At 41.4% G+C, this 72,089-nt stretch overlaps 1 protein-coding gene across 1 annotated transcript; it reads right to left on the bottom strand.

Annotated features, from left to right (window-relative positions):
* Window positions 1–39,964: 39,964 nt before the first annotated feature.
* Window positions 39,965–62,646, bottom strand: LOC150019792 (POU domain class 2-associating factor 1). The gene is made up of 5 exons (XM_090266684.1): window positions 62,427–62,646; window positions 43,795–43,925; window positions 43,232–43,274; window positions 42,882–43,147; window positions 39,965–40,329 (listed from the first exon to the last, which is right to left on the bottom strand). The coding sequence occupies exons 1-5, from the start codon at window positions 62,440–62,442 to the stop codon at window positions 40,015–40,017; spliced, it is 771 nt and encodes a 256-aa protein (XP_090122810.1). The 5' UTR covers window positions 62,443–62,646; the 3' UTR covers window positions 39,965–40,014.
* Window positions 62,647–72,089: the final 9,443 nt, after the last annotated feature.

The following is a 72,089-nucleotide window of genomic DNA, read 5'->3' as shown; positions in this document are numbered from 1 at the left end:
CAACTTAGGTTGTCTGATGCCATGATCTGAACTTCCAATAGCCTCAATAAACTTTCCAAACATTAATTACACTGGGAGGAATTTGAACTTTTGCCTTAATTCTAATTAAATGTTTTCTATATGCAAGATTGATTATATGCTTTCAAAATGTAGTCAGTCAAAGGTTTAAAGGGAATGTAAATTTTATTTGTTTTTTTTTCTGTTTTATTGAATTTATTGTGGTGACATTGGTTAATAAAATCATATAGGTTTCAGGTGAGGGGGTGTGTAATTTTTTAATTTATTTTTTTTCTTTTTTAATTGAATTTATTGGAGTAAAACTGGTAAACAAGATTATACAGGTTAGGACAGTTACGGACTGATTTTCAAATTCTTAGGAAATTTAAATTAGGGGTCAACCCTTCAAGCCTAAGATAGATAAGATAAGACAAAGTTGAAGGGAGTAAACATTTGGAAACTATTATATCAAGCAGTGGCCCAGAGGGTGACATTCTGGCAGCAGGCCTAAGCCTGCAGGTGGACATCAGAAAGCGAGGTATAGATAAGCATAGCTGAAATGATTGAGCCCAGCAGGAGGGAGGGTGAGGAGGAGGTGACAATGGGGTGCTACCTTTTGATAAAAGAATACTTTTTAAAATAATAGTCAAGAGAGATGAAAGCTAAAAAGAGTTAGAAGCAAAGCTAATAAAATTGTGAATAATACAACTTAAGCACGACTTACCATCATTTTTAAATCTTCAAACCCTCTGTAACCCCCAGTACAAGCCCTGGCAGGCTGCCCAGGAAAAGAATGAACCCTCACACTGCCTCCCTTCCTCTTACAGATGAGGGGATGAGGATGTCCTGTCTAGAAACCAGATTTTGTCTGGGGGGCTAGATGTGAGTGTGGCAGACTAGGGCCATTTGGGGATAGGGGACTCTGTGCTTTCATAGGCAGGGTAATTTGCCCCATTGCATATGCTCCAATAGGCCTCTGGGCAAAATATAGGGGCTGGAGGATGGACAAATCTGAGAAGACTCAGCTCTAAAGCACCAAATTCATTGAGGGCAGGAATATGTGTCCTCTTAGAAAACAGTTTGTCTTCCTTAATATGGATAGAGAACATGTGGTTGCTCCTTGGCAAATGTGGAAGTGTGCACGTGTGTGTGTGTGTGTGTGTGTGTGTGTGTGTAATCCATCCTTTGCCACCTGGATAATCTGAGGGAAAGAGGAGATATCTGCCCTTTAATTTGTCAGAATTGGACCTGAGTGGCAAAGCTCCAAAGTCATCACCTTTCAGCTCCATTGTGAAATTCTTCATTGAATAAGCCAGATTTTGAGAAAACTCTGCTGTGGGTTGCCTTAATGGGAGGAAGTATAGGGGTATAAGTAAAGGGGAAGACTAATTTGGGGGTAGATGACAACTTCCCTAAAGGGGGATAGGATAAGAATCACCATTGTGCAAAGAAGAAGGCATTCTCCGAAAGGAGGTCTCATACGGAGACAGAGGATCTAGACCAGCGGTTCTCAACCTGTGGGTCACGACCCCTTTGGGAGTCGAACGACCCTTTCACAGGGGTCACCTAAAACCATTGGAAAGCACATATATAATTACATATTGTTTTTGTGATTAATCACTATGCTTTACTTATGGTTGGGGGTTGTTGGGGGTCACCACGACATGAGGAACTGTATTAAAGGGTCGTGGCATTAGAAAGGTTGAGAACCACTGATCTAGACTAGTAATTGGGGTACATCCTCAAGTGGGCTCCCTGTGAGAGGTTCAGTTTTGGAGTGCTTTTCTTTCGAACTGTGATCACAGCGCCATTCAGCACTATGTTTGAATTTCTGCCCTCTCACACTATAATTTCTATTGGTTAATTGCAACTGTTCAGGAAGTTTGGCTCCAGTTAGAGCTTTGGGTATCAGTACAGAAAATAAAGTGAAGGGACTCGACAGGGATATGCGTCCTGCCCAATTCAAGCCTCAGTGCTGAGACCTGTGTGAAGCTGGTAGCCATTTGCTGTAGGGACCTGTGGTCCAGGGCAAACAGGACGTGGTCTGCAGCCAGTGAGTGGTGGCCCAGTGGAGAAAGACTCATGGAGAAGAACATGGATTGAGAAGCAGCAGCTCCAAGATATCAGTAAAGAATCACAATGCTTGAAAATGAAAAAGTCTGGAACTCCTGTCACTCCAATACTTTAGGACAAATAAAAAAATGTTTTTACACAGAGGGTAATAAAATTTTTTTAAAAAACAGATTCCTCCTACAAAGTTAACATTTAAATAGTTTTATAGAAGTTGAGATTAATATGACTGATAATATTTTAGAGACTCACAGACCATCTAGTACACTGGTTCTCAACCCTGGCTGCATGTTACAATCACCTGAGGAGATTTTTTAAAATACTGACGTTCAAGCCCCAGACCAATGAATCACAATTTCTGGGGTGGGATTTGGGCATTAGAATTTTTGTTAACTATTTTGAAAATACAGGAAGTTTCAGAATTAACACATAGAGTCATATGCACCCTTCATTCAGCTTCCCTTTATGGTGACTGACATCTTAAATAACTATAGTACAACATCAGAATCAGAAGTTGACATTGGCACAATGCTGTTAACTAGACTACAGATTTTATTCAGGTTTCACCATTTTACATGTTTGCATTTATGTGTTATTGGTGTGTGTGGGTTTCTATGAAATAAGCATTAGTATTTTTTTTAATCCCCTGAAGATCCGGATGTTCTCATCTCAGAGATTAGAACTATGGATTCTAGTCAACCAACCTGCATTCCACAGATGAGGAACTTGAGTTTGGAGTGGCAAAGTGACTCGTCCAAGGATACCACCATGCTTCAGTGGGGAAGGAGGGGGGCTTTCTTAGTCCAGTGTTCTTTACTGATCATGAAGTTGTGACAGGCCAACAATTGGCTATTGAAAAAGACTGAGTTCTGGAACAAGAGGCAGAGGGGCATAGGCCTAATTTTCAAGGTTGTCTTAGGGGACAAACACAAAACATAAAAAATGTTTTAAAAAGTCCAAAAAGCATGGGCTTTGGCCAGTAATACATCTCCCCTGAGTTCAGTATTATTATCAGAGACTTCAGGGATCACAGGTCTGGCATGACATGGACATCCTTACATTCTTGGACTTTCTCTCTGTGTAGCTCCTTTTGCTTGCTGCCCTTCATTGGCTGGGAACACACAGTCAGACTTGGTAATATGACCTCCTGCCATGAAGTGTCCCAGGAACACCCCTCCCATCTCCACTTGAGGCATTGAGCCAGGCTGGTGGGAGAGCTCACATCCTCTCTATGGGGTTCAATGTGTTCATTTTACGTGATTTTACCCTGAGTAAGCCACATAAATGTTTCTTCCTTCTGCAGTAGCCTGCTTCTTCACCATGAGCCCCAAACCACTTTCTCTGTCAAACATGGCACACCCAGGGGAATGTGTGGAAATTGGACTCTGTGTGGGTGATACAGCTCCAGCATAAGCCTTTGTTAGCCTGAGCATCTCACCTGTCTTAGTAAATCTTTTTACACACTACCCTTTACCTGAGACAGAAAAATACAGCCAGGACATCCATCTACACTGTCCCTGGAGTCTGGACCCAAGAAAGCTGCAGTGGACTGAGAGGCTCTGGAGGTGGCTGCTGCGAATGGAACCCTGGAGCTCCTGAGCCTGAGCCCCTTCCTCTGGCCGCAACCCTGGGACCTGCCTCAGCCAGCTTGAATGCGCTTGGAGGAGCCAGACTGTGACTGAGTAGTTTATCTCTCTGCCCCAGGCTTGGTAAGCAGAACTGGACGTAGATGCTGGAGAATCTCCCTGCTCCTTTTTCAAATTTCTCTTTTGGGTTTTAAGCACTCACTCATAGCCACTGAATAAGAAAAGAAAAAGCTGAGGTTTTCAATCAGTCCCCAACATTTTGCAGCAGGTAAAGGAGTGATCAAAGCTACAGTGGCCTCGGTGGCCTTTCCTAAGTCTTAGTCTCCTTTACGGTGAGAATGGCCAGAGGAAGACCCCCTGCTTGGTGACCCTCGCCCTGTGCTGGCGCATTGCCTCTCCCTGGCTTGGGAGCAGGAGCTCGGTCATTAACTGAGTGAGGCCATGTGTGGAGGACATAACTGAGCCTTACGACCTGGTTAGTCATGTGGAACCTGAGCCTTGGTGTTCCCTTCCAGTCCTTTGGGAACAAGATACTTCTTCCTGCAGCAGGAAGAGGAGAATCCAACCTCCCTGATATTGACTCCATCATTTCCACACAAAGTGGTACAGCCCATACTTAAGTGCTCTGCAGCCAGACAGGTCTGGGTTTGATTCCTGGTTCTACCATTTATTTGCTCTATGATATTGAACAAGTGCCTTAACCTCTTTAGACTACAGTTTTGTGACAAAAGTGCACAAATGAATGGACTAAAACCTACTCATTCAAAATGGGTTTTGTCCTCAGAACAACTTGTAGAATGCTATTTTTTTAAATTATTGATCACAAGGAGCTCATACCAGGGGTCACCCCAGGAAGTCAACTTTCCCATCTGGCCACTGTGAATTTCTCCTTCATTTGCTGGAGGAAAATAAAATTTTCTTGTTTGATCCATGGGTCTGCCACCTCTAAGGGGTCATTTCACTTTTCTGAAACTTGGAGAATCCTGAGTCAACCAGAACTGCCCTCCACCACCTCACCCAAATCTGCATTGTGTTCACCTGACTGGGGCTTCAGAGTTGTAGGCCGATCCACCAGGTTTTTGAGAATAAAGTTGATTTCAGACAGAGTTCATCAAAATCAAAACTGCAGGTTAATCTAGACAATTCTTTCATGACTCTCCATAATGCTAGACCCATCCTCCCAAATAATATCTCTATAGAAATACCTTGCAGTCCATTTTAGAGTGTTTTTGACAAAGGCTGTGGAGAGGATTTTTGCAAGCCCCAGAAATAGTCAATGTACTCTATCTGCTCCATGGCAGCAGACCAACTGTGCCTCATAAAACTAGCCAATTTCTCATAAAGCATTAGAGTTTTGCCCTGAGATTGTTCTCAGAGATACACTATGCAAATATCCAGTTGGTATCACCAGAGAACAGGAATTTAGTTTGGAAAAGCATAGTGACTGGGAGGCCAGACTGCAGTCTCAAAACTGGACCACTGGCCCAGAACTCCTTCAAGAAAGCCCCAGAAGGACCTGGCTGAGGTTTTCAACACGGGACATTACATCCTGGTGCGACACCTTGTTCTCACTCTGGGTTTCTTAGGCAAGTGATCTTAGGCAAATCAATTAAGTGATCAAAACTTGATTTGCTCACCGTAATAATAATTGTAATAATGTCAGCCTCTTGGGGCTCTTGTAAATGCCAATGGGGAGAAAGGGTTAAAAGAACATGGCTGTCCTGACATGAGAAAAGGGCAGAGGAAAGTGGAGACACTTGTCGAGGTTCACACAGTGGCAAACTATGGTTTAAACCCAGGCATCTGACACATACTGTGTACTGTGTTCTTTCCACAAAGCCCAGATTCAATAGACGAGAAACATCTCCGTGTATTTGCACATCGTGATTGCTGTAGCTGGGAAATACAGTTGAGTTAAAATCTCCCCAAGTCCAGTTTCAGCCCAGCAGAGACTTCTTAGGGGCAAAGTTCTATCACAATCACACAGCCATTTCTGAGCAAACTGGTGAAACAGGATTTCTACCCACTCAGACTCAGCACAAATTTCCTCTAGCAGTTGAGGATCTGGGGCTCCTTTGAGGCCGAATAAGCAGGATGTCAGGCAGCCTCACAACACATTCTTGACTCATCTCAGCCCACTCCCCTCAGAGTACTATTCTAGAACTCAGAATTCTCAGTATTTCAGAAGTATCTAACACCATTAAAATCATGATTATTAATTTTAAAGAACACCTATCAAGGTAGGTCCAGCTCTTGGTAATAGTTGATATTCAAAATGAAACTGAAGGTAAGCATCTTTTACTATTCCCATTTTGTAATAAAGGACACTGAAGCGTAGTGAGCTGAGCTGACCTGCCCTGGGTCATACAACTAAGAAAGGTGGGCAGGATTGATCCAGGTCCTCTTCCACCAGCACTGTGCTTGTCCCAGGACGTCCTGCCTCTCTCTCGCTGCTGAAGATTCTGTGGCAACAAGGGCAGCACACCCAACACACCTGCCCCCCTGCAGCTAGGCCAGACACTTAAAAATGCAAAACACACAAAACAGGCAGCCATGCAAATGTGCACACAGCCAGAAGTGGATCTACCCTGACAGAAGCAACCTAGGTGACCATTTGGCCATGGAATGTGCTTGGCCGATAAGAAGGCAAATGCCTGCCACTTTGTGCAGCCACCATGTGGTTGAGTTTCACTGTTGGGCTGTTGCCAGGTAGAAACTATATGTGGTCTCCACCTGCCAGGACTGGCTGGTTCTGATGCCTACAGCCCGCCAGACATGACAAGCCCAGCACTGTGCCCCAAGGGGGCCTCCTCTTGCCCCAAGCATCACTCCTAATGTCTTCTGGATGGAGCACAGTTCCACAACCCCATGAGGCAAGAAATCAAGGAACAGAACTTCCCTTTGACCTCTGCTTTTCCCGGCCCTATCCTTCTTTCAAGGTCAATTCAAGCTGCCCTCCATTATACAGACTCCAATGTCAACTCTAGCTATATGACCTTGGACAGGTTATATCATGTCTCTGAGTAACAGTGCCCTTTTGTAAATAAAATGGGTGTAAAATGTCTACCTCCTTGGTGGATTCAAGGGGGATAAGTAAGGGAAGGGTTTAGTCAAAGAATATGTATAAATGACTCATGGACATAGACAACAGGGGGCAAAGGGGGGAAAAATGGGGCAACTGTAATTGAAAAACAATAAAATAAAAAAAAAGAATTAAGGGGTCCAACCCTGTGAAGCCTGGCACATGGTAAGTGCTCAGTAAATGCTAAGCACCTCCTCATAGTGGCCTCTTTATCCTTGCATTTCAATTCTTCTTATCACCTGCCTCATTCAACCTACCATTTTATTAAACACTGGCTGAGATCTGTTTAGCTCATCTTTTTCTAGTCATGTGTAAGCCTTGTCTCTCCCAGAGTCCCTTATAGCCAAGAAATAATGCCCATCTTTCTCTTGTCTCCCCGTGGAGCAGTGGGCAGAGTTTGAGACCACAGTATGGCCCTTCAGGTCCTGGTGGGCTGGAGTGCCCAAGTTTGTTGATAATACATTAAACAGAGAATAAAAGATTCTGTGAGAGATTTTAGGTATCATGTGCTATACTGTGTGATTTACATAATTATGTATTTCACCCTGGCAAAATAAAGCAGGTGCTGTTTTTATTTCCATTTAAGTAACTGTGTCTTAGGGTGGTTAAATGAAGCACATAATCACAAGGACAGAAAGTGGGGAAAGTCAGGATTTATATCCACATCTGTCCAACTTCACAGTTTATGCATTTAACCATTATCTTAATCCCAGTTATTTGGGGGCCATTTTCTTTTGAACCCCAGTACCATGCCACCACCCCCCACCCCGACTTCCACACACACACAAAAGCCCACCAAAACTTAAAGAAAAAAGGAAAAATAGATAAGGAAACACCAAAACAAGACGTGGGGGAGGAGGGGCCCAGAGCGGGCTTAGTGCCTTCGTCTCTGATCCAAGATTGACTCAACTGTCATCATCTAAACAATAACCTGCAACCCACTCCTGCTAAACCCACACACAGAAAACAGTGTGTCATAGCCAAAGCATGGAAAAAATTTTCTTCTGTTTATAATTCTCTCCTTAGGTGTTTTCCTCTTCAACACCATAGCCTAAAAGGACCCCAGGGTGGAAGAGATCCAGACAATTTCTACGGAAAATAATAATCTTGCTTTTTAGCTATTAGCTTTATGTCAAGATCTACCAAGAAGTGCTGGCTTTCCAGTGTTAATTCCACTGTCAGTTATAACTTAAATTAAAACTATTTGCATATTAGCTGAAGGGCTTTGAAATTTAGAAATTCATGTGCTATAACTTGAAAGCCAAAGGAAAATAAAATCAGTCAGGTCCAGCCAGGGCTCGTTCCCAGGAGATATAACTGAAATGTACAAGAATCCACCCCAGTGGTTTGGGGTCCTCTCTTTGCCTGGATACTGTCAGGGCCATCTGGGTCTCAGCCAAGTCTGGTCTCCCAGCTCCAGGCTGCTGCACAGGGAGCCTGCCCTGGCTTTGTCAGTTACTCCAAGCCCTGGCTGCAAGTGTGAGGCCTACTCCAAGTTGCTGCGGACCCTCACTGATGCTTCTATACTCACAGAAGACAGAGCAGATTGTCAGGACCAACACCTTAATCCGATGAGGAGTGATTCCAAGGAGAAACAAGAAGAAAGGAACTCCTGTTTTACACCAAGCCCTTTCAAATATCTGAGCATCTTTAACTGAACTAACCACAGCTCAGAGATCAATAAAATTACCCCCATTTTATAGATGAAGAAACCAAATCTCTGAGAGGCAAAGTTAGTAATGGAGTCAGGATTTGAGCCCAGGCCTGCAAGACCCAGAGCTCACATCTTTGCACTAGGTCACTTTCCCCTTGTGCAGGGGCCAGCACAAGGACCCTGCGGGCAGGAGCCAGAGCATTACCTGCACATACCACAGCCAGGCAGCTCAATTGCTTCATCCTGGGTCTCAGGCCAGATGGCCTGACAACTGGGGCAGAGGTTCAGCTGAGTGGCCTCGGGGATCACCATTTAACTGGTTTTGTGTACTTGCAACAGTGCTTGGCATCTGGCAGCAGAGATGGGGGTTGGGTGCCTGCCAAGGCCACAGTTCGGGACAAAGGGTAGGCTCATAAAACCCCTGAAGCCACGGAGCTTCTGTCTCCTTACTGGCTTCAGGGCCCTGCACTTTACAGGCCAGCCCCTGGCCAGGTCCTGTTATCTCTCTCCAGGCTCCAGACTAGATGAGGGCTTGGCCCCAATCTGACTTAGAAACATGCAGAGGAATGCAGGTGGCCAGCCCAGCACCGCCACTGCCTCCAGCCATGCAGCATCACAGACACACATAGAGCATATGCTCCCCTGGCTAAAAATCCATTTCTCAGGGGTGCTAAAGGACCGGAGTCTAATAGTAATAGTAAATGTGTCTCATTTTCAATAACAGAAGAGAGCTGGGAGAAGGGAATTAGCGAGTGTGGAGTGTCTCTTCTCTGCCAGTCACTGTGCACCTATTATACTCATCAGCTCTTTCCTGGTCTCCAGCCAGCTGCCCTGCACTGCAGACATTGCATTTGCCAGCCTCTTTAATCATGTAAGCCAACTCCTTAAGATAAATTTATCTCAGATAGATGATAGATAGATAGATAGATAGATAGATAGATAGATAGATAGATCTTATTGGTTCTGTTTCTTGGAGAACTCTAATACAGATCATAATAACACCTCATGGGGTTACTGTGAGAAATAACAAATTAAGATGTGTACAGTTCTCAGCACATTGCCTGGCACCTGATAAAATGACAATGTGTGTCATTTTACGCTATCCAGATGAGAATTGGTGAAATAACATACCAAAGGGTTGAAATCCAAGACTGTCTGACTCTCAAAGTGGGTGAGGGGAATGGGATTGCTGACTGCCCTCGGTCTTACCCTAAGCCTTGGAGAATAGAGTTTGGGGTACAAACTGACTTGTCCTGGTTTGCTCTAGACTCTCCCAATGTTAGCTCTCAAATTCTTACATCCCTAGAACTTCCTTTAGAGTTGGGCAGACTGGGCCAGTTGGCCACCCTAGGAAAGTTGTTCCTGGAAAACAGAGATCTGAAGGATGGTGATGGGTCAGCTGCTGCTGAACATGACTGTCAAAAGGTCCTGGGGTATGCAGTTTCCTACAGATAAAAAACCCTTGGTATTCAGACAGACCCTTCCTCCTGTGCTCAATTACCCCCATGTTCTTCCCTCTCAGGAAGCAAAAGTTTCCAAGAAGCACCTGAGAAGGCAGTGTTCCCATCTGACATCCTGGGCTGCCCAGTGTGACTGTTGTCACTTCAGAAGAAGAGAGAACTAACTTTATAGCCCCAGACAACTGCGCACCAAGGCAAGGATGGTCACAGGCATAAAGATTTTCTTCCAAAGTTCCTTCTTTCTTCTTTCTCTCTTTCTCTATCTCTCTCTGTCTCTCTCTTTCTCTCTCGTCTCTCTCTCCATATTAGACCTGCCCTCCAAGGGCAGACATCCAAACCTCTCTACTGTCAAAGCTTACTTCTGTGGTGTCCCATTCCCTTGCTGCCCTGTTCTCACACCCCATATGACAGAAAGCCAGCTCCAGTGATTTCCAAGGTACCAAGATGTTGAAGTGCTGCTCCTCCTGTGGAATTTCCACCTTGGGTTTCAGAAAAGTTTAGAAGCTGGGAAAATAGAGACTAAACCCTGGGCCATCCTTTGGCACAATGGAATTTGGTATAGGGATGGATAGAAGGGGGAGATGATAGCTTAAGAAGCTCATAAAGATTCAGGAGCTCTGGTTTCAGTCCCAACCTGCCATGCCAAGTATCAGATCACCATGAAGCCTTCCAAAAAGCAGGTCTACAATGCATGACCCCTTTGTTTGTCTTGAGCCAAGGATTGCCAACACTGGTCTTACCCACCAGGTTCATGAGAATGCCAGTTCTCAGGAGAGCTGGGCCCAGCCTGGCACTTGGGGTCATTTATCACTTTCATGGTTATATTTACCTAACTTGTCACAAGAGCCTTTGCTCCCTGGCTTCCAAGCCCACTTCAGTCCCACAACCAGAGTGGACCCAGGGGACAGCATCCTACACTGGTGAGCCCTGTACCTATTCCCCTCCTTCCTCCCATCATGTCAGGAAGGGGTTCCCTCACTAAAACCCCATGGGATGTTTCTGGAGTCTTATATATTAATCCTTTACCCTTCCCAGCAAAAATTCCTGAGCCACAGAGACACTAGGCCACTTGCCCGAGATCATACTGCTAGTAGATTTAAACCCACATTTGACCCTTAGAACCACCACCTACTTCTACTTATTGTGAGCACTAAATTAAATAATAACCCAATAATACACATGAAGTGATGAATTAGTACAATGTCTGGTACATTTAAAGTGTCCTATAAGCATTAGCATTTCTTTCAGGTATGACTATCTAGTTTTTACAAAGGATGGGGACTTTTAGGGGTTCCACATTTTTCTCAAGGCTACTCACACCATGTAAGGGTCAGAGCCAAGATAACTATGCCATGCTGATAGGAAAACAAAACCCACAAAATGAAAGCACTACTACTTCCCTGCATTGTCTTGCTGGCCTAGAATCCTACACATTTGCCATGCAGAATGTTAAAGAAGTTAGGGTTTAAAAGTTAAGTTATTTTAAAAGTGAAAACATCAAGAGGATTTTTTGTGAATTTGTAATTTTCATAAAAAGGTGATGAATGCCCAATGCTGTATGGTTGTCTACCTCTCCTAGGCTGGCCTGTCCAGCTCCAAGTCATGATATCTCTGGCTTATCGCTCTGCTTTTAAATTGGCTGGACAACAGTAGTATCCAGTCTTCTGCCTCCGGGACATGGCAGCTGGGTTCAGTCCAGGTGCAGGCTTGCTGTCCCTAAACATTTTCCAGGAAAGACATTCCTGAACCTCCCCAGTCCTCATTGCCTTCCTGTGTAGCCAATGATAACTGTCGGCAAGTGCTGTGTATATAAATACATGGTTATATGCTGCAAGCTTTCATGTAGCATCTTAATTAATCCTCACAATTGCCTGAGTTAGTGAGATTTCTGTCTCCTTTTGCGCATATCAACACTGAGGCTCAAAGAGGTTGTCCTCTGCCCAAGCAGAAGTCTGTGAAGCCTCAGCTCACATCAGTCGCTGCCTGTGGCCTGAGTGTGTGTCTTATTGCTACATAAGCCCATTTTCTCTTGTGCTGTCCTCCCTGCAGAGAGCATACTTTTCCACAACATGTATGTAACAATTGTTGAAAAGTTACATACTTATTGGTGCAGCCACTTTGGAGGGTCATTTGCCAGTATCTATTAAAATTTTTAATTTGCATACTCTACCACACAGCAATTCCACTTCCTCAGCCCTAGAAAAATAGTCGCAAAAGTGCACAGCAGCCATGTTCAAAGATCTTGCTTGAAACATCATGATAATAAAAATTTGGTAACAACTGAAATGTTCAGCAATTGGGGAATGACAAAAAAAAATAGAAAAAAGAAAACTATAGTATATGTGCATAATATGAAATTCTAGACAGTGGTAGAAAGGAATGAATGAACCTGCTTAGGCTTACATGGAAAGGGGTCAAGACATGTTGTGAAGTGAAAGAAACAGCTCAGAATTTTGCTGACACTGTGATTCCATGTATTAATGAACAGCACGTGATGTTGACGTTTTCTGTGTGCATATTTACATGTCTGTAAATATATAAGAAAAGTTCTGAAATTATATTAGCTAAACTCTTACCCTTTGAGTGGGGGAAAATGACAGGAAATAGGGGATGTTCATCAAAGGGAATTCAAGCCTTATCTGAACAGTTTCCATTTTTTTCACAAGAATAATGTATCTATGTGCTACTTGTAAAATTATAATAAATTTAAAATAAAATTGTTTTCATTATTTACATTAGAGAAATGGTAGCATGTAGTAATCAAGGATGTAGTATAAACTCAGATCTTGGCCTTCCTCCTGGCTTGACCACTCACTAGCCATGTGACCTTAAAAAAGTTGCTTAACTTCTGTGTCTTTTTAGCCCCAGCTAGAAAAAGAACTTGATAATAGCAGTTAGCTCAGAGAGTGTAGTGAGTAATTAAACAAGGTAACAGATAAAGCTCTTAATCCCGTGCCTAGTGCATAAATAGTAATCAAGAATTGTCGGCAACTTCTTTGCTCCTGAAAACCTCTGAGGAACTGTGATTTATGGAGCTGGCAGACATACTAAATATCCATCATAACTCCAGGATTTCCATCAGGAAAATACCAAGAGCTGTGCCCTGCCACCCCTACAAACACACACACACACACACACACACACACAGAGAGAGAAGAAGAAATGAAAGGGCCATGAGACCCAAAAGGGAGCTGAGTGGAGAGCAAAGGTTTTAGCACTTGTCTGCTCAGCTCAGAGAATGTTTATGGAAGCAAAGCCGGGATCCAGGACATCAGAGCATCTATCTAATGCCCTCTCCCCATTTAGGCAGAACCCATTTTCGAATCCCTAGAAAGAGTCATTTCAAAATAGAAAGAAACAAATATAAGAACTTAAATAGAACATTCTTCCTTCCAGGAAGGCCACCACTCAGTTGACCCTGCTTAGTGCTGGCTGAGCAGACAAAGTGGACAGAGCAAATGAGGGCAATAAGGGAAGGTCCAGTTAGGACAGGGGGACCTTTTCACAAAGAACAAGAGCTGAAGCCCCAGGCCTTGCCCCTCCCAGCCCAGCCCAGACACAAAACCCAGCTTGGCTATTCAAGCTGTGGGGGTCTCAGGAGCTCTATGGCATGGAATATTCATCTGAATTCCTGTGGCTGAATTTTGAGGAAAATAACTGTAATCTTGACCTTAAAACGTGGGAGGAACAAGTACTTCCCTTGGCCCTTAGCCAGAGCCTGTAAACATAGCTCCTGAGTGCTGCCTCTACAGAGCCAAATCCCAGTATCCTGATTAAATACTGATGAGAGCTCTACCCGCCTTATCTTGATTTGCTGGGAACCCCTTCCCTGAGGAGCCGTACAGGGCAGAATTTACCTCCCACATTGCATGTGCCAGAGTCCCCTCATGAGCCATCACTGCAAAGAAACTGTTCTAAGATACATAAAATCCAATCCATACTTCTTGGCAAAATAAGTTTTCTGAATTCTTAAACCCTGAAATAAGAGTCTCCTTCAACCACCTGCATTTTGGGGGCAAAGAGCAGGAATATCACCTATGGGACTTAATAAATCACTCATTAACTTTCTACCTTGCAGAGGCAGGGAGTGGGGATTGGGAAGGAGTGAAGGGCTGAGAACTAATCTCTGTGCTTGAGGCTGCTCTCCAAATTTAGGTCCTTCCAACCCAGGGATTAGTGAGACCTGGTGGCCTGCAGGAATCTAAGAGTACCAGGCCTAAAGAAAAGATCAGTCTGAAGTGAAATTTCAAAGGGACAAAGGCTATCCTCAGCCCAGCTTGCCCAATTATCATCACACCGGGCCTTCAGACTGTCTATGCCATCCAGGAACCCAGCTGCTTATTGCGTCTTCTCTGGGAACATCCCAGGTCCTTGACCAAGACCCCTGTCCTAGCCCTTACACCCTGCTAAAAGGTGCAGGATTTGCATACAATTATCTCCCTGGAGATGAGTGGGGGTGTTCCCACATTCTAGGTCTCCTTGTGGACAGAGACCATCGGGGTCTTCCTCTCAAAGAGGGCTTCTGATGTCAGGGATCCCTACAGATAAGGAAAGTGGGGATCTTAGGCTCTTGTAACTCCCTCAAGGATGGTGTAGGGGAGGTCTGCTGTGCAGGTGTGACACAGAGATTTCTGTTCCCCTGGCTGAGAAGTAAATCTGGTCAAAACACAAATGCATGTGTGTCTATTTGCAGTGTCCTAGACTTCTCTGGTAGGATCTCTGATTCAATGTCATCCCTTGTTTCCTTCTGCCCCTCAACAGTCAGAAGATTGTCTAAGTAGATGGTGATCCCCATGCAGGTGGGAGCCTTGATCATCCCCTGATGGAGTTCCAGAGTTCAGGGAGAAGTGGCCACAAGTCTGTAGCACACTATCCATTTAGGCGAGAATGTTTAGCTATTGGATCTCATGGGCTCCAGAGAGGAGTCTCTGAGAGAACAGTCTTTCTTCCTCCTTGTCATCCCAGCCATAGTCATTAAAAATGCCAAGCCCTAGGCCAAGTGCTTTATTTACATTATCTCATTGAGTCTTCATGGTAGCTAGCCCTTTGAAGACCTATTTTATATTGAGTAAATGAAGAAACTAGAGCAAAGGGGCACCAAGCCACTTATCCCTAGTCACTTGACTACTGAGTGATAGAATCAGGATTTGAAACTAGATCTGTTTGACCCTCAGGTCATGCTCTCAGGCAGTCACAGACTCCAGAGCCCAACTGCTGAGATTCCTACAGGATGAAATGAGTTAATACTGTGAGGTACTTAGAGCAGTGCCTAGCACATAGTAAGCACTATATGAGTGTTTATTAAATAATAAAAAGCATTGTAGGACCACAGGAAAAGATGACCTTGAACATCTGTGTGGCCACAATGAAGCCTACAAATGAAGGAGTGGAGTGGGGCTAGGCTGAAGAGCCTCTCAGCCCTCCCTGCCCCTTTCAAACTCCTGACCTTACTATTAACCCCATGCAATGAGAAGGCAGTGAGAGCCACCTCCAGCATAATTCTCACCCCAGACATAAGAAGTCCTGCCTGTACTTTTGCTGTCCTTGGCATCAGAGAGAGGAAGGCTGATATTCAGCAAGGACTCCTAGGAATAGGCCAACCAGTCCCCTAAGCCTAAGAGGTAATACAGCTGGTATTTGTTGGCATTGGGGTTGCGGGAGTTAAGTGTGCATTATGCAAGTCACTTATGCCAGGCTTCTCCAAAAATTGCCAAGCCACAGGGGAATTGCCTAAGGGCTTAACCTTTTCTACACGGCTATAGAGCAAAATCAGACACTGCTGATGAATGCAAAGAGTTTTCTGGGACACAACAGCCTGACAGAGGTTGAGACTGTTTGGGGCTGGTGTGAAAGGCACACAACTCATCCAGCCGGCTTGTCCTTATAGTGGGTTTGAAGCCCCAGCCCTACCTACTCATACCTCTTGAAGGGGAATAAATTCCTTCCAGGGGATCCTACAGGCTCACTGGAGGTGAGAGAATTCCTTCAATGGACTTTGGGAGCTCAGACTCATTTATTCTGACTGACCAGGTTGTGAGGGTTTCTCAGAGAAGGCAGTATTTGACTTGGGCATTGGAGTTGAGTCAACAAGGAAAGAAAGGTTAGGTCAAGGACACAGAGGCAGGAAAGTCCACAGCTTATCTGAGGAACAAGTGATTGAAATGAAGTAGACTAGGTGGCAAACAAAGGCAAAGTTCATTTTTTTGTTAGAAAAATCACTCTAACAAAGCTAAGAATATTTAATAAAATCCTAAGTTTATGTCTACAAGTGATAAAATTCACCCCTTGAACAACAAAGAAGAAAACAAACAAACAAACAAGATTCCCTAGACAGATTCCCTTCTGGTGGGCGCTGGAGATTTAAAACCAGAAGGTCTGCACAAATACAAACTTGCAATTGATATTTGCATAATTGAGGTCCTGGGTCCAGCTGTAGCAGCCATGCCCCAGGAGGACCAACAGCTTGGCCACCTGGGGCTTAGGCTACCAGGTGAAAAGCAAGTAAGTAAGGTCAGTTTCTCCAGGGAGTGGCAGCTTGAGACATCAGCTTTTCTTGTGGCCTCCATAAGAAGGAATTATGGAATCTTAGGGCAGGCAGCCAACCAGAGATCATCTCTTCATTCTCTCTGCCTCTAGGCCAAACTACAGTACATACTGCCTAATGAAGATAAATAGCTGATGCTCATCAATGTGTTTTCTGTCACTGAGGTTCATAGGCCAGCCCCTCCTTTGATAGTCAGAGCTCTTAATGATTTCATTCACCCTCTGGTGAATGTCTCACCACCTTTTTTAAAAAAGAAACTTTTTCTTTAAAGTCAGCCTTGAGCCCTGGAGTAGAACTGTGAGCATTCATGTCTTTAGATGATAGAAAATGAACCACTTTCTCCATAGACACTTCCTACATTCACCCTCACTTCCCATGTAACATATCAAACTGGATTTCTCAAATTCTCCTTCCACATAATCTATGAAGAAAATCATATCATAATGGCCAACAGCCAGGCATTGACGTAAGACAGAAACCACTGAGTTCTTGGGAAAGTCATTTCCCGCAAACTCAGTTTTATTTCTGTAAAATGGAGACAACAGCATCATTTTTCTGTAAGATTAATGTGAAGATCAAAGAACACAGACATTAAATCTCTTCATAAATAATGAACTATAAATATAAAATATTATGGTATTATTTTACTTACAAAGGAACACCAATACCATTAAGCATAACAAGGCTAAAATGGCTACATTAATATCAAATAAAGTAGACTTCAAAACAAACAATATGACCAGAGATAAAGAGGCACACTGCATAATGATAAAAGGACCAATTTATAAGGAGGACATAACAGCCATAAATGTGTATTTACCTAATAACAGAGATTAAACATACACATGTCAAAGTCAAGAGAATTAAATGAAGAAATAAACATAATCATAATTAGAGATTTGAACACCCCTTTATTAGTCATTAACAGAACAGGTAGACAAAAAAAAACAATCAATGAATACAACACTATCAACCATCTTAACTGAATTAACGTTTATAGAGTACTTCACGCAATAATTAAAGAATTTGCTTTTTTTAAAAGAGAACAGGTTCACAAAGAAATAATCAAATGAGACTGCTATTTTATACAGTATATTTTCTCACAATGAAATTAAATTGCAAACCTGCGATATTATGACATCTAGAAAATACCAAAATATTTGGAAATCAAACAAAACACATCTAAATAACCCATAAACCAAAGAAGAGATTACAAGGGAAATCAAAAAATATTTCTAATTGAATATTTACTATATATATGAATGTGTGTGTGTATTGTATCCAGAAAGTATCCAGCCATGTATTATAAAAAATAGAGACATTTATTGAAGATGATACAAGGTATAAGAAACATTGTACATAGGGCAATGACTCCTCAGTCCCTTTCATAAGTAGGCACCTTGGGACCTCACACAGTTTTCCTAATCACCATAAGCTACACCATCACATTTTCCTGAATCTCATTGATGGTCTAGAATCTCTTCCCTTTCAAAGGTGATTTTAGTACTGGGAAAAGCCAGAAGTTGCAGGGCACCAAATCTAGGCTCTAGAGGGGCTGAGTCACCTGGGTGATTTGATGTTTGATCAAACATCTCTGCACCAGATGTGATGTATGAGCAGGCACATTGTTGTGATGAAGCTGCTAATCACCAGATGCCCATAGCCTCAGCCTTCTGAATCATCTGAGTAGTTTTCACAGAGGAATGTTCAAACTTAACACAAAATTTGATGCAGATTCGTTACCCTCTACTCACTCAGTCATTTTTAATGTGAAGGCCACACAGTATACATGCTCACTCAACAATGTCTACCATCCCTGCTGACTAGAACAATGAAGTCATCATTGTTCAAGCATGTGCATTCCAGTCCACAGTCCTTGGTTGCCAGGTCACATCAATGTCATACAAACCATTCTCATTGTATCAACAATGGTTGGACTTTTTCTGGACAGAGTATATATATATAGAAAAGGTATTAAAAGAAAAAACAATGACCTTAAGATAGATCTTTAAATATAAATCAAATATAATTCTCAACCAGGAGTGATTTTGCTCCTCAAACGCCATTTGCCAATGTCTAGAGACATTTTTGATGTCACAGTTAGGTGAGGGAGAGCAACTAACATCTGATGGGCAGAAGCCAAGTTTGGTCCTAAGTGTTCTACAGTGCAGAGGACGGCTTCCCACAACAAAGAATCATCCAGTCAAAAATGTCAGTAGTGAAGATTCTGGACCTAAATTAAATGTCATTGAAAACATTTCCACAGGAAAACTATAAGCCCAGATCATTTCAATGGTAAATAATATCAAACATTTTAGGGAAAAATTAACACCTATCTTAAACAAACTATTACAGAAAATGGAGAAAGACCACTTTCTAATAACCTGATAACAAAACCTAATAAAGACATTATATGAAAAGAAAATTACAGCCCAATAGCCCTCATGAATATAAACAAAAATTTGTCCAAAATGTAACATTGTATCCAAGTGAGATTCATCCTAATAATACGTGGTTAATTTAACTTTCAAATAAAACCTGCCAATGTAATTCACCATATTAACAGAATGGAGGAAAAAAACTGCATGATTATCTCAATGGATCAGGAAAGAAATCATATTACAAGTTAAGCAACATTGATTTTTTTGAAGTCAGCAAATTAGAAATAAAAGGGTATTTCCTCAATCTGATAAAGGGAATCCATAAAAAAATCTACAGCTAATATCACACACAATGTTGATATGTTGAATGGTTTCTCGCTAAGATTGAGAATAAAGCAAGTTGCCTCACTCTGCTTCTATTCAACATTTTTGCTGAAGGTTCTGAACCATGCAATTAAACAAGAAAAAGGTAATCTAAACGAACTGGAAAAAAAGAAGTAAAACCTCTGCTCAAACATGAATGATTGCATATGAAGTCCTAAAAAATCTACCAAAAACAATAAATATGTTTAGCAAGATTGCAGAATATGAAGTCAATCCACAAACATTAATTGTATTTGCATATATTAGCAGCAATTAGAAAACAAAATTTAAAAATATAATTTATTTTATAATAACATGAAAATTCTTATAAATAAGTTTTGAAAAATGTGTAGGACTTGTACACTGAAAACTAAAAAACCTCACTGAGAAAAAATTTTAAAGATCCAAATGTATGGAGAGATACCAAACTCATGGATTAGAAGATGCAATGTTTCAAGATATCAAGTATCTAAAAATTGATCTAAAAGTTTAGTGCATTCCCAATCATAATCTCACCAGTGTTTTTTTGGTAGGAATTAACAAGCTGATTCTAAAATTCGCATGGAAATGAAAAGGACCTAAAATATTCAAAGCAATCTTGAAAAATAGAAAACAAAGTTAGCTACATTAATTAAGACAGTATGATACCAGCATAAGAAAAAATATATCTATTAATAAATACAAAAAGAAAGTCCAGAAACAGAATTATACTTATATAGTCATTTTATTTCAACACAAAATTTGGACCTTAGGTTTCAAAATAACAAAAAACAACCAAACTTCTAGAAGAAAAAAGGATAAGATTTCTTAGGTAAGATACAGAAATGAACAGCCATATAAGGAAAAGCAGTATCAAATTTAAAAGATTATCCTCATTTTAAAATGCTATTAGAAAAATGAATAGACAAGCTCCAGCCTGAAGAAAAATATTTACAAAAAATACACCTGACAAAGGAAATGTCATCAGAATATATAAAGAACTTCCATAACTCAATGAAAAAAGACAAATTACCCTATTTTTAAAAAATGAGTCCAGTCAAGATGGAGGCATAAGTAGGCACACTGCACCTCCCTTCACAACTAAGAAGGAATACATATACCTCAAAAACTATAAAAAACAATCAGAAGTTCCAGAAAATAGAACTGAAGGGAAGTCCAACAAAGAAATAAAGAAGAAATAATCCAGAGAGGTAGGAGGGGCAAAGCCAGGATGGAACAACACCATCAGTGGCTCCAGTGGAGGCTTCAGCAGCACCAGGGTGGTGACACCGGCAGTGGCACCGGTGGCAGCAGCATTCTCATGGGCGCTGGAGCTGACTGCAATGGCAGTGCAGTGACTGGAGCTGGCCCATTGAAAGCAGTTATACATTTAAAAAGTTTGGATGGAAACCTGAGGAACTCTCCCAGCTGCAGACTAGACCAGGTAGCTCACGGTTCTGCCACCAGGGGGAAATAAAGCCACAGTGCTTCTGACTGAAAACCAGCAGTGGTTGGGGCAGCAGAGGGAGCTGCCGGTCTCTCAGCAGAGCCCGTTTATATAGTGGAAAAGGGGCGAGTGCTGGGCAGGTGGCATTGTCCCCTCTCAGACCCTTCCCCCACATACAGCTCCACAACGTGGAGAAACAGGTTGCCCCACACTGATGAATACCTAAGGCTCCAGCTCTTACAATGTAACAAGTGCAACATCTCTACCTAAGACACAGAGGCAAACACAGGAGGCTGTCAAGTTGAGGAGACAGAGAAGTATGGCCCAAAAGAGGGAACAGATAAATGTTCCAGTGGGAAAACTGAGCAATGAGGAAATAGCCAACCTAATAGATGAACAATTCAAAATGCTGGTGATAATGATGCTCACAGACTTGACAGACAAGATTAAGTACAACAGGGAAGAAATGAAGGCTATGCTAAATGAAACGAAGGAAAATCCACATGAAACCAGCGGTAAAGGGAAGGAAACCAGGGTTCAAGTCAATGATTTGGAACATAATTGGAAAAAATAAACAGTCAACCAGTACAAAGGAGGAAACAAGAATTGAAAAAAATTAGGAGAGGCTGAGGACCCTCTGGGACAACTTTAGCATGCCAACATCTGAATCATAGGGGTGTCAGGAAAAAAAGAGGAGGAGCAAGAAATTGAAAACTTATGTAAAAAAATAATGAAGATAAACTTCCCTAATTTGGCAAAGGAAGTAGACATACAAGTCCAGGAAGCACAAAGAGTCCCAAACAAGCTAGATCCAAAGAGACCACACCAAGACACATCATAATTAAAATGCCAAAGGTGAAAGATAAAGAGAGAATCTTAAAAGCAGCAAGAGAAAGGCAGAGAATTACCTACAAAGGGGTGCCTATAAGACTATCAGCTGATTTCTCAAAAGAAACTTTGCAGGCAAGAAGGAACTGGCAAGAAGTATTCAGTGTGATGAAAAGCAAGGACCTACAACCAAGATTACTCTATCCAGCAAAGCTATCATTTAGAATGGAGGAACAGATAAAGTACTTCCCAGACAAGGTAAAGCTAAAAGAGTTCATTATCATCAAGCCATTATTATATGAAATGTTAAAGAATCTTATTTAAGAAAAAGAAGATCAAAACTATGAACACTGAAATGACAACAAAGTCACAACTATCAACAACTGAATCTAAAAAATAAAAACAAAAACAAACTAAGCAAACAACCAGAAGAGGAACAAAAACATAGGTATGAGGATAATTTAGAGGTATATCAGCTGAGAGGGTGAAAGGGGAGAAAGGGGGAAAAGGTACAGGGATTAAGAAGCATAATTGGTTGATACAAAATAGACAGGGGGGAGTTAAGAATAATATAGGAAAGGGTGAAGCCAAAGAACTTATATGCATGACCCATGGACATGAACTAAGTGGGGCGGGACTGCTGGAGGGGAGGGGGTTACTTGGAAGAGGGGAGCAAGAGAGAAAAATTAGGACAACTGTAACAACGTAATCAATAAAGTATATTAAAAAAATAAATAAAATGCACAAACCAATATGGTCATTGCCAGAGGGATGAGGAAATGCAGTGAGGTAGAAGATATAGGAGACAATTGTAATAGCATAATCAATAAAATGTACTAAAAAGGGGGGGAAATGAGCAAAAGATTTTAACAGACATGTCACAAAGAACCATAAGCAAGCAATAAATACATTCAGAACAAAGTGTCCAATATTGTTAATCATCAAAAAAAATGCAAATTAAAACCAGAGTGAAATAAATCAAACGTTGGCAAGAATGTGTACTAACAGGAACTTTCATATGTTACTGGTAGGAGTGTAAAATGGCACAACCACTTTGGAAAATGATCTGGCAGTTTTCTTATGCAACTAAACATATACCTACTATATGATCCAGTAATTTCATTCTTAGGTATTTACCTAAGAAAAATAAAAACATATGCACATACACATACATACACGCAAAGCAAACCAACTTGTACAAGAATGGTCTTAGTAACTATATTTATAATAGTCCAAAATTGAAAACAATCAATAAGAAAATGGATAAACAAACTGGTATATGCATGCAAAGGAATACTACTGAGCAATAAAAAAGAACAAGTTACTTACATATGCAACAACATGGATAAATACAAAACATTATGCTGAGTGAAAGAAGAGTTACACAACTGAGTGCAGAGTGTGTGATTCCATTCACGTTAATTCTACAACAGGTAACAATAATCTGTGTTGCAAAAAGAAATTGATGATTGTGTCTAAGGAGATAGAGGTGGAGATTGATTGATAAGGGGCATGAGGCAATTTTGGAGTTGATGGTCATATTTTGTATCTCACTAGAGATATAAATTACACAAGTGTACTCATTGAATTTGTATGTTTCATTACATGTAAATTGGGCCCCACAATACAAAACAAGAACCCTAGGCTAATATCAGTTTAATATATTTAGTAGTAAGTGTACTGATGTCTGCAACTCACTTTGAAATATATCTAAACATAAGAAACATTGACAAACTAATAGAGGGTAGATAGTTGGATTGGACAGATTTGTAATAGACTAGAGATAAATGTTAATTGTAGATTCTAGGTGGTGAGTATATGAGTGTTAATTATACAATTCCTTAATTTTTATGCCTATTCAAAAAATTTTATAATAAATCTGTGGGTACAAAAAAAGTAATACTGATATAAAATATCAAAACTCTCCTTGGTAAGCTGAGGGTATCACCCTGGGGAATTCAGCCTCTGGTAGATGGATTGCTCCTCTCCCTACTGCATATCAGCCCAACAGTTCACCTGCACCATGGACAGGCTTCTGATAAACCCACATCATTGCACTGAATTTTCCCAGAAGAATATGCAGCATTTTTTATAAGTCTGTGTGTACACTCTAATTTTAATACCTGGTTACTGATATGATTAAGTTTATGACAACTACATTATTTCAGTATATAAAAGTTACTCTTATTCAGACTTAAAACTGGTGAAAAATGGCTGCTATAAACAAGAAGGTAAATTATATTCTAGACAGGATATTCTATTTCAATATCAGCTGTAAGAAAACTAATTTGTCTTTAAATCTGGTTTATAAAATGTTTGTAGCATACCTGTGAGCTGTTTTTAAATTTTAAAACCTTAAGATGCAAGAAGAGCTCCTAACTATCTACTTAAGAGGAACTAACATTGTGGAAGACATGATATGTAAAATATTACAGCAGGCACTTTAATTATATTCTCACATATATTATTCCCATTCAAACCTAATTTTGTCTGCACCGAACTGTTCTTCTTTCCACTATGCTCCAGTGCCTTAGATGAGGTACCAAGGATTTTGATATGTGGAAGAGCCTGTTACTCAAGGTAGAGAGCAAGAGCAGAGCAGACTTTCTGAACACTTTTAGGAATCAAATATAGTCGCTGTCAGCCATGACAATTATCTCAAGTGCTATGTCAAGACTGAGGTAATGGGGTGTAATGGGAAAGCCTTTGGGAGGGACCTGAAATGCCTAAAACCAGAAGTCTGACATTGGGATAAGGACTCCATCTGGACCCGATATGAGTGGGACCTCCATCCATTGTGGGCTGTAAGAACTCAGAGCTCCGACATTCCATGCTCGAGCTTCGAGCTTGGCTGTACCATGGGTCATGCTCCGAGTCCTGCACCAGACACGTGCTGTCGATGCAGCTGCCTGCCTGAGACTGATGCCTGCCTCTCTCTCTGTGGATGCCACCAGTGACCCAGCTTCCAGGAGGATGCTCTCTCTACTCACTTCTATGGTGTAAGCCCCCCTGTCTGTGTGTAACCTGCATGTGACTCTATTGGCTAACTGAGGAGGTCTCCCTTAATAAACCTGGCACTGTGGAAAGAAACAAACGTGTGTGAGTGACTCCTTTCAGGAACGCTCCCTTGCTCACAACATACCATTGCAAACATACATCTAATCAAGACTTGGACATGGAACACAGCAGCAAATGCACAGCAATCTGAACTTGTCTCTGGGACTTGGAAGTGAGCTGGCAGGTCTGCTCAAAAGCCCCTTCAGCATCGCTAAGTCCTCCTGTAGGCTTCCTTGTCTTCAAGAACATAGACCAGAGTCCGTATTCCCCAGTGGTGAATAAGCCAAATGGTGCAACTCTGAAAAATCCTGATTTACTTCCCGAGGCAGAAAGAAGGCACACCTCTAGGAACATAGGTTGGCCATAGTATTTAGGCTTTGTCTTTTCTTTTCATATATATATATGAATATATATATATATATATATATATATATATATATATATATATATATATTTTTGCGTTTCTTTCCCCCTCAGACTCTATGGGCTTATGCAGAAGGAATCCTATTTAGTGAAATGGCTTGCAGATCTCTGTTTAAAGGGGGAACAAACATGGACATGGAAGTCTAAGTCATTTGAAAAACAAGAAAGAATCCTCTACAGAATAGAGAGAAATACCTATTTCAAATTATCTCTGTAAATACTTCAGATTGATCACATTGGTCCTTCTTCATAAAGGCATTTCTAAACAAAAATACAGATTTGGAGACTTTAATAGGTAATTTACCAGAACAAAATCTTGGGCTGAAATTGACCAAAATGTTTAATACATTTTATTTTAACTCCTTGAATATTCCGATTTGTGCTAAATATGTCAGGATCCAGAGAAGTAAGGCAATAAATTTTTTATTTGGAAAGTGTCCCAGCACCAGGGCTGGCCTAATAGCTGCTCACTCTGATACTGTGATTAATAATACAAAAAATATATATTTGGTCTTCCTCCAATTACTGGCAAGGAGCTCCTTAAAAGCCTTGGAATTTCCCAAGTGATGAAAGCTCAGAGTGGAAAGGTATCTTTTGTTATGTTAATGAGGTGACATTTGGAAAGCCCCAATATAACTAGAAGGTGGAGGCTGGTTGTCAGGGGAGCAACCTTGTATTTAGAGGGCTGGAGCTCCCAGTCCCACCTTTCATTCACCCTGCCCTCCAACCTCTGGGGAGTGTCAGAGGGGCTGGCAGTTGAATCTATCACCACTGGACATGATTTAGTCAGTCATGTAGCTATAATGAAGTGACTATAAAAAAGCAAAAGGAATGTGTGGGGGTTTCAGAGAGCTTTCTGGTTGGTGAACACGGAGACTTGGGAAGCAAGGGCGCACTAGCTAGGAGAAAGCATGAAAGCTCTAGGGCCTTTCCCCATACCTTGCCCTGTCCTTCTCTTTCATCTGGCTGTGAAGTAAAATGTTCCTCTGAGCTCTTTGAGCTGTGCTAACAAATTAAACCCAAGGAGGAGGTCGTTGGAAACCCCAATCTACAGCCAGTCAGTCAGAAGCACAGGTGACAACCTGAACTTGCAATTGGCATCTGAAGGGGGGGTAGTGGTTATCTCCTGGGGCTGAGCCCTTAATCTATGGCCAAGTAGACAGTGTCAGGATAGTGTTGCAGAATTTAACACACTAAAGCATTTGTCAAGCGGGTGAATAAAATATCAGAAGGAATACAAAAAAGAAACATGATGGAAATAAAGCTACCACCATCATGTCCCTTGATTTTGAAAAGCACCCAGGCATCAGCTTGCATTGAATGCTTTGCAGCAACAATCTACTAATCCTCAAAATGATAGTCCCTTTGACTGATAAAGAAAAATAAGAATCTGAGCCCACAGATGACAAGGCAGGTTCAGAATTTTAGTGGCAACTTTTAGGACCCGAACAGTTGAAGAACAGGCTGAGCACATGTGCTACTGCCTCTGCCAACCCACCCATCAGCTGTAGGTACCTGAGGGCAAAGCTTCACAGATACCACAAAAGTACAAAATGGTGAGAATTCCAGCTACAATCTGTGTAATCCATTTAATATATCTAATTGTGTATATCAACATCCATTCATCTACCTTATCTATATTATGTGTATGCTGTAGGTCCAAAACGTTATTACCTCATCTAGTAGTAAAAACCACAGGGATTGGGACTTCTGGCCAAGATGGAGGCCTAGACTGATATACTCCATTTCCCTCCACAACTAAGAAGGAATACAAATACTGAAAAACCAGAAATAACCAGAAGTTCCAAAAATACATGGAAGTTCAACATATAAAGCTATAAAGAAGTGTGCTCATCCGGACAGGTAGGAGGGGTGAAGTCAAGGAGGAGAGGTCAAGCTGTGCTATCCGAGGCAGCAGAAGCAATGGCGGCAGGACAGCGGTAAGCACAGACACCAGTATTTAAGGGGAGGCGAGAAACGCCTGGGGAACACCCCAGCTGCAGACCAAACCTGTCAACTTGCGATTCCAAAGCCGGGGAAGGCAGACCTCCATTGCCTAGGACTGTGAGGCCCAGAGGGGGTGAAAGGGAGGAGGAGGCTCCCAGTCTCTCAGCGGAGACTGGACGGCAGGAACCCATCTTGGACCCCCACCCCCACAGAAAACGCCACAGGGTGGTGAAATGGGTCACCCAGTTGTGAAGAGTGCACGGGGCTCCGCACCCTATAGTCTAGGAGATGTGACAGTCCTGCCCAAGAAGAAAAGGTAAACACAAAACAGTCAGGATGGCACAGATACTGATAGAGATCCCAGTGACTCAGCTGACCAGACAGCAAATATCTAATCTAATGAAGCAGCAGATAGGAAATCTTTCTGAGGCACAGTTCAGAGTTTGGGTTATAAAAATGCTTACAGACCTAAAAGCAGATCTTATACAAGACAGGGAAGGAATGAAGGCTAGTCCTGCTGAAATGAACAAAAATACATGTGAAACTAGTGGTGAGGGCAAAAACCAGGGATCAAATTAACAAATCAGAACATAGGGAGGGAACAAACAGTCAACCAGTGCAGAAAGAGGAAGTGAAAAGTGAGGAAAATGAGGAGAGGTTCAGAAGCCTATGGAACAGCTATAAGCGGGCCAACATCTGAATCATAGAGTTGCCAGAAGGTGAAGAAGAAGAACTAGAAATGGAAAAATTATGTGAAAAAATAGTGAAGCAGAACTTCTCTAACTTGGGGAAGGAAATAGACTTACAGGTCCAGGGAGCACAGAGAGTTTCAATAAAACTGGACCCAGGGAGAACCACACCAAGACACATTATAATCAAAATGCCAAAAATTAAGAATAAAAAGGAAATCTTAAAAACAGCAAGAGAGAAGAGAATTACATACAAAGGAGTCCCAATAAGACTATCAGCTGATTTCTCAAAAGAAACTCTGCAGGTAAGAAGGGATTGACAAGAAATATTCAAAGTAATGAAAAGCCAAAACCTACAACCACGATTACTCTATCCAGTGAAGCTGTCATTCAGAAGAGAAGGGCAGAGAGAGTGCTTCCAGGACAAAGTAAAACTGAAGGAGTTCATCAGATCCAAACCACTATTATATGAGATGTTAAAGGGACTGGTTTAGAAAAAAGGGGATCAAAACTATGAACACTAAAATGAAAACTGTATCACAACAACCAACAACAGAAGCTAGGGAATCGAAACAAAGGCAAACTAAGTAGGCAACGAGAGTGTGAAAAGAATTATAGGTATGAGGAACATTTTGGGGGGAGGTCAGTGGGGAGGGAGAAGTGGGAAAGGGAGGGAGATGGTACAGGAATTAAGAAGCATAGTAGGAGGGAGTGGAGTAGACAGGAAGATGTTGAGAACTATATGTACAACCAATGGGCATGGACTAAGGGAGGGGGGGACAACTGGAGGGAGGGATGTCACTGGGTGGAGGGGAATAAAGGGAAAAGAAATTAGGACAACTGTAACAGCATAATCAATAAAGCATATTTAAAAAAATTACTCACAATGCAAATAATAAATATTTTTTAAAAGAAAAAGAAAACCACAGGGTTTGGAAATTAGTACATAAATAATCAATGCCATGAGATGAAAATCTGGGATATCATGAGGCTAAGAGAGAATATATTATGATTTTGAGAAGAAACACCAGTAACTACCTGGATTCTAGACCTCATGCTCACTGAGCAACCAGGAGGCAGGCCTAAAATGTTGCCCTTCACTCCGCACATCCACTCTGGATCCAGTGTTGACTGAGTGTCCTGGAGCACATGCATGAACCTTTCACATCCACCTCTCCCTCCATGCTCCCTTGGAACATATTCTGCCATATGCAGACCCCCTGTATTACTGCAATCTGAGGCACTCCAGGTGGGGACATTATCTTCACCCATCATGTCTGGCACAGGGTAGACAATAAATACTTGCTTGATCAGTTGGGGTAAACTGGGGTAAAGACTTTTAAAAATAAAAGTAGCTGTCATCCAGATGTTGCCAATAACATTATTGGTTATGTGACAAAATGATGAAAAGAATGAACTTCCACTTCTGATTAAGAGAGTTGAGTAGGTGAAGCTGGTGCTCTCTTCCTCCTATGACCACATTAAAATCACAACTAAATGGTTGAAAAGTGACCCCCCAAAACTTAAAAAGACTAGCTGAACAGAACCTCTATAGCTAAGGATATAAAGAAGAAGCTATGTAGAGACTGGTAGGAGGGGTTGGAGAAACTGGTCTCAAACCCTCATGTGATGGTTAAGAATTGGGAGTAATATCTTGGCAGCAGACAGCCCCACCAAGGAGCAAGGGTCTCAGCTCCATTGGGCTTCCCAGTCCGAAGCACTAATGCTAGGAAGAGGATTCCCCATAACAGCTGGTGATGAAAATGAGCAGGGCCTCAATCTGGGTGAGACTGCCATAAACTCAAGTGTCCTCTTAAACGGCCCCAGCACAGGCTCACTTACTCATAAACACTGGGCCTAAGCTCCAGAGAAGGGACAGCAACACAAAAAGTGCCAGGTACATAGAGAGAAGAACTGAATTGTCTGCCTCAGGGTGGAGGCTGTAGGGGCAACCCTCTCCAGCACTAAAGCGCTAGTAGGCACCATTGTTCCTACCCAGCCTGCAGGCACCAGTGGGCCTCAAATCTGAGTCTTCATTAATCTAGCTAACTCCGCTCTCTCCCCACCCAGGTGATTCCCTGAAACCTCTTGCTACCCAATTCATGTGCTTAGCTTCTTTCATAGGCTAATCCACACAAGAAGCAAGCTGCAGACTTTCCTAAAATCTCTCAAAGGCCCACAAACCCTAAACAAGCAGTAGCTGGCCTCAGTGTGCCCTATACCTTGCTAAGTGGCCCAATACCTGGCTGCTATCAACATAGTGTGATATATATGAAGGCACACGGTAATCACAAATCAAAAATCTACAAGAGATATACAAGAGATAAAGAGAAAAGAATACAAACACAACACTTCAGGATGTCATCAACATACAAGAAAAGAGAGCAAGAGAATAAGAAAGGAACAAAGAATTACAAAAACAATCATAGAACAATGAATAAAATGGCACCACTACATACCTATCAAAAACTACTCGATTTAATTTTTTTGCAATAACCTGTTTTTGATGTTTATATATTATATATACAGTATGTGAGCACTTAAAATATGAGGTATATATCCTGGTCTTGTACATGCCAACAGCAGGTCACAAATAGTTTTGAGCTACACATATATCATGCACAAATATTGAGAAAAATTTTGTAAATTTTTTTAGTTTTAAGAAATATACATATAAGAACATAAATTATACTAAAAACATCTGAGACAATGTTGATAACTCAGATGCAGTGATGCCTAAATGCCCTGTAATGATAGAAAAGTATAGTTCAGGGACATCTCATTCCTATTCTCTTTTTTAAATAAGTAAATACATCATATGAGATATTAGTTATTCCCCTAAACAACTCCATTAGAGAAATGTATATATTTTAGTCTCTACTTCCTACAACAGAAAACAAACCAGGCATCTCATTGTATGACACAATATTGTCCCTCCCCTAATTACACAGCTGTCACAACACTGAAACATGATAAGGTCACATGATCATTCAAGTCTTCTAGAGAATGAAGTTTTTCCGAACTAACCCTCCATGCACACTGTTAAAGGAAGAAAGTCAGCAAAGATTTCGTGTGTACTTGATCTAAGTTCTTCCTCTTGAACAGGATAAAAAAGAAGATAACTCAATATAAAGGAAGGAACAAGAAGCTATTTTAAAATTAAAATGTAACCCTTTGTACATGTTTAAAACTATAAATATAACTTCAATGTCAGTCATAAATATAAGGGAAAGACATTGAGAATGCCAGCAGAACATCTTCCACCTTCAAGATGAAAGACTGCTCTCAGTGTCTCACACTTCTGCCAGCTCAGAAAGTGAGTCACTCCAGAGACAGAAAGCCTTGTTTATTAAAAGAAAAATCTCAATTATTCTCAGGTGGCCAGAGTGGTGTTCAATAATTAAATGAGAATTGATTCAATGTTCCAATCAAAAGACAAATGGATAAAGAAGATGTGGTACATATGTATAATGAAATATTTTTCAGCCATAAAAAAGAATAAAATCTTAAATATGGGTAAAGGATATTATTATGCTGAGTGAAATAAGTCAGAGAAAGATGAATACCATATAATTTCACTTATATGAGGAATCTAAAGAGCAAAATAAACAAACAAACAAAAACAGTAACAAATTCATAGATAACAGAGAACAAACTGATGGTTGCCAGATAGGAGGGTGAAAAATGTGCAGGGGTTGAGTACATTGGCAGTTACAAAACAGTCATGGGGATGTGAAGTACAGCATAGGACACATAGTCTGTATTGTCGTAATAACTGTGTATGGTGTCAGGTGGGCACTAGACTTACCATAAGTTATATAAATGTCTAACTCTATGCTGTACACCTGAAACCAATATAATATTGAATGTCAACTGTAACTGAAAAAAAAAATTTGAACACAAGCATGGCCATTAACTATTTCTTCCCCTTATAAATGGAAATTAAAATGGTGCATTCCTTATTTGCTTTTGGTGAGGATTAGCTGAGGTAGTGTAACATCTTCATTAACAAATATGAGCTAGGTGAAGCCCCTGTGTTTATATCTACCACTCTACTTAGTTCACTGTATTGTAACCCTCCATGTTCCCTACGAACTCTTAATTTCTTGTGGTCAGGGCTTTGCTGGACTTTTCTTTGAAGTCCCTGACAGTATCCAACAGATAAATGCTATTGCATGTGGTAAATGAAGCAAGGGTCTGCGGTCTTATTTACCAGAAGTTGCTGACAACTTTGCTTACGCTCTTGGGAGCCAAGCCCTTCAGCTCTCAGGCCTTCCAGACATCAAACTCTTTCTCCACTGAAATATGGACAGTAAATAAGGACATCAGTCAAGCTTAGTTAATCCCTATTATTGAAATAAGCAGATTTCTCAGTCCTACACTCTTCATTCCTCACAGTTTAATTTGGTTCAAATGTCACAAAGCTCTCTGCCCAGGGTGGCCCCTGAGTTGACCACAGCAAAGACTTAAACAAAGGATTCTACCATAGCTTCTGTCTCCATTCTCTTTTCAGCTGGCCCATCCTGCTCCATATTTGACTACATCGATTCATTATTAAAGTTTGAAAGTACTCAGGTGAAACAAGAGGAAAAAAGCTCCAACATTCTGCTATTTCCTATGTTTCATTCTCGTATTTGCTTATGAGTCCACACACATTAAAAGAAAATCCTTGTGCTGTCAGATAATGAGCATTTAAATTAACTTTACCTGCTCTCTCTCAACTGAGTGTATCCACTCTATAGGCTGCCTCTACTCACTGCTAAGGTCATTGGGCTTTCATTTTCTAATGATGAGATTATGCAATACTATAACCCTGCCTGGTTTGATAGGAAAACAACTACAATTAAATAAAATAGCATCAAATCTCTGTGCCACACACAAGTTGCATCTGCGTTCAGACCCAACAATAATCCCAATACCACTGGAGGGAAAGGGTGAATGAGCCATGGTTCTCAGCTTTGGTTGTACTTTGAAGTCACCTGGAGAGCTTTAAAGACTCCTGATGCCTGGTTCCCACTCCCAGCAATTCTGTTTTAACTGGTCTAAGGCATAACCTGGACACAGGGATATTTAAAGCTCCCCAAGTGATTGTAATGTGCAGTCAAGGTTCAGAACTGCTGTTACAATTTCTTACCTAATTGAATTGGGCAGGAGAAGACAGCGCCTTGACCTTATGAAAAGAGTTTGAGTACTGTATGCTGTCACTTATGTATGAAATCTTAAAAAAGCCAAACTCATAGAAACAAAGATCAGAACGGTAGTTAGCAGGGTAGACAAATCATACAAACTTGCAGTGATGAGACAAATGAGTTCTGGGGAATCCCATGGTGATTATAGTTAATAATGCTGTATTACCTACTTCACAGTTGCTATAAGAGTAGATCTTAAATGTTTTCAACACACACAAACATGCTAATTATATGATATGATGGAGGCATTAGCTAGCAATGACAGTAATCATTTTGTAATATATAAATATATCAAATCAACACATTGTACCCCTTAAATTTAAACAAGGATGTATGTCAATTATATCTCAGTAAAACAAAAAATATACACAAAAAACTGTATTGGCTTTCTCTTAAGATTTTCCCAGATGAGCTGATATTATCATATTAATATAGGTGTCACTTTAGGACCAGGTTGGAGAAAGAAAACCATGTGTGAGAACTTGATTTTAGTTCTAGGGAGGCAAGTAATGACTGTGTATCCCATGCTACCACCACACCTCATCTCAAATGAGAAATACCAAGATCACACAATTATGGGACCCAGACCTAGTACTGCCTCAGGACACATCTTCATAGTAGGGTCCCTCAGACTAGAGCTGGCTTCCCTCTTGCTTTTAGTAAAGCTCTGGCAAGCGAGAGTCTCTAATACAAGCTTAAAATGGGATGCATGCGTCTTAAAGATCACAGGACACAATCCAATGGGGTGCAGACAGAAGCTACTAATTTATAAGAAAAAAAAATTAAAATCTACTTGTATTTCATATGTGGACTGAGGTGACCAAATGTCCTAGTTGGCCCCTGACTGAAGGATTTCCTAGCCTGAAGGACTTTTAATGCCAAATTCAGCAAAGTCCTAGGCAAACCAGGACTAATTGGTCACACTAATGTGGACTAACTTGGTTATATATGATCCATGGTTCTGAGAGTCTCCCCAGGGACAAGAGAAAAGTTATTCACAGGCGGAGGGTTGTTGATGGTGATACATTCTCTCAACATTCTGAGGTTTACAGGATAATCATTTTATAAGCACAATACCTTTAAATGATACCATCTTTATCATGGTAAGAGAATCACTAACTTTCTCATGGTAAGAGAACTCAAAGTACTAGCAAATTTAAATATAAATTATATATATATATATATATATTAAAAATACAAATATAATTATATTACATTTGCCAATCCTTTTTGGTTGACAAGTTGACTGTCCAAAAATGTTACTTCTAGATATATATATTTTTAAATCCTTCCCAGAGGATATGTTATTTGTTTATTGATTTTAGAGAGAGAGGAAGGGGATGAGATAGAGAGAGGAAGAGAGAGAGAGAAACGTATATCAGCAGCCTCTTGTGCATGCCATGGCTGAGAATTGAACCCACTACCTTCTTGGTGTACGGAATGATGATGCAAACAAGTGAGCCACTTGGCCAGGACTCCAGATATGGTTTTTTTACATTTTATTTATTTATTTTTAGAGCGAAGGGAAGGGAAAAGGAAAGAGAGGGAGAGAAACATTGATATGAGAGAGAAATATCAATTGGTTGCCTCTTGTACCTGCCCTGTCCCCTGTCCTGGACCTAAGCCATAATCCAGGCATGTGCCCTGACTGGGAATTGGACTGGTGACCTTTTGGTTTGCAGGCTGGTGCTCAATCCACTGAGCCACACCAGTCAGGGCCAGGGACACAATTTGTAAGTAAATAAATATGCATATATAAGAATGAACACATACTAAAAAAAGATCACCGAGATAGAAAAACTATTTTAAGGCAGAAATCTGTATTAATTCATGATGCATGTCTAGCCCAGAGTTGGTGCTCAGTAATATATGTTCAATGAATAAATGAACTTCTTTTCAAGGTTCATAGGTGTTATCCCATATTGAAGAATTTCCCTTTTTAAGGCCGAATAGTATGTCATTGTATATATATAGCACATTTCTCTGTAAGCATCGAGGACATTATTCTGTGAAATAAGCTATTCACAGAAGGACAAAAACAACATGGTTCTACTTATATGAGGTATCTGAAGTAGTCAAACTCATAGAAGCAAAGAATAGAATGTGGCTACCAGAGGCTGGGGGTAAGGGGTGATAGGCAACAGGTATAAACTTTCAGTTATGCAAGATGAGTAAGTTCCATAAATCTGATGTGTAACATTGTGCCTATAGATAACAATACTATATCATACACTTAAGAATGTGTTAAGAAGATAAATCTCTTGTGTTCTTAACATTTAAAATTTTTTAATTTTTTAATTTAAAAAATTATGATTAAAAAATATTTAAAGTTTTTCCATAGCAGCCATAGCTGTAATTGAAAGAACTGACAAGTAGATGAAGAACATCCATTTATGAAAGTTTTCTACCCAAACATTCAGAAAAAAATATGAGCAGCATCATGCATCTATAAGTCTAGTAAAGGAGACATAACTATAATCAATTGCAATCATCCATATCAGTATTTCCTAAATGAAATGTAATAGAGAACCTCTTAAGTCAATTCAACTCAATTATTGAGTGCCTCATCTATGACTCATAAATGAAGTATGTTAATATGACATAAGTTATCTATGATTTATGATTCCAGTAAAATCATGTTTAGCTTTAGCACATGTCTTCAAACTTCCACTTGGAGATAGATACAGACTAATGTTCAGAGAATTTGAGTCACTTGGTGTGACTTCAGTCTTTAGTAGATATCCAGCTTCTTCATCTCATCACATGCTCAACTCCTTCCTGTTCCCCTATTTCAGGCTGGAAATGGACAGACTCAGAGATCAGCATCTGACAAAGCACCAATCTAAGAAACTGGCCACCTTCCTCATGTTGCCAATCAAGTGATTCACATATTTTTAAAAGGTCTTTCCTTCCCTACAGTTGAACCTCAGTAAAGTTGGGGGGAAGGGAATCTCAAATTCCTTGCCTTTTTTCTGGATATGATCAACATGGAGAAGAAGAAGAAAGAAGAAGAAGAAGAAGAAGAATAAGAATAAGAAGAAGAAGAAGAAGAAGAAGAAGAAGAAGAAGAAGGAGAAGAAGAAGAAGAAGAAGGAGGAGGAGGAGGAGGAGGAGGAGGAGGAGGAGGAGAAGAAGAAGAAGAAGAAGAAGAAGAAGAAGAAGAAGAAGAAGAAGAAAGAGGAGGAGGAGGAGGAGGAGGAGGAGGAGGAGGATGAGGAGGAGGAGGGTGAGGAGGAGGAGGAGGAGGAGGAGGATAAGAAGATGATGAATCTGATCATCTGAAGTGAGCTAAATACCTAGATGTGATATTGTCCCCAAAAATCTGAAAATAAGAGCTAAATAAGAATAAGATGGATTATTAAAAAATAATAACAACCAGTCAAGATTGACAATGAAGGCAGTAAACTCAGAAGCTCTTAGTAAACTCATAAAATCACCAGAAAAAAGAGGCCTTGCCAAATCATTATTCGGTTCAAAGATTTGTGTTAGAGGGAACTGGCTGGCTTCTTGAATTTCCGTTTCATTGTGATGTCTGGCCCTAAGAGATGGCTTCCTTTGGGCATAGTGTTCTGCATCCTGTCACAATGCCTTGGGTTCTGGCTGATGAACTTTAAGAGTCTGCTGTGGAAATGCCAATGGTTGAACTTACCCCTGAACACCAGGATCATGAGAAGTCACTCATGTATGTGACTAACAGGAAGAGCAATATGGTTATGAAATTTCCATCCTCTCCTCAGATCTCTATTCTCCTGGAGACCCACTGACTTGCCTCATCTGTTCTGCTTGGGAGAAAGGGGCTACAGGCACAATGAGGCTGATTTTATTTTCCTTTGCAGAAGATCTAGTTGTAAAATCAACAGGACTAGTGTAAGTTCATTCTTATAATGACACTGCCAGACATGGGACTACAGGCTAAGGGGGATTAATTCGATAAGAAATAAAACACTTCAGCACAGAAAAATATGACCAAGTCTCCACTGAATATATACCCATCTTAGCAAATTTAAAACAAACAAAGAAACAAAAGCCCTGGAAGAAACTTAGGCGACTACTGCAACCAAAACATTTTACCTCAAGATAATAAGAGAAAAGACACCTTTTAAATATTAGCAAATATGTAAAATACTTTATTTCATTGCCAGTTTTTGCCAATTTACATGCCCTTATGAAGATTGTTTCTGCATCCTATCAAATCCTCAAAGAATAAGGTGAGAAATTTTGCATAGTGTTTTTTTATAAGAAACCAAGTTTGTTTGTTTGTTTTTTTAAATCTTCGCATGAGGATATGTTTATTGATTGGAGGGAGGGAGGAAGAGAGAGAGAGAGAGAAACAATGATGTGACAAACATTGATAGTTTGGTTGCCTCCTGTACACACCTGACGAGGGATCAAATCTGCAACCTAGGTATGTTCTTTGACTGGGAATAAAACCCAAAACCTATTGGTATACAGGACAATGCTCCAAACAACTGAGCAACCTGGGCTTTTAATCATTACCAAGGGCCTACTCACCATCACTAGCAACAAAGGTGGAAATCATTTATCTAAAATGCTCTCTTAAGCTTTTACATCTAAAAGTTAAGTCTGAATAAAAATAATCAAGATAGTTGTATTGGCCCACATGGCAATACTTTCTCTGATATATCTCCTGGGTCAAGGGAAATAAAGGAAAAAATAAACAAATGAAATTACATCAAACTAAAAATTTCTGCTCAGCTAAAGAAAACATTAGCAAAATGAAAAGGGAACCAACTGTATGAGAAAATAGATTTGTCAATGATACCTCAGACAAGGGTTTGAGCTCCAAAATATATGAAGGACTTACATGAATCAACACCAGAAAGACAAACAATCCAATTAAAAAATGGACAAAGGACCTGAACAAACACTTCTCCAAGGAGGATATACAGAGGACCCATAGGCATATGAAAGGATGCTCAACATCATTAACCATCGGAGAGATGCAAATAGAAACCACAATGAGATGCCACCTCACACGAGTCAGAATGGCCATTATCAACAAATCAACAAACAACAAGTGCTGGTGAGGATGTGGAGAAGAGGGACCCTAGTGCACTGTCTGTGGGAATGCAGACTGGTGCAGCCACTGTGGAAAACAGTATGGAATTTCCTCAAAAAACAAAAACTGGAACTGCCTTTTTATCCAGTGATTCCACTGCTGGGATTATACTTAAAGAATCCTAAAACACCAATTCAAAAGAACCTATGCACCCCTATGTCCATAGCAGCATTATTTACAATAGCCAAGTGCTAGAAACAGCCTAAGTGCCCATCAGTAAGTGAGTGGATGAAAAAAACTGGTACACTTACACAATGGAATACTACACAACACAGAGTAGGCAGGAATGCCAACCTTTCACGACAGCATGGATGGAACTGGAGAGTATTATGCTTTGTGAAATAAGCCATATGATCTCACCTAATACAGGAACCTAATGAACAAAACAAAGAAATGAGCAAAATAGAAGCAGAGGCATGGAAACAAGGAACAGACTGACAGTGACCAAAGGGGAGGGAGGAGGGGGGATAAGCGGAGAAAGAAGGGGAACGGTCTAGTCAAGGAACTAGTATAAATGACCCATGGACATAGACAATAGGGTGGGAATTGACTATAGGAATTCAGGAGGTAGGCAGTGCAAGGGAGAGCAATAGGAGAAATATTGGGAAAACTGTAACTGAACAACAATAAAATAAAAGAATAAATAAAATTATAAATTGAAACTATAAAAAAGATATCTATATTAGGATTTTAGTCTGATACTGAGAAATATGGGTCAAAATAAACCCACTCTAGAAAAAAAAAATTTAAGGCAACTTTCTCCAGAGTTTTTATTTTAAATGGAAAAAAAAAAAAAAGTGTCAGAGGAGCCATCATTTCCAAGAAAAGTCCATTACTTCTACATGTTATTCCACCAACTAATGTGTCTGCCTAACAGTGACAATGATGTCATTAGCAGACGGATGTGCCAGTTCCCAAGCACACAGCCACCGTCAGGAGCTAAGCACACCCAGTGACAAGTGTTCCTAGGCCCCTGCCAATTTGATGTTTCTCCAGAAAAAGAGAGAGAAAGAGAGAGAGAAAGAGAGAGAGAAAGGAGGGAAGGAAGGAGGGAAGGAAGGAAGGAAGGAAGGAAGGAAGGAAGGAAGGAAGGAAGGAAGGAAAGGAAAAGAAAGGAAGGAAAGGAGGAGGGAGGAAGGAAGGAAAAAGAAATCTAATTATTCTTCTGGCTGAGGCTCCCCAGACTCCCAGAAAGTATAGCTCTTGGGGAAGAGGACTTGGCTCCACATAATGGTGGCTTAGGAAGGCTTTTAAGACATGACAGAAGCACATGTGACAGCACTGAGCAGGGACCCAGGCACAATGAGCTTCAGTGCGTCTTGGCCTACACACAGCACTACACAGGGTCTGGAAATGGGAAGAAAGAGCAGACACATCCCTCATCCTCTTGATAAGAGTTCAGCTTTCCTTGCAAGTATCATCAAAGAGAGTAGGTAGCAAAACCACGAACTAAGGCAATTTTTCTTTTCCTCTCCTTAATAATCAACTAATCTGGAGCTATAAATCATTCCTCAGCTTTCCTTCCACCATATAAACACACTCCATATACACACACAGTCTACCCATCCCTCCTCTGTCCCTCTGACCACACCCCCAATTCACTCTGGTGTTTCATTTTCTGCCCCACCCCACTGAGCCCCAAGGATTTGAGACTGCTGCTTAGGCTGTAAATCTGGCCAACACTGAGAATGGCAAACAAAGGAGCAACTGTGAAAACTGACAGCTCAGGAACGGTGGCATTGAGTCTGTCCTTGAAGGTGTTGGCAGGGCCAGTTTTCCCACAGGATACCCCATACCTCTCAGAAGGACAGAGGGCAGGGCATTGCTGGCCCAGATGAAGACAGCTCAGCAGGGCTGCTGTTGCAGTGACACAGTGGGCACTCCAGAGAAGGGGCCTTCCCCAGGAGTGAAACATAGCAGAAATTAAAGCACCTGGACCATATATATGTAACACTTGCCATCAAATATTATCTCTGTAATTCCTTTCCCAAAAAGAACATAAATGGGGGAGGGGCGAAGAGAAAGGGAGAGGAAGAGAGAGAGGAAGGAAGGAAGGGAAACAAAAGAGGAAGGGAGAGAAACAAAAGAGAAGGGAGCAAGGGAGGGAGAAGGAAGGATGTCAGTCTATAATTCTAGTTCAGGGCAAAAAGTGTGGTTATGAAATGACCACTCCATACAGACATAAATCTAAGGTTCATTCCCAGTTTCAGGGACCAGGATTTTCAGGTGAAACCAGCCCTAAAAGCCTTCCACAGAGAGCGTGTGGTTGAGCGTGTATCCATCACCATCCTCTTCCTCCAAAAGCAGCTTGTCGATGGTCAGGGAATTGATGGCTCTCCTGGAGTCTTCCATGTCCTGAAGGACTGGCTCAGGGAGAGGGATGGGGAGCTGGACAAACTGGGGTGCAGACAGAGCTGGGGCCGGAGGCTGGTACTGCAGGGTAGAGGTGGGTAGCGTGGACAGGGGCTGAGGCCATGGGAAGTAGGTGAGAGGTGCCTGGTGCTCTGGGCCCTCCAGCTGAGGCCCCATGGTGGGTGTGGCAGCACTTCTCGTCTGTGATGGGGAAGACACAGGACTGAGGTTTAGCAGCCCTGGAATATTCACTGACCACCCTTGTCCTCTAGGGGACCTCTGTTTCTCCTAACAAGGCTCTTTCTTGCTGTCTCACTCCAGGGGGCTCCACCAACACCTACTCAAGGTCTCCCTGAAAGGAGAAGTCAGACACACTTCTGTGTCCCTGACTCTGACTTACTAGCTCTGTCTTTGCTCATGCTACTTCCACATCTGAAGCTGATTTCATTGAATATGAAAGAACAGAGATGTGCATCTTAAAACCAATGAAAATTCTAACAATGAGACTCACAGAGCACAGTAGCTGTGTCACAAAGGCAGCACAGAGATAAAAACAACCCTGGTTCCACACAGCAGCTTCAGCACTCTGAGGTTCCCTTGGGTCAACCCAGCTCCACTCACCTGCCATGACTTCATCCTCCTCTGTCTCTGAGCTGGGCCCCTATGGCCATTGCAGGGACCTCCAAAGATCAGGGTCATGCTCTCAGATACTCTAGAACAATATCTCTCATCTGCATAGTGACCACCCTGCAAACCCCAAGTCAAGACTTTGAGAGAAATAGGGCCTGCATATTTACTACCCCTCACTACAGAGGAAGCAGGTAGAGGAAAGTCTCTGCATGGAATGATGCATGAGGGGCCCAGGTCTGCTCCTACCACCCCTGCCTTCCCTGTCATAGTTCTCTCCAGTTGCCACCATGTCTTGAGACTAAACTATTACAGTCATTTAGGAAGAACTTAATTTAATGACATGGGGGCCTTGTTACAACAAAGCTTCCAGTATAGGAGGTCACTGGTAGGGCCTGGATTCTACATGACTAATCAGGTCTCAGATGATGCTAATGTGGCTGGTCCAGGGACCACAGATTAAGTAGCAAAGCTTAAGGGTTTTTTGCTGTAGAATGACGGAGCTGGAAAGGGTCTCAGAGGCCTTTCAGCTTCCCAACAATGCCTTATTATTTCCAATATTTCAAAAATCCAAATAGAAACCCTTCATTTTAGTTTTACACCTGTGCAGGTCAACTGCAACTACAGATTTCTTTGCTCAGGGATAGAATTACATCAACCTAGGACCATAATTCATCTTATCTCCTGCTAACAGGAGTGCCCACTGGGTAGTTCTAACCAGCTTTGATGAGTCTCAATTTACAAAATGGCAAAACAAATAAATTATTTCTTGATAAATATAGTTTGTTTGATACACAGAAACTTACAAAGCAGGAGGTGGGGATGATGAAAGGATAAATAATGAAAGGAATCCTTGGTCATGAAATGGTTGGGAGCCATTAAGTCCACCACCCCCACGGCCACCCCAGCTCCCTGTTATGAAAATGAGTTAGTTGCCTGGGAAAGGTGTTGAATTAACTCATTTCTATCCAGCATCATATAGGCCCCAGAGTCTGCTGGGTGGCCAGGTGGGCATAGGGTGGGGAGGGTTCCTGCAGACCATGCCTGGATGATGCTCAAAAGGTGGAGGAACATCAGGATAACACTGATCCTTGGGGGAAAGGAAGGGGTCTTAGAGAACCAAAGCAAGCTCCACCATCAAGGCTGGGCTCTGTGACTACTCATGAGGCCCCAGGTTCACCTCCCAGTTTTCCTTGGACTAAAACTGGACACAGCTTCACTATAGCCTTTTGTCCTCTGAACATTCAGGGACTTCCTATTTCTTTAATCAAACAGGTACAATTCACATTAAACTATTTTCTTTCCTCATTCTTGGGGGAACAGGCCATTCCTTTCTTATCTGGCACTTGGAGGCAGACCTTAGTTAACATAGTTAGTTGACTTTTAGACCATTATAATAACTAGCATTTATTGAGTGCTTTCTCTATGCCAGAAACTATGCTGAGATCTCTACATGCATCATTCCATTGATCCTGACATCAATTCTCTTGTTACTATTACCATTTTACAAATGAGGACAACAAGCCTCCGAGAAATTAAGTCATTTAGCCTAGGTCACACAGCTAGTAAGGGAAGAGGCAGGGATTTAAACCCAAGCAATCTGACACTAGAAGCATCACTTGAAAAATTACCCTGCATATGGGTCAGACGCCATCAAAAGTAGTTTTCTAAAATTGTGTATCACCTGTTGTTCAGCCTTGAAGTCTCTGGTAAATCTTGTTGTTAATTGAATGATCACCCATTAACTTATATGAATAGAAAGAAAAGTCTAGCTCTGGCAGGAGACCCCATGCAATCTCTTGTGGTAGCCCATTTACTAAAAACTTAGTCTTGTAACTAAGATCCACTGCTCATAGGGCAGCAGGGATGCTTTAGGACAGAGAAGCAGAATGTCCCAACCCCAGGGAGCATTAGGCATGGCTAGGGAGGCCATAAGCCTTCTCTGTGGAAGATATTTTAGGTCAATGGGAATAACAGCAGGGCTTCCAGGAGGATAAGATGAGCTTAGATGACCTAATTATCCTGGGAATCAATAGCAAGGCAGATTGGAAGTCAGGAAGCCAGCCCATGTTCTACCAGGGTACCCTAGGCATGAGTTGGTGCAGCTCTGCCTTTGTGTGACATACCGTGACATTAGTGATCAGTGGCTGGGAGGCATAGGTCAGCACGGAGGAGGGCCCCACAACCGTGTAGCTGGGGCATACTGGCTGCACATACATGTCAGCTGAGTAAGGGCAGCTGACAGCTTCGTGAGACACATACTCAGTGTAGGGTGTCCAGGGGGCCAGGGGCTGGAGGGTGGCAGAGGCAGGCTGAGAGAGCCAGCCAGCACACAGGGCCCCCTCCTCCGTCACTGTGGAGGCAGCGACCTCCATGTCAAGGCAGGAAGGACCTGTGGAAAGAAGCAAATTACAGAGCTGCAGAGGCCACCCCGGTGAGGGACCCAGAGGAGGCCAGGGCTGTGGGGAGCTCTTACCCACTGTGGTGTATGTGGCCAGGGGCTGATGGGGCAGCACCACCTGAGGGGAAGAAGAAGACCAGGGTCAGTGTTCAGCCATCTCCAACTAGCCCCCTGCAAGAAATTTGCCCAGAGGGCCCCAGAGCAGGAGAGTATGGGGGGAATCTGCCTTGTTAGAACAAAACACACACCCCCATCCCAACCACCACCACCTCCACTGTTGAGGGATTCCTATTTCCACTTAGCAAAAGGCTGTGCACTTAGGGGACTAGTATTGTCCTCTTCCCAGGGGGCCCTAGCTCACACCAGGATGTGTAAGTCATTTACTCACTCAGGCCCTGGCAATAGCTTTGCTCAGTGGGCCACACCAGCCCACATCCCTTGTTCCACTTTAAAGAACCACCAACTTGCTCTACCCCAAGGCCATTCTGCAGCAGCCATAAACATGGGAACATGTGGCCTTTGTGCCCAAGGGAGCATCCCATGGGGCGAGGAAGTGCACTCCTGCCCAACCCCCGCCCCTAACCCCCCCCCCCCCACACACACACTCTCTCTCTCTCTGGCCACAGTGGACCCCTCACCGCAGTAGGTGTGACTGCCGCCCCGCTGCTGGCATGGCTACGTTTCCTCCTCAGCAGTTCCTTCACTGGCTCCTTCACACGGACACCCTGGTATGGCCGGGGTGGGGCGGGGGCTTGTTCTGGAGCTGTGGCTGTGGAAAGCAGTGTCACTGGGGCTCATCTCCCTTCACAGGCAAGTCCCCATTTCAGAGTGCCCGCTCTCCTCAAGGGGCTGCCTGCTCACTTCAGTTGTGTCTGAGTGCAGAGGAGCGCAGGAAACTTCCTAGAATATTTCTCCCAGTATTGTCACTCCTGCCCCCAGCCCAGGTGATGAAGGCTGAGTTCCTTCGTCTAGAATTTCAAGTGCCTCACAGGGTGATCTCAACCCAGTTTCCAAACCACTTTGCTCACTAACCATGACATGAGCCCTGACTCCAGCCAGAAGTTCTATCTAGACTTCTCTGCACATTCTTTGCCTGTCTCACCTCCATCTTTACTTGGAATTACCCATGGTCAGGATTTCCTGTCACTTTTCTTAACCCCTAAATTCTTCCTAACCCAAGGCTAGTGCAAGCCCACAGAAGTTACTACATCTTACTCTCTGTCAAACACTTCCAGACCTGGTAGTATTCATCAAAAGGGGCAGTAGAGGACAGCAGTCAGAGCAGGGACTCTGAGTCAGATGGCACAGGACTCTGAACCTTCCTCTGTGACATTCTAGCTGTGAGATCCTGGGCAAGTTACTATTCCTCTCTGCGCCTCTTAATCTGCAATGTCTTATGAAAGGAATGTTACAGGGAGTCATTTACATAGTAAATGGGTAGCATAATATATGTTTAGTATACAATCAGATACAGAGAAAACATTCAATTAAATTCTAGTCTGCTATTTAATAATTAGTTATCTTTTTTGGTATAAATTCCTGATTCCCCTAACTAGATTATAAACTTCTGAAGGTCAGATATTATACAGTATTTCTCTATACCTTCCCAAGTAGTATGTTCATAATAAGCTTAGTCAGTTACTTGTTGATTTATTGATTGGGTGATTATTTAAAATGTGCTGTCTGCCATTCCTCTTCCCTTCATGTCTCCTGGACCTTTGGAATGGGCTGGAGCAAATGGTTCTCACATTCTGCATGGCTCTCAGGACACATGACAAGTACCAATGGTGATGCATGTGCCTTGGGGCATCCAAACTTGCTACTGAGAGAAAGTTCCCTTTGCCTTTTTTCATCAAAGCCAGGAAACCAAAGCATGGGGCTGGAGCATAAGGTTTTTCTGTCTTGACAGAGCAAGACAAAAGCAGCCATCGTCGGGCAGTGACAGTCTGCCTACCCAGACAGTCCACAGCCTACAGTGGCACGTAGCACTGGCCCTTAGGACTCACGTGTGGGAGTTCATTATCATCCATCGATAAGGGCCCGGAAGCCTGGGTATCTATAAAACCCGGATCTGCAGCATTGCCCTGACTGAACTTTGCATGGTAAATACCCAGCTGATAAGATCCCATGCCTCACATAGCACCAGGCCTCCATCTGTGCTGCAGGCACACACATGTGGCCTGGCCTCGAAGCTCAGCAGGCAGCGAAGGTGGCAGGATGTGAGGAGGGGTGTCCAAGCACCCCAGGAACACATGATGTGAAGTCAGAGAACCCCAAACTCAGATGCATTCATGAGGGCTTCTTAACCTGGCCAAGTAGCAATACAAGTATCCAGGCCCTGCACCTGGGAAGTGTGATTCTGAGGACCCAATGTGGGCATAGGAATCCCTCAGGTGATTTGGAAGCTGTGCTGAGATGAGAACCACTAATAATTCATGCCTGATCTAATACAAGAAATTTTCTCCAACATCTAATAGGAGATTAATTTCCTCTTTTTAAATTCCCTTGTCATAACAATGGACTTCTACTGGTATCCATTTATTCTTGACATTAGGAATACAACACTGAACAAAATAGGTCCCCGCCCCCAACCCCTGTCCACAAGCACCTTGAAGTCCAGTGGGAGAGACAAACATAAATAAAACATTTGCAACTTGTGAATTCAGGCTGAAACGAGAGTGCAGAGCAGAGAGAGCCAGCCTGTTGTTACCTGTGCCCCAGGACCACCTGTGCACTATCACCTTTGTTTAAGTAGCAGTGACAATGGACTTGATAGTGAAAAATACCTGTATTTAGATTATTTATTTAACATCTCTGGGCCTCAGTTTTCTCATCTGTGAAATGGAGGTAATAATTCCTGTCTCACACAATAGTTGTGAGAATTAACTGAAACAATACAGGGGAGCTCTCAAGCCAAGTCCAGCATATGGTAGATGTTCAATACATGTTGTTTTTCTTCCCCTCCTTTCACCCATGCCACGCTGTTCTGGAGAGCTGCAATATCTCTTTATCATACCTCCCTCATTGTAACAAAGCACCACTTTCCCTTGCATTACCTTCCAGTGAAACTCATAATTCATAATCCATTAATAGTTTCCTCATCTATAAAAAGATGTGCCTTGGAAGGTAATTTGAGAATTACACGTAAATACTTAGGATAGAGCTTGCACCAAGTAATCAATGTGAACTAATACAGGGTGGGGGAGTAGGTTTACAGTCACTCTAAATTAACTGTACAGTAAAGTACAACTGTAAACCTACCACCCCCACCCTGTATATTCATTTGTAGTAGTAATAGTAGCAGCCCTTTCCAGCATCTGTAGGCAGAGACCAGGTCCCCTGGAGAGCCTGAATGAATATCCCTTTCCTTCAGCTATTGCTTAATGACACATTTTGAATCCCTCCAACCTTCCTTCTACATGCATCACTCCTGCACAAGTTCCACTTACCATTTCCCCTTATGATGAGTGATGCCCAGTGCTGACCACATACACCAAGTGTGGCCTGACGTGGCAGAGAACAGGGGCACCTGCCCTCCCACACTACTTACTCATTCTCGCAGCCACCCACAGCCACATCAGCTTTGTTCATACCCATCTCACTCAGCCCAAACTTGTCTCCAATTGGGTTTCCAGCTGTTCTTAGGCACAAAGTGCAGCCTGAGGCAGCTGCATTCAGGAAACTCAGGGCACAGAGTTATTTGGGTGTCTGAGCACTGTAGTCACACTTTTAATTCAGTTGGGGACAAGAAAGGCTCACTCCCACAGGCACACATCTCAGACAAGATCAAAGAAAGGTATATAGCTAACCCCCTACCCCTGGCCGATTTACACGTACATTTCTGGGGAAGGACTGAGAGCATGCTGGATCCCACTCCCTTTTTCCACTCTCTCCTCCTGCTCCCTCCTCCCATTCCCTCCCAGGAACAGATATTTCTAATACTTGGTTGCAAAGTGGCGAGTTGGACATTTCCAGAATGTTGTCAAACAAAGGCTTCCTGCCTCCTGTTGTTTTTGAATCAGTGAAAAAAGAGGGCTTGGGGAGGTGCTGCAGCAGAGGGCATCACCCTCTGATGTCCTTGGAACTCACAGCATCAACAGGTGTGCCCTGGCACAACCACCATATGGAGAACAATACCTGTTTCAGGCACAGGACTCTCACAGCTCCCCAGGATCTCCTGACTGCCCACCTGTGAGTCCATCACCAGCTGCCACAGAGTCCTATAAACTGACTCCAGTGAGTGAGCAACAGTGAGGGTGCTTCTGATAATAGCTTTGCAAAGTGACCAGGAAATAGCAGAATCTGAAGCTTCAAGACAATTCCCACAGGAGTCCAACAGCCAAGTGTATTTACAAGGTGAAAACTTGAAGTTGGTGCATTTCACACCAGCCTTTGTGAAGCAACAATCAACATTTCTAATTCCACCATAACGGCTGTCCTCCCTACTACTACCAGCATGAGAAATGAGCCCATAAATACAAATTTGGAAAAGGAAAAGAAGTTTGTCTGAAACCATGATTGCTTTGCCATGGAACTCCTGGATCCTTATATTGAGCTAGCTTCAAAACCAATGAACTAGAATATTTAAAAGAAAAAAATTAAGATTAGTAAATAATTTCTTAAAATAATAATAATAAATAAGAGAAGAGCCAAACAGGAGATTTAAATAATATTAGAAGATGAAAATCCAATTTCCCTAAGTAGAGTTGAGCAGAGATTATAATAGCCCCAGATCAAATTGCAGCTCAAGGTAGTATCCCCCTCAAAGTCTGAAGCTTTCTCACCGTATATCCTGTGTACTGAAGGCCCTGTAAGTCTCCTGCAGGCATCCAAGTATCCATCACTGAGAAAAATCTTTTCACTTGAACACAAGCTTCTTGGCTCTTATTAGGTAGGACTCTCCTTCCTCCGGCTGACAAGTTCTGCCATATTGCCTTTCCACTATTGGAAATCAATCACCAGTGGAGTTTGCGGGTGGGGGGAATTCATTTACAGAAAAACCTGTGAATTTGGCCCCAATAAGGGCTTCCCTTTTCCAAAAAGAGCAACGAAAAAATATGAAGGTATAAAAAGTCAGCAGAAGACATTTCAGTTCCCTCTGTCACACACCCAGACATGCTCCACATCACAAAAATAAGAGTCCTGCAGCTGCTGTTCTGCTGGAGAGCACAGACCATGACGGCTTCAAGCCGGTCGACTGGTCACCTCAGACAGTGCTCTGGCTCCATGTAGGCATTATTTGCTTTGCACCAAGCTTAAGGAATATGTGGATCCTACTGATTTAAATAAGCATGGCCCTCCAGTGCCTTGATGAAGGCATGATAAATGTCACTGAGGAAATATGCAAAATTGTCAGCACTTGTTTACTTAGTGACCCCATGCAAACCACATTTATACCAAAGTGAGGAAGCTGCTTTCCTAGTAGAGCTGACACCCAGGCATTGGTTGTTGGAACTTCTGTTCTGGGAGACTTTAAGAGAGCCCTCTTCAGACAGGTGTTCCCTAGAACAGTCTTCAAGCTGCTCTTGAAAGAAGACTCTCCTCCCAACCATTGTTCTGCTACAGATTTCCAAAGTGCCACCAGACCCAGGCAGTAATTTGGATACCAGTTGGGACTTCTGCTCTAAGGGCTAGGTAGGATTTAGAATAAGCCCACATTTTCCTCACCAGGAAACCAGGAAGAGGAATCTCTCTAACTCATTTACAACTGACTGGTTGAACCTCAAGGCTGCAGCCACATGTGGCCATTTTGGAAAACAAAACCTTCCTTACCCAGAATGACACGTGATACACTATTAATCATTCCAAGTAACCACAGTAAATATTTTTCTCTTTTCCTGCTGAATCTTCAGTATTATGTTTATAAAAAGAACCATTAAGAAGAAATACAAATAATTTTCTCTTTACTTGTAACAAAACCAAAAACAAATAATTGAACCATAGGAATTCAAGCCTAGAGCTCACAACCTTGCCCTAGCTTCTAAATGAAAAAAAAAAAAAAAAAAAAAAAAAAAAAGTCGCTGACACTTTTCACTTTAATGTAAAGAAGCTTGTTTGTGTTCTAGGCCTATGATATCTGAGGCCTCCTGGGAAAGTTTAGCTCAGGTTGGCTAAAGGATTATTGAGATCCTTAATTTAAACACCAGTGTGGGTGTTCTTCCTACAGTGAAGGTCTGAGTGTCAAAGTTTTCAAATTTGTTCTTTCCATTCATGGACAATGGCTGATATTTTTCCAAACAGGAAGAAAGAACTTGAGCTTTGGCCAAAATTGGACTTGACACGCTACAAAAAAGGTTTTCCCGAACAATTTACACTAGATTATAGTTAAATTTTTTTTAATGTAGGCCAACAAAGAAAGCCCATATGCAGGTCAATGTGGGCTTTCTATTCACCAGTGTTTGAACTGAAAGGCCCCTGTAGCCAGGAAATATCAACACTATATACCCTAGCAATGTGGGTAACACCCAGGGCAGAAGGGGAAAGGGTGGTTTTAAAGAAGGTGTTCCAAAGAGATGAACGGGTGAAACTTCCACTGAATTACAATTTGATCTTGCTTGTAAGACTGCTGGGACAACCCAAGAGGAATAAGTCTTGACGTCTTAATGTCTCTGTCAGAAGATCTCAAAGATGGAAACTGACTCCATTTCTTTGGTCTGATGTGTCCCCGTTTTAAGAGACTTATTCCCATCAGCCCTCACAGAGCTCACTCATCAACCATAGACAGGCCCCTGGGAAAGACTAAGGAAGGCTATGGGCACTTAGAAGTTCCCCAGAACTTTAAGCAAGCCAAAAGGACCTACAGGGAACACTCTGATAAAGAGGAGCCAAAGGAAGCTCCTTAAATACATTTAGGGTGACTGCAGAGGATTGTTTAGTCTTAGAACCAGAGAGCCCCAGACCAAAAGGGTCTAGGAGCCAAGTGATCCCTACATAAAGGAAGACACAGCCAACCTAGAATGGATATCCAGGGTGATTGCACTCCTCTCAAATTATGTTAGACTTAAGTAGAGAGCCTGTTCACCCACAGCCCATTCTCATTCACCAAGCTGCAGCCTCAGGGTTACATGGATTGTCCCAAATGTTCTGAATGTCCCACTCCATACATGACTTTGGGCAGGGTCAGCCAAAAGGCCTGTAGTACCAGAGCCTTCAGCCTCCTCACATGGACGGCTGCTGAGTCATCCTTCCTCCAGTAGCTCTCAGCACCTTTCATACCAGGCATCCTTCCTCCTTCTAAACCTCCTGCAGGCCAGGAAGACAGGGAAGGCTGTTGCGTTCTGCTTTCTACCCCCAGAGACAGTGTCAGCATAATGTCTCTTCTATGTAGACACTCAAGTACGTTGAATGAATTGAATGAATGCATGCCAAGGGTCCATGTGTTTCCTCGCTTACAACCTTAACTCCCAGGAATTCAGAAATAACCACACTCACTTTTGTGTTGTTCTGTACCTCACAGAGCCTTTGACATAAATGATTTTATGTGAGGCCTCACCTCAACTTCTGAAATAGGCTGGGAGGTCTTTCTCTCACCCTCTTTTCCACTGAGGGGGAAAGTGATGCTCAGAGATGTTAAGTGACTTGCCCAAGGACTGCACTTGTAAACAACAGTGATTAACTAAACCCAGGATCTCTGATTCAAAGCACAGTCTATTTCTGCTTCACTGCCTGTTTCCTCCCTACCCAGGCAAGTCACATTTATTTCTCTAGGTAACAATGGAGGTCAGCCATCGAATGGTACCCAGTCCTATTTTAACCCTCCTTCCTCCAATTGGAGTCTGGTCTTGGACCACCCTGACTTAGTCTCCCTTGATGGCCAGTTCCCCCAAGAAATGATGTTTACAAACCGAAAGAGAAAAGTCCATGAGAAGCTCACCAGCAGTCTGCTCACATGAGGAGTGACGAGAACTGAGAGACCCAAACAATTTCCCGCAAAGTTTTATTTATGGTATTTTCGGCTGAAATGACAGTGGAGAGGTCCACCTGAGAAACCAGCTGCATCTGCCCGCCTTTTACAGAAACTGAGGTCACCAGAGCAGAAAGAGCTCCCATCTCAGATGCATCATGCCTTAGGGTAGGGGCAAGACCAGGAGACCCCTGGCAGAGCATTCATTGAATGAGTACCTGCTGAGCAGAGTAAACCACGACCTTGCCACCATTGAACTTATTGTCTAGTCTAATGGGGTATATAGACGTAATAAATAATTGCACAAGCAAGCCTAGAATTACAAACTGTGACAGAGCTGCATCTGCCTCAGTTCTGGCTTGTTTGACTTGTCTGGCTGGTTTCCATCTACACTTGCTTCAGTTGGGTTTGAATGATCAGCAACTGGGGACCCCAGTCTATAGGGGTTATGCAAAAAAGAAAGAGCCATGATCATTCTGTCTCCAATGCAGTGACACTGCTCTGGAGACAGGCTCAGCCCACATCAAGATACACAAAATAGCCCCAGATGTCCAGAGTCCTTCCCTAGCCTAGGGATCGTGGATGACCCCAAAGATGTTTCCACCAGCTGGCTCTATCTTCTCCTGGCTCATTAGCCCACTGGGGAAGACCAGTCCTAGGAACTCAGATTGTAAGATGGAAATCAGCTGGCTTCAGAGGTTCTGTACTGAGTCTTGAATACAACATCCTGAAATTCAAATTTCCAGAGGCTTTTGATTCAGACTACCCTCAATAAAATCAGAGCCCACCTCCATCTAAGGGTGAACATATTTCAGTTATGAGGGAAAGAAGCATATAATGCAAACCTAACTAAAATCATTGGCATTGAGAAGTGGTATGGTATAGTTTAGGACTCAAGCAGACCTGGTTAGCAACAGCTACAACAAAGCTTATCACTGTGTGATTTCTTGGCAAATCACTTAACCTCTATGTGCCTCAGTTTTCCCATTTGCAAAATGAGACAATATCCATCTCATTGGATTATCATGAGGAAAGTATAAAATTAACCCAGTTAAACACCCAGTACATAATAGGTGCTCAACAAGTGGCTGATTCTCCTTTGATCTCAACCAATAATCCTTGGCACTTCACTCATCAGAGAAGTAGCCCTGGTACAGTGGCCCTAACTTTCCCCTATCCTGCTACATCCTGATACTGAATATCTCTCTCCTCGATACACTCAGGGCCCTCTGCTTCCAGTCAGGCCTGTCTCAACCTGCCTTCATTGTTCTCCTGGAAGTCATCTCTACAATATCTGGGCCTTGTTTTCCCAAGTAGCAGGACAGCCCTGTTTATGACACAAGAAAGCCAATGATGCTGCAGAGAGACTGGTCAAATACCTCACTTGCAAACAGAACAAGTCTGCACAGGAGGCATTGAAATCCTGACATTGGCCTCTTGTAAAGATACCACAAGCCAAGTAAAAGGGCTTGTTTCTTCAGAAGGCACCAGAGGTTTAGGTTTTTGGTATATTTGAGTTTTTAAAGACTGACACCAACAAGAAGCACATTAGAGATGTTTGAATGACAAACAAAGTAAGGTGGCATGGCCTTGTCCTGACGTTAGGTGTGGCCCCTCAAGGAAACTATATCTCCAAAGGGATAGTGATGTAGCCACGATTAAGGCCATAGTCATGATACTTCTTCAAAGGGCTCTTCGGTGGTCAGAGAGGGGACTTGTATCACTTATTAGGGCAAGGCAAACTTCTGGCTGTCATATATGGCATTGTCTCAGCTTTATTAACCATAGCAGGGATGAAAAAAGGGAAAACTGGACCCACACTGAGAGCATAAGACCAACCCAAGGTGCCCACCCAAATTGTATAGCAGGGTAACACCTAAGTGAGGAGGTGAAACAGAGGAGACTGATACTTCTTTTTTAATTAGATCAAGATCTGTGTCTTGAATCTAGCATTGCCAATCTGCTATAGAACAGGAAAGCCTTATGGTTAGGCAGCTGGAGGAGAGGAAATTCAATTGCTTATTCCTAGTTTGGAATTTTCAAGACCAAAGAAATTCTTACAAAAGAAATAAACTTTTCCCTAGACCTTCAGGTATGGATCACTTCCTTGGAGGAAGGACTCTTTAAACCCAACATTGACTGTGCATTTTGGGTCCAACCCAGCTATCCAAGTCCCAGGGTTCATGGTAGCCTGGGGTATAGCCTATGTAAGTGAAAGTAGCCCTGATCATTGATTCATGATGTGAGATATAACTGCCAGTCAAGATGAAATTTTTTGCTAGGTCTCAGGTTTACTAACCAATGGCTCCATGATGGGGGGAGGGATGAATTCCCTTGTGAAAGACACTGGACAAGTTGTTAGAATATGAAGCCTGGGAAAGAAGCCACTGGCTCAGTCTTTAAGAAATATACCCTCTTCCTAATTCACAAGACATCCACGTAGACTGAAAATACGATCTCCACAGCCTCAAAGCTCCATGGAGACCACAAACTTTCCTCTAGAAATGAGGTCCTTACCCTTACCAAGGACCTCTGACTAGCTGTTAGGGGATCTTGATGAAGGAATGCAGGATTGATCCAGGTCAGGGCTGTCACTCCGTGTAACCTAAAGACCTGGGAATATAGCAAGGGTACCTGTAGTTGCCAATAAAGAGAAGGAAGTAAAGGAGTAAATGAGCAAGCCAAGCTCTGATATCTCCCTAAAACTGCTTCATTTTTATTTTTGTGTTGGAGCTCTGCAGTAGATTTTATTTGAATAAAGCAATGTATGACAAAAATGTTGTGTATGTTAACCTAGATAACCTTGTATTTTCTTCCCAATGCTTGTATTATATGTTCTAAGATGCCTCTTCACTCCCAGTATCTATGTAAAAAGTCTGATTGTCATTAATTCTTGAGGCTTCATATCCAATGCCATATGCTCAGGACACTTTCCTTAATTCCATCTCCACTTTGCTCCTTTTGAAGATAATTTATTTTATCAGTTGAATTCTCTATTCAGAAATAATTCTGTTATTGGATGGATGCATGCACGGGATGATAAATGGATGGTTGATTTTCCCTTGTACACTTTTCTTTCTTGAATTGGTGTTGCTTTCATTCAGCATTCAAACTTGCTCCTCCTTTCAACCCTCTAGCCTCTCTTTTCCCTTTCTTTTCCCTCTCCCAAGCATTTCTCAGTTCTGGAAATGTGTAACAATCTTTAGACTCTTCCTCTCTTCCAATTAAATGTATGATTCTTTCCAGAGGATTAGAAGGTAATTCAAATTCTTTCAGGTCCCAACACCTGGTCTGAGAATGACTTTGGTTTATAATGTTTTGGCTACTTGTTCTTCCCAGAAAGTGATACTAATGAAACTATTACTAAGAAAAGAGCCAGCACATTGCTGTTTCAGTTTTCGGTATCATCTGTGCTGTTTTTTGCATACTCAAGTGTCATGCTCCTTGCAAATAGATTATAAACACCTCAGTTCAATCTTATAAAATAAAAAAACAAATACAAGTTTGCCAGTCAGTATGAGCCTTCTGCCACCACACCTTATATAGAGGCTGGTAGAAAACCAGTCCAAGTTCCAAGTTTGGTCACAAAATGGCCAGCTTAACCATCAGCATTAGCCCTGATCACTAACTAGTCTCACCGTAAATTACAAGACTGGAAATAGTGTCCTGCTATTTCCCAAGAAATACAGAACTCAGGGGCCACACAAATTATGATCTAGAATTAGCTGCATAACCTTTGTCCTCAGGCAAAGAGAGAGAGAATGAGAAAATAACACAGTAAGTAATATTTACTGAGCATTGACTTAATGCAGTAAACACTTACCACAACCCTATGAAGAAGCACATTCGGTATGCATAAGGAAATGGCAGCAGAGACAGGCAAATGGACTTGCCGGCATCATACAACCAGTGAGGCAGAAATCTAAAATTCAAACTCAGGTCTGCCTTAAACTGCTAATGGCAAAGAAAGAACAGGATGTCACCCTAATTCAGAATTAAACCCTGCTCTCTATACCTTGCTTTCCATACCCCCCACCTCCACACACACACACACACGCACTCGAGTGTGCAGATACACACACAGAGGGATAGCCAGACTTTTCTGAAGTCCAGACCGTTAGGAAGAAGGAAATGTGAAGGAGACAGAGGTCTTGCCTTCCAGCACAAGCCGCCACACAGGACTCTCCATCAGTGCTGCCCAGGAAACAGGTGAACTAGGTTATTTGGGGGAGATTCTAGGTCCCTCTCTCCCATTTGAGTCCCGCATTGCAGCTAAAATGTCTGCAAAGACCCCCATAGAGCAGGTATAGCAGCAGGGCAATGACCTTATTTCCTTCAATAAGTAAACTGAAATACATGCGTCAAAATAAGTTTTCAACATATTGAAGGGTATTTACATCTGTTTCCATTTTTCTTTATTCTAAGCTACATCAAATATCCTTTTCCATCTTTATCATGTTAATATAAATATATACACAGAAAAGTATATTAAAATATATATGGAGTTCAATAAATTATTATTAATTAGCTAAATAGTTCACAAAACAGAATATTGAAAACTCCAGAAGTTTCCCTCACATTCCCTCTCAAATATTCTTCTCTCTCCTCTCTGAAGTTTGAAAGTATCATGGCTTCTGGCTTCTGACATTGTCTATTAGTTTTTTTTTATTTTTAAGCTTTACATAGAATAATCCAGTAAGTAATTCTTATGTTTGCATTATTTGACTCAAATTGCTGAATTCACTTATCTTTTTACACATAGTTGTAGTTTAACGTTTTTATTGTTGCATAGTATGTCATTGATTTATTATTTGGAGTAGATAGCTATTTGTGTGGTTACTGGTTTGTGGCTATTATGATTAATAATGCTATAAATATTCTTATGTACACTAATGCAATTCTAAATATTGCAGACATGTTATGTTGAAATTTAGTTAATAACACCAACATATTTTCTAAAATGTTTGAAACAATGTTTGATCCACATTCTTACTAAATTTAAATTATCAAAATTTTTATTTTTAAACAATTTGGTGAATGTGAAGTGGCATCTCATTATTGTTTTATTTTCTATTTTCCTGATACTAATATAGCTATATAATTATTGTCCATTTTATGAAGTACCTTTTCAAATTTCTCGCAATTTTTTTTGTTAAGCATCTTATTGATTTGTAATTGATTGCAACCTAAATTTCTCATTGATTTGAAGATGTTCTTTAGATATCTTGATAAGAGCCCTTATTTAGTTTATGTATAATGAAAACATATTTCCCTACCCAAAAATAATGTTTTTAAGGTATGAACAGACTTTGGTCAGCTAGTGCATTTTCTTTTGCCTTTAGTTCTTTATCTAACATGGATGGCCTGTGCTTTTACCAAGACCACCTACCTAAGCCCTGCATGTGAGGCCATGACAGGGAGACAGCAAGACAATTTTCCAGGTCTGGTTCAGATGGTTTTACCTGTGTGAGTGAATTACTAACCCAATCTTTAGGCTTCAGCTTTCTCATCTATGAATTGGAGCTTAAAGCAGAACCTACTTCTTAGAGTTCTTATTAGGTTTAAATGAGATAATACATTCAAAGTCTGGCAAAAACTGACATTGCTACACCAAACATCAGCCCTCTCTTTCCTTACTAACAAACCCTACATGGCAGAGTGAGGCAACTGGCCCAGCTAGAACATTACACTATTCTCCCTTGCAGATAGAACTAGCCATTAGATGTCAGCATAAGCAACATGTTGCGGGAAAGGGCAACGATAGAGAGGCATGATCTTTTTGCCTTTCCCTCTTCTTCTTAGTTGTCCAGAATACAGATGTGATGGTTGGAGCTACCGTGGCAACTATAAAGCAACCTTGAGGACAAAAGCCACATGCCAAGGACAGCAGACCAGAAACACAGAAGTAGGCTGGGATATTGTGGGCACTATAGAGACTCCATACAGTCCTGCACAGCCTACTACAAACTTCTTTCTGTGAGAGAATGTATATCACTGTTTTATTTAAATCCATGTAGTTTCTGGTCTCTTCACTAGCAACCAAATATAATCTAGACTGAACCAAAAGGACATCTGGTACACTGCACAGCATCAGATAAATGCTCAGTGCCGCATAACTGATATTTATCCCTATGAAGAGAATTGAACATTTTCTGCTCACAGTAGCACAATGTTCACAAGTGTATTAGAAGCCATCTAGTTCAACCCCCAGGTTAGTAGTTGTCACACTGACTACACAGAAGAATCACCTGGAAAGCATTTGCAAATCTAATTCCCAGGGAAACTTAAAAAGAACCTCTGGGGTGGGACTTAGGCATCAGCATTTCTTAAATGTCCCAGAGCATTCCAATGTGTAGCCAAGGTTGAAAATCAGAGCTCTAAGCAGATGCAAGAATCACTTCTGTTAAAGTGGTGACTCATGTATGAAAACATGTGTTTATTTTTTATAAGCACTCATGAAAGCTCAGTAATTTGAGCTGGAAAAGGAGTTCAGCGAAGTTCAGCCTCCTTGCCCTGAGCCAGGAAAAGGCAAGGCCCATTTTACTGCTGGAACACTTGAGATCCAGAGCAATGACATGGCTTGCCTAAGGCCCACACAACTGGAAAGTACAATCCACGTGGTCTGCCTGCAAGAACAATGGTTTATTCATAGCCTCACACAGCAGAACCACAGAGTTTCAGAGAAGGTCTCTCTGTCCCAGGCAGGTCCACTCTTCTTGAGCAATTGTTCAACAAAAATGAGAAAACTGGAGTGTTGCTAAATATTTTATAAAGGTGAAAATTATGTTAATAATCGTAATTAATTGACCAACTTTGGTTGATTGGCTCAAAGTGAGAAGTTGATGGACATCCTTATTTTATGGGAAAATCAACTTTAGAAATAAGCCAGAAGAAACAAATAAAACCTGATAACTTTACTTTGAAAAAGTTTAAAAGCAAAAATTTACAGGACTTCTAATGAAGTGAATTAAGTGTTCAGATGTTTAGCTAATAATTGTAGGCAACCTTGGTTCTTTTTGTTCCTCACAATAGAGCAGATTTGCAGCTCTGAACTTAAAGAGAGCTTTCAAAATCTCTGACTCAGGAACCTTCTGGGTGTAGAGGGAGACAAAGCTGGCATTTTTCTTTAGTAAATATAGGGAGAAGGAAGTAAAGTACCCACCTTGAAAATCATCTGCCCTTTTACCAATTAATCTGTGTGCTTAGTAGATGTGTGGCGCTTATTTCACCTCCTTCTGTGCGTGGGAATCCCTGTGCGTCCTTTGGATCCTACTTTTCCTTATCAATAAGAACCACTGTATCAATACACTTGGTAAGAAATAAAGGTGCTTACTAGGCTCTTAAGTAAGCAAAGGTGATAACAGAATACCAATATTAAGAGGCATCACACAGACCTAAATTACTTCATTTTGAAAGTTTGCCTAAATTTATGCAAGAGATAGACTTCCAAAAAGTTGTATTTATATTACAGGTTTTTATTATCTTTAACTGCATTTTTAACTGCCTCTAAGTACTTGGCCATTTAGTGGACCCCTAGAGTAAATCCAGAGGTCTGTATTCATGAGAATTTTGAGTCCCTAATTTATCTGCCTGATGAACCCCTGCCCTGTTCAAGCTGTCTGAAGGCAAAGGCACATCCATACCATAATAATTTGATAGTAACTATTCCCTGCTCCTAAGGTGCCTCCTTGGGCACTACAGCAAAGAAATGTCAAGGCCAAGAGTATGACATCAAGACAACCAGCCAATTCAGAGAAAATCAGGCCTTGCTTTTGTCATCACGTAGACCTTTCCCTAATACAAGTAACAACAAGAAAAAACAGTTGTTCAATTCATTCATTTTCTAACTGGTGGTACTGAGTTCATTATACACAGTTTTATTACTTTTAAAGAGGAAGTCAACCAAATCAGATTTAAGCATTATGCAAAGCATTTAATCAACTGACGGCAAGCTTTACCTCCATTGGTGTTGGCATTGTGCAATCCCAGGATAATGAGTGATCTAAGGGACTGAATACCAAAGTGACTACCCAAATCAGTGTAGGCCGCAGGTCAGCAAACTTATTCTGTAAAGGGCCAGATAGTAAATATTTTAGGCTTTGCAGGCCATAGGGTCTCTTTGGCAACTATTCTCCTGTTGCAGCAAAACAGCTGCAGACAATACGTAAATGAATAGATGCATCTGTGCTCCTGTAAAATTGTATTTACATAATCAGGTGTCAAGACTGATTTGGCACTCCAGCCATTGTGTGCTGACCCCTGATTTAGGTAGACCCTTGGAAAACTGTTTGTAAGATCCTATCATTCAAGAATATGTTGACTGTGCCTTTTTTAACTATTCTAATCAAAGTGTGGAAAAGGATAGACATGAAGGAATTTGTCATAACCCTGGTCATTCAAAATGGGTCCACAGGAGGTATCACAGGAGGATAGGTACTTTCTCGTTACTATTATTATCAGGATACTTGAAGACACATTCTATAATTTAGCTCTGACAAAAACCTTGTAAGGTAGGGATTAGATCCCCCCACTCCATTTTCTAAGTTTTTAAGAAGATAAGATTAAATAACTCAGTTGCAGAGCCAACTTTCAAACCCAGACTCATCTCACTCCATTACTCCTGCTGTCTCTCTGCTGCACTGTCAGGAAGATGGCCTTAACAAGGGCTTCTTGCTGGGGTGGATGTTACTGCTTTACATCCACGAGAGATCTGCGGGACCAAGTGCAGAAGCCAGGGGGAGAATTTGCAAGTGGAGTGACTTCTTTCTCTAATTGATCAGCCAAGTAAATCTCAAGTCCAGGGATGGAGCTCGAGGATTTCTACTTCTGTGCTCCAGCAGTTCTGAGCTGATCTAACCAATGTTCACATTTAGTCCACAAATGAGGATCAAGGGCCAGGTAGGGAGGAGGCAACAATTTCAAAGTGAATGTTTTCTTAACCCTTTCCAGAACCTCATAGTACAGTCATTTCAGCTCATGCCACGAGGGTGTTTTCTGAAAAAAAGAAAGTGCCTTTTCAGCACTTTGGTGTCTGATTTCAAACCCTGCCCTTCTATCAGGTGATTCTAGTGGGCTGACAAATGCTGCCCTGTTTTTACTGGTTTTCCCACAGGGTTTAGTCACCCAGGCGCCCTCAGTGCCCTAAACAAGGGCCTTACCTGGATCCAGAGTAAGAGGGTGGGTCCAACGCCCAGGGCCCTTCCTAAGCTCCTTTAAGGCACCAAAGGACAGTTAAAGAATTTTAATTGTGTGCATCTAATACTGAGAATGTTCATCCAGTTATTCCACTGACAAGCCTTCAATACAATCTTCCCAAGAATGGAGTTTTGTGGCCCCTGATTTGACCTCTAAGGTATGAACAGGAAGCATTCCTCCAGCATCCCCTTTTATAAAATCTCTAGTCCCTCAGGAGGAATTAAAGAAGAAAAAATATAGTGTGTAACCAAGAGGGGAGAATATGAATGCAGGGAAGCAACCCATCTCAGACACTGAAGCAAAACCAGAGCAATCAACATCATTTCAGGGGTATCTCAGCTTACTGAGTACAGCTCTGCAGAATGGGTATTATCTTTACCCCATTTTACATGTGAGAAATCTAAAGGGTAAAAATAAAAGGAGAGTGACTTGCTCTGAGTAGATAGATAGGAACCAAAGCAGAAGTCCCTCCAGGGGCTCACATAAAACCTACTGATTCAGTGTAAGCGTAATGGCATCAGGACACACAGCAGCTCCCAGTACAGATATTTATGCCCACCTGCCCTCAGCCACATGGCGCTCCCAAGGGGCTGGTGCCATTGTCCCTCAAAATTAGGGTCTTGCTCTATGCTCCTTCAGGCAGCAGTTGCACATGACCCACACTAGAATATCCCTGATTTTCTTTCTCTCAAACCCAAATTAGAATTTATTTCTTTTTATTTTTTTAAAAATTGCATTTTGCCAGTATCAAATAATGATGAGACTTCATAATCCGAGAAATTTTGAAATCACTCCTCATATTACACATTAATCAGCTCAATTCCAGAGAGTTTACACAAGAAATAAAGAAACAATGAATTGGTGATACAGTGACTGTAAGTTATGCTTTAATCAATGAAGGTATATTTTCAGAACTTTAAGGGTTCCAGTAAAATATCTTTTTGTAAAATAAATACACTCCCTACTTTATCTTTTTCAGTAAATCTAGATTCTCTTATATTAGGTTTGTTTGCAGTGAGGCACCTGCATCCACTAAAAGGCATTATTAGACCTAAGCACCTTCAAAAGGACAAATAGAGCAATTTTTTGGTATTATTTCTTTCTTGAAGAAGTACAGAACTGAGCTCCAATAAGGTTTAATTCTCATGAAGCCATTGAGTTGACTTTGTTGTTTTGAGAGAGGAATGTTGTAGGTAATCTCTTTATGAATTCAGTTATTAATAATGTGAGTCTCTGTTCAGTCCCACATAATGGAAAATAAAGTTCACAGTTGTTCCATCCAACTCCAGGGATAAACATTAAGATTCAAGATAAACCTGTTGCCCTTTTGCACTGAGACACACAAGCCTTGCCACAGCATGGGAAGAATGACAATAGGCAAGACAGTGAAGCGGGTAAAAACATGCTTGACAAAGTCAACTTTCCAACTTGTCCTAATGCATTCCCTGAAACAAATCACAACTCTGGCAGGCAGAAAGCTCAGTAACTCAGTCCTGGCTGGTGTGGCTCAGTTGTTTGGAGCACCATCCTGTAAATGAAAAGGTTGCAGTTCCATCTCTAGTCAGGGCACATGCTAAGGCTGCCGGTTCAGTCCCTGCTCAGGGTGTGTACAAGAGGCAACAGATCGGTGTTTCCCTCTCACATTAATGTTTCTCTCCCTCTCTCCCTCCCTGCTCCTCTCTTTAAAGTCAATTAGCATGTCCTCAGATGAGGATTAAAAAAAAGGAAGAAAAAAAGAGAAAGCTCAGAGAAACAGGCCCTTGGAATTGAACCACAGGCTGAAAAGTAACTGTTTATAAAATAAAGTCATGTAAAGAACTCCACAGCTTTCCCCTCCCAGCCCCAAACCAATATCACATTTGACTTTTGTTTGTGAATCATAAATTGCCCTTTCTCCACCACAGTGATTCATGCACAGCAGTGAAGGTACAATGAGCTGTCCCCGCTTGGAACAGTAGTTCGTTCCCCTCCAACCTGGAAAATCAGCATCACCACTGACAGGCTGGTTTCTCCACCAGGCTCTGTCTCACCCACCTCACTCCTCCCTGCCCTCCTGCCTGGGAGCACAGACTCCTGTGGCCCCCATCCCCTCTCCAATGACAGGCTCACTGGTGAGCCCCCAGCCCCTACCCATGCTGATACGGCTCTGACGGCCACAGCCAAACCACTCACATTTTTGCCAGAGCATGGCCTGTGACAGGATGTTGCCTTTTTTCTTTGAAGCAGACAGTTTGGCTTCTTTAATGTGAGACCTGGGTGTGCTTGCCTCCAGTGTAGCCACTGCTCGCTCAGAGGCGGTTTCCTCAGCTTTTTAAAGGCCCAAGTTCCCGCTGCGCAAGGGCACAGCCTCGTCACATCCTCCCACCTCAGGCACCCGTGCACTTTGTCTGCAGCAGACTGCCTGTCATCTGAGGGCGCGCACCCTCAGAGGCCCACCGGCTACAGACCGCTTCACTCCCAGAGCCAGCCAGCTAAATCTGAACAACACAGCACATAAGGCCGTGGTCCTTCAGACGTGGCCACAGAGCATGAGGTGATGTAGGCTGAGCGTGGAAGTGTGTCCAAGAGGAACTGTGCGAGCATGTGCCAAGTCTTGTACCTCCCCACACAAACAATGAGCCCAAAAGACCCCGTGGAAAACGGGGTTTTCTATAGTCTTGGTTCAGGCTTCTACACCCCCAGGATGTCAGCAGGAGTCAGTCCACCATGGGCCTTGCTCAACGGGAAATGCTATTCCCAGGGGTCACTGGTTCTCGCTTGCAGGAGGAAACACCTGTAGTTTCTTCAAGCCTCACTAAACAACCTCCTCATTTTTTTTTAAATATTGCTTTTCTGTTTATTCCATTTTAAAACACAATAGCCCCTCCCCTTGCCCCCCAGCTGCCACCAAAATGGCAAGGTTTAGTCATACTTAAATATGGGGGAACACTGGTTCTGATGGTCCCTATGCCCATGGAGAAAGAGGCCAACCCACTCGAAAAGGAAGGACAAGACACCTATACTCTTTAACTGGAGCTGATTATGCAGAAGGAACTTGCAGGCACATATGAACAGGACCTCTCTCCCAGTGCCTGCCCACCTGTTAGCATGAAGCTTCTCAAGGGAAAGTAAGGGGGTTCATCCTCAGATAGTGTTTGGGGTGTTAAGCTATGAACTCCTTCCCAGTTCGGAAGCCTTCTGCTGTGTATGTGAAATCCACATGCCCAGGCCCCAGTGACCCACAGTTTGGGTCAAGACCACCTGGCAAGGACCCCCTAGGGCAGGCCTTGCTGTTCTGTCCCAGAGCTGCCTCAGAGCCATCTTGCACAACCTAGATTGAATCATGCCATTTTCCAGTTTAAAAAGCTTTCTCCTACTCCCTTCAGCCACAGAGCTAGAGGCACATAAAGCCTCTCACAATCTAGCCCTTGTTTAGCTTTCCAACCCCATCTCCCTTACCATTACCCCCGGCCCCTGCCACTGGTCCCCAATGACTTCTAAGCTCCACTCTGCACACCCATGCAATTCTCTGCCTTTGACCTTGCTATCCTCTCTTGCCAGGCCCTTCTTCCCCCAGTTCCTCACCTAAAAATCACCTCTTCGATTTTCAAGATCCAGCTGAAATAGCACTTTTTTGGTGAAAAATGTTCTGGCCCCCTAAACCACCTGGCCCAGAAAATATTAATCCTTTTTTTCTTAGCTTTTGGAGTACTTTGTTCATTATTTGACAGCTAATTGTTGCATGACTCTATAGGTTCCTCAAGGAGGTTTCACCTTTGTCTCCCCAGTGCCTCACATAGGACCTGGAGCATATGCGTCCCTTAATAAAAGTTCATTAAATGAAGTAATGGATTTAATAAATTACTGTTGCACTCTGGCTGGTGTGGCTCAGTGGATTAAGTGCCAGCCTGAGAACCAAAGGGTCACTTGTTCACTAGTTCGATTCCCAGCCAATGCACATGCCTGTGTTGTAGGCCAGGTCCCCTGTTGGGGGTATGCGAGAGGCAACCAATCTGTTTCTCTCGCACATTGATGTTTTTCTCCCTTTCTTTCTCCCCTCTGCTCTCTCTCTGTCTTTCTCTAAAAATAATTAAATAAAATCTTTTAAAAAGAGAAAAAATATATATATAGTTTTAAAAATAAAATAAATTACTGATGCGAATGGTTTGATCTGAGGGCAGGTCTTGAGAAATGTTGACCACATATATGACTCAAAAACAGAGAAGTCTATATCTTGGCTGAATTCTGAGCCCTCACCCCAAAGCCTCTGGGCTTGAGGACATCGGAGGCCCCATGCTGACAGCAGCCTGGAAGGTAGCAGTGTCACAAGGCCTGGGGCCACACTGAAAAGGGTTCACTGAAAACAGGCACATCCATCAGACCTGGCTTAGTCATAAAAGATGTTGGTACCCATCAAGGCTCTGCCACTCACTGGTTGTGTCTCCTTAATGAAGCCAGGTAACTCTCAAACTCTCAGTTCCCTTGTTTATGAAATGAAGAAGCAGTTCTCAGAATGTTTCACCAGGTTCTTAGGAGGGTATGTGACCTCCCAGGTCCCCTCATGTTGCTCCGTATTTTGGGCATCTGTCTTACTCTCCCCAAGTTCCATAAAATTAAGAACTTTTAAAAACTCATCTTTTTTTCTCTTTACATGCCTAGCTAACATAATGATTTCCATGAAGTAATAATAATAATAACTACTTACTATGCACCAGACTCCATGTTAAGCTTTAACTATATTACCTAGGCACCACAACTCTGAGGAAACTTCTATCCATAAAGCTCAAAGAAACAAACGCATGTTTAGGGAATTTGATTTACCCAGCAACACAGGCTGGCTGAGTGTCAGACCCAAGTTCATATGGTTAGAGCCAGAGCTTTAAATGACTTCACTAATAGATATTCATTAAGTTGAACTCAATGGACATTAAATGTCAGCCATGTTTATTAGTAGTAATATAGGATCACTGATATTAAAACATGGAGCAGACCAATAGAAGTTTAGAGCCCCTGGGATAAATCCTTGTCCTCTGGAAAAATGGTAGGAGGAGGACAAATTCAGCAGTGCTCTAACAAATCCAATCTTCTAGGGTGGCAGAGAAAAAAAATGTCAGTTGGCAAGTCCACCATCCTGGCCCGCTATAAACCCTGCCACTTCTGACAACCTCAGAGCTCAGGAAGCAGATTTCATATCAGTGCTTCCAACAAAGACCCTGGATATCAATGACCACGTATGGGCAGATATTTGGGAACCAAGACTTGTTAAAAATGGCAAATATTTGCTGAAAAGACATTTTCTTTGTCTCAAAATCCTAAGTCAAACTGCATAGCATAGCTCAAAAGAGGACAAGGTGTCCATGTTTATGCAATACCTCAAGAAGCAGAGGGGGAAAAAAAGGATTCTGTTAATGTCATCTAGATGTCTCCAAATACAGTCACGCTTACATTTTTAAAAAATCTGATATAGCAGAATTAAAGCCTCTAAAATAATTCAGTAAAGAGTACCAATCCATATTGCAAAAAGAACTCTTAGCTTTGCAAAAAAAGATTTGCCACAGACTTCATTTCTTCCTTCACTCAACAAATATTTACTAAGTACTAATTATGTGTTATCATCTATATTAGGTCTTATTTTTCCCTTTTCATTTGGTTATTAATCATCCTCTTTATCCACAGCACTTTATCATCATTGGTCCACAAAAAGTACCTCTCTTATCTATTTATTCATTCATTCTTTAATCCATTTATCATTTATTCGTTCGTTCACTCTCCTCCCCACCTTACATGCATATTCTTTTTCCTGTCTCCACTCACCTCCAACAGTCACCTAATTCCAATTAAAGCAACCATCTGGTTGATGGTGATTCTTTTATTTGTAGCTAAAACACATTTGTAGCCTGTCCTTAATAAAATGTGTATTGTTTTGCACGCATGAATTTTTCTTTTGGTTTCACTTATATATTTCATCGTTTTAAAATATGCTTTATTGATTATGCTATTACAGTTGTCCCAATTTCTTTTCCCTTTGTTCCTCTCCACCCAGTGACCCCCCGCCTCCTGTTGTACACCCCCAACTTAGTCGATGCCCATTGGTGTGCACATAGTTCTTCTCAACATCTTCCTGTCTATTCCACTCCCTCCTACTATGCTTCTTAATTCCTGTACCATCTCCCTCCTTTCCCCCCTTCTCCCTCCCAGCTGACCTCCCCTCAATATGTTCCCCATAGCTATGATTCTTTTTCCACTCTCATTGCCTAGTTTGCCTTTGTTTCAGTTCCTAGCTTCTGTTGTTGGTTTTTGTGATACAGTTTTCATTTTAGTGTTCATAGTTTTGATCCTCTTTCTCATAAACAAGTCCCTTTAACATTTCCTATAACAGTGGTTTGGATCTGATGAACTCCTTTAGTTTTACTTTGTCTTGGAAGCATTTCCTCTGCCCTTCTATTCTGAATGACAGCTTTGCTGGATAGAGTAATCATGGTTGTAGGTTTTTGCTTTGCATTACTTTGAATATTTCTTGCAAGTCCCTTCTTGCCTGCAGAGTTTCTTTTGAGAAAATAACTGATAGTCTTACTGGGACTCCTTTGTATGTAATTCTCTTCTTCTCTCTTGCTGCTTTTAAGATTCTTTTTTTATCCTTAATTTTTGGCATTTTGATTATAATGTGTTTTGGTGTGGTTCTCTCCCTGGGTCCAGTTTTTTTGGAACTCTCTGTGCTTTCTGGACCTGTAAGTCTATTTCCTTCCCCAAGTTAGGGAAGTTCTGCTTCACTTTTTTTTCACATAATTTTTCAATTTCTAGTTCTTCTTCTTCACCTTCTGGCAACCCTATGATTCAGATGTTGGCCCACTTATAGCTGTTCCATAGGTTTCTGAGCCTCTCCTCATTTTCCTCACTTTTCTCTTCCTCTCTCTGCACTGGTTGACTGTTTGTTCCTTCCCTATGTTCCGATTTGTTGATTTGATCCTTGGTTTTCTTGCCCTCACCACTAGTTTCATATGTGTTTTTTTTTCACTTCAGCAGGACTAGCCTTCATTCCTTCCCTGTCTTATTTAAGATCTGCTATTAGGTCTGTAAGCATTCGTATAACCAAAGCTCTGAACTGTGCATCAGAAAGATTTCCTATCTGCTGTTTCATTAGATTAGATATTTGCTATCTGGTCAGCTGCATCACCAGGATCTCTATCATTATTACTGCCATCCTGACAATTTTGTGTTTAACTTTGCTTCCTGGGCAGGGCTCTCACACCTCCTACACTATAGGGGATGGAGCCCCGTGCACTCGTCACAACTGGGTGACCCTTCTCACCATGCTTGGCATTTTGTGTGGGGGTGGGCTTCCAAGATGGATTCCTGCTGTTCACTCTCTGCTGAGAGACTGGGAGCCTCCTCCTCCATCCCCACCCTCTCTGGGCCTCACAGTCCAAGGCAATGGGGGTTTTCCTTACCCGGCATTGAAATCACAAGCTGACAGGTCTGGTCTGCAGCTGGGGGTGCTCCCCAGGCGCTTCTCACCTCCCCTTAAATACGAGCATCTGTGCTTACTGCCATTCCACCACCATTACCACTGCTGCCGCCAGCAGCACAGCTTGACCTCTCTGCCCCGCCTTCGCCCCTCCTACTTGTCCAAACAAGCACCACTTCTTTGTAACTTCATATGTTGGACTTTCATTTATTTTCTGGAACTTCTGGTTATTTCTTGTTTTGCAGCAGTTGTATTCCTTCTTAGTTGTGGAGGGAGACTGAGCATGTCAGTCTAGGCCTCCATCTTGGCCGGAAGTCTCCTGTGTGTACTCGTGGATTTTTAATTGATGTAAGTGGTATAGTATTAGAGAGTTCATACTGTTTATCTTCTCACTATGTTGTAAGATCCATCCACATTGCCATGTATACATTTCACCTGTCACTTCCAAAGGCTCGAAAGTGTTTCTTTTCTTTTTTTCCACATTACCTTTTAGTCTCCTCATACCCCCCTTTCCTCATCTCCAGCAATCACCACACTGTTGTCCGTGTCCATGAGTCCTTTTTTCTTTATGCTCAATCCCTCTACTCCCTAACCCCCCCTCCTGCCACTAGTGTCATCCTGCTTTCCATCTTCCTTGTTAGTTAAGCTTGTTCATTAGAATTCACATATGAATGAAATCATATGGTATTTGTCTTTCTCTGATTGGCTTATTTCACTTTGCATAATATTCTCCAAGTCCATCCATACTGTTGCAAAGGATAAAATTTTCTTCTTTTTTACAACCAAGTAGTAGTCCATTGCGTAAATGTCCCATAGTTGTTTTATCCACTGATCTATCGATGGGCACTTAGGCTGCATAAGCACCCCTATGTTCATTGCAGCATTATTTACAATCACCAAGATGTGGAAGGCTTGAAAGTATTTCATGGAACATGAGCACTGCATTTTACTTATCCAGACTGTTTCCAACTCTCCCTTTACAAAACAAAGCATCCAAACATTCTGATATGTATCCTTGTACAGACGCATGTGAAAATTTCTTGGGGTTATATGCCTAGAAGTATATATTTGAGTTGGCTAAATACAAGCAGATTGCTCTCCAGGCTCCCTGCAGCAGTTCATGAGGCTTCCCTCACCACCAGACTTGGCATCATTCAGCTTCCTAATTTTTGCCAACCTATAGATGTAGTGATAGTTCACTGTGGTTTTATTTTATATTACTACTACTAATAAATTTGAACATCTCTTCATATGCTTGCTAACCTTCTGGGTTCCCTCTTTTCTAAAATTCCTGTTTATTCCTTTGCCAATTTCTCTACTGGGGCTGTTGTGTTTTTCTTATTGGTTAGCAGGAATTTTGTATATTCTATGTGTAAAATTCTAGATATTATCAGTTTTACTCAATGCAACTTTCTTCTCCTAATTTGTAATCTGTTAACTTAATTCATGGTGTACTTTTTAAATAGATATACATTATATATATGGGCCTACCTTTGAACTCTATTTTACTTCATTGATCTCATTGTCTGGTCTTGTACTAACACTTTATAGGTTTCATTTTATTTATTACAGTGCATCTTAATATTTTAGAATAAATTTATCAAGTCCCTCAAAAAAATCCAACTGGAATTTTGATTGGTTTTTATTTAACTTACTGATTCCTCTAAGGGAGGTTGGTATCATTATAAGAGTAATTTGGTTCATCTAAGTATGGGATAGCTCTCCATCTATTGAGATCACATTTTATTTCTTTATTATTAAAATTTCTTCCACAGAAGTCTAGTGTATTCTTAGATAAGTCCATTCTTAATTACTTTATAGTTTCTTTTGACATTGTGAATAGCACCTCAATTTTATTTTTAAGATTTTATTTATTTATTTTTAGAGAGAGGGGAAGAGAAAGAGAAAGAGAGGGAGAGAAACATCAATGTGCAGTTGCCTCTCATATGCCCCCAACTGAGGACCTGGCCTACAACCCAGGCATATGCCCTGTCTGGGAATTGAACCTGTGACCCTTTAGTTCACCGGCCAGCCCTCAATCCACTGAGCCACACCAGTCAGGGCAGCATCTCATTTTTTTGTATTTTCTAGTTGGTTATTGTTGGCATAAAAAAATTCTAATATTTGTGAGCTTATCTTATTTTTGGCAAATTTGTTGAATTCTCTTATTAGTTGTCTGTTGGTTATGATGGTCTTTTTAGGTAGATGATCATCTCTTCTGAAAACAATGGCAGTTTTATCTTTTCCCTTCCAATCTTATGTCTCTATTTCTTTATTTTCCTTACATTTTTGTCTAGTCTATGATAACCTGCAATGGTGATAGTGGTTATTTTGTCTTGTCCTTGACTTGAAGATACGACAAAGATAAATACATAAATTTTTTTTAAAATATGAAATATGTAAGATCAAAACTGCTCATGAACAGTCAAATAATAGAGGTAAAGAAAAACTAGCACCTGGACACCTTATAATGCAATTTAATAACTAATACAAAGAGAAAATTCTAAAAGTTTACTGAGAAAAAAGTATATTAATAACTGAGGAACAGAATTATATTGATAGTATACTTCTCATCAGCAAAACTAGATACAAACATACATTGAAGAAATCTTTTTAAAGTATTGAAGAACATCGAACCTATAATTTTAAATACAGCCAAACTGTCACTTAAATATTGCAATGTAACAAAAGTATTCTCAAGCATATATGGTCTCACAGTAAAATTGCTCTTGGGAGAAGAAGCACTCAGATAAAAAAGGCAACATGGGAAAATGTTACAAAAAATGTGAGAGCAAAAGGCAGTCAAATACCTGGATAAAGTTTATTATTTTCTTAAAGCTGAAAAAAAAAGAGAGAAAATACATCACAAAAGAACGCATAACAAAATGTATAGAAAATGTCAATATTAATTGCACAAGTCCAGGGGACATCATTCACATTTTATTTTATTTATTTTATTTTATTTTTGCAGGCACATAATGTGTGGCCCTAAAATAGATAAAAAGAAAATTAAAACATAGCATTGTTTTATGAAGGGGAAAAATAGCTGTTGATAAATTTAAAAACTCAAAAGGGAAAAATAAATGTAAGAATAAGGTAAGGGGCAACTACCACTTTTGTTCTTAATATAAAAACAGAAACAGAATGTTTAATTTTTAAGCCAGCTGAAGAAAACTGGATCTTTCAATGGAGAAACAGAAAAAGTGTAATAAAAAATATCTAGTGAGTGGAAAATAGAAATGAGGTAACCAGATAAGTTTTAATAGTACTGTAAAAATAATAAATACAAAAAGATTAAACTTACAAATTAAGAGATACAGATTCCTGGATTGAGTTTAAATTTTTTAGAAGATCCAACAACATGTTGACTCTAAGATATAGTTCAAACAAACAAACAAACAAACAAGAAAAACCCTCAGGTAGTTTTCAAATAAAAGACTAATGCAATTCTTGATTTCAAAACTAGATAAAGTCAATACAAGAAAAGAAAAATTCAGGCCCATTTAATTTGTGAACATAGATTCAAAAATCCTGAAGAAAATACTAGTTTGCTGAATTCAGTGGTGTATTAAGAAATAATGTCTGATGATATAATAATAATAATGATAATAACAGCAATATCTTACAATAAAATCAGATTTAACCCAGGATTAAAGGATGGTTTGTTCTTAGAAATTGTATTAACTCACCACATTAAACTGTAGGAAATTATGAAGTTACCTCAATCAATGTCTAAACACAATAAAGTCCAACATCTATTTGTAATTTTGAAAAAAATATATCTTAGAAAATTAGAGGACTAGAAGGAAATTTTCTAGCTTGGTAAAGTTTATATACCAAAAATCTCCAGTGATATAAATAATGGAGCAGTTATAGATAAGTTCCCTTTAAGAACAAGTTGTTCTATTGCATTTATGTGATTAATTTTTAAACATTTTTCACACAATAATTTTCAGAAACATATATTAAACACAAAAAACATATAGATTATATCATGTAGTTGTGCCAAGTTCTGTTCTAGGCTTTAGTGATACAGCAGTAATCAAAACCAAAAATTGTTAGGATAGCCAAATATTTGGTGTTGGGTAGATACAAAATCTCTATGACCTTTCAATGAATGATTTATCATAAATGCAGGCATGGACAGACTAGAGCATAGAAAAATTGATGGCCTACAGGTTGAACAATCACTAAACTTTAAAGATTGTCTCTGGCTCAGAAATTCAGAACAATTTGTAAAGTCAAGTATTTAGAGAAAGATTTCATGGCCAGAGAGGTGGGGTAGGAGGGAGGGGAGAACCTGGATAATTTTAAAGGGGGTCCTGTGTGCATATATACATTTTTCTTGGCAGACAGTCCACAGAGTTCATGAAAATTTCAAGGTTAAGAAC

Source organism: Furipterus horrens, unplaced genomic scaffold (genome assembly GCF_987537825.1).
Source record: "Furipterus horrens unplaced genomic scaffold, mFurHor1.1.pri manual_scaffold_2, whole genome shotgun sequence".
NCBI classification, from domain to species: Eukaryota; Metazoa; Chordata; class Mammalia; order Chiroptera; family Furipteridae; genus Furipterus; species Furipterus horrens.
This window is presented reverse-complemented; position numbering and strand designations above follow the sequence as displayed.

Coding starts and splice junctions, on each gene's coding strand:
- LOC150019792 (XM_090266684.1), bottom strand. Junction 43,148..43,231: donor GGCCACATACACCACAGTGG/GTAAGAGCTCCC, acceptor TTCTTTCCACAG/GTCCTTCCTGCCTTGACATG. Junction 40,330..42,881: donor CACTGATCACTAATGTCACG/GTATGTCACACA, acceptor TCCCCATCACAG/ACGAGAAGTGCTGCCACACC.